This window comes from Humulus lupulus, chromosome 9 (genome assembly GCF_963169125.1).
Source record: "Humulus lupulus chromosome 9, drHumLupu1.1, whole genome shotgun sequence".
NCBI classification, from domain to species: Eukaryota; Viridiplantae; Streptophyta; class Magnoliopsida; order Rosales; family Cannabaceae; genus Humulus; species Humulus lupulus.
Window position 1 is genome coordinate 1,466,369 of NC_084801.1, and position 72,089 is coordinate 1,538,457.

The 72,089-nt window shown below is 34.3% G+C and overlaps 3 protein-coding genes, 1 long non-coding RNA gene and 1 pseudogene across 11 annotated transcripts; 1 reads left to right on the forward strand and 4 right to left on the reverse strand.

Moving 5' to 3' along the window:
* Window positions 1-9,285: 9,285 nt before the first annotated feature.
* Window positions 9,286-17,744, forward strand: LOC133802011 (translocon-associated protein subunit alpha-like; annotated as a pseudogene).
* Window positions 17,745-18,030: 286 nt separating this feature from the next.
* LOC133801899 (probable leucine-rich repeat receptor-like serine/threonine-protein kinase At3g14840) lies at window positions 18,031-46,411 on the reverse strand. 5 transcript variants are annotated; one of them, XM_062240113.1, is made up of 37 exons: window positions 46,331-46,411; window positions 44,311-44,651; window positions 43,957-44,125; window positions 43,805-43,876; window positions 43,656-43,724; window positions 43,500-43,571; window positions 43,346-43,417; window positions 43,200-43,271; window positions 43,005-43,073; window positions 42,854-42,925; window positions 42,689-42,760; window positions 42,534-42,605; window positions 42,337-42,405; window positions 42,172-42,237; window positions 42,050-42,085; window positions 23,086-23,121; window positions 22,937-23,005; window positions 22,770-22,841; window positions 22,616-22,687; window positions 22,470-22,541; window positions 22,272-22,340; window positions 22,121-22,192; window positions 21,953-22,024; window positions 21,794-21,865; window positions 21,597-21,665; window positions 21,432-21,497; window positions 21,192-21,260; window positions 21,056-21,094; window positions 20,922-20,956; window positions 20,445-20,821; window positions 20,158-20,356; window positions 19,961-20,077; window positions 19,410-19,573; window positions 19,085-19,292; window positions 18,741-18,978; window positions 18,498-18,648; window positions 18,031-18,406 (listed from the first exon to the last, which is right to left on the reverse strand). In XM_062240113.1, exons 2-37 carry the CDS (start codon window positions 44,483-44,485, stop codon window positions 18,104-18,106), a joined length of 3,798 nt encoding a protein of 1,265 aa, XP_062096097.1. In that variant the 5' UTR covers window positions 44,486-44,651; window positions 46,331-46,411; the 3' UTR covers window positions 18,031-18,103. The 5 variants fall into 5 exon arrangements, with proteins under 5 accessions (XP_062096097.1, XP_062096101.1, XP_062096100.1 ...); XM_062240117.1 differs by lacking the exon at window positions 46,331-46,411 and having other exon boundaries at window positions 44,007-44,125; window positions 44,311-44,606; XM_062240116.1 differs by lacking the exons at window positions 19,961-20,077; window positions 46,331-46,411 and having other exon boundaries at window positions 44,311-44,610.
* LOC133801908 (uncharacterized) lies at window positions 27,197-28,317 on the reverse strand. The gene is made up of 3 exons (XR_009877055.1): window positions 28,152-28,317; window positions 27,930-28,013; window positions 27,197-27,607 (listed from the first exon to the last, which is right to left on the reverse strand). It is a non-coding gene; the product is annotated as an uncharacterized LOC133801908 (long non-coding RNA).
* Window positions 31,823-35,485, reverse strand: LOC133801906 (probable leucine-rich repeat receptor-like serine/threonine-protein kinase At3g14840). The gene is made up of 17 exons (XM_062240129.1): window positions 35,413-35,485; window positions 35,275-35,329; window positions 35,097-35,168; window positions 34,947-35,015; window positions 34,797-34,868; window positions 34,630-34,704; window positions 34,471-34,542; window positions 34,337-34,387; window positions 34,175-34,243; window positions 33,739-33,804; window positions 33,594-33,632; window positions 33,465-33,499; window positions 32,999-33,378; window positions 32,728-32,926; window positions 32,438-32,581; window positions 32,258-32,329; window positions 31,823-32,115 (listed from the first exon to the last, which is right to left on the reverse strand). The coding sequence occupies exons 4-14, from the start codon at window positions 34,982-34,984 to the stop codon at window positions 32,912-32,914; spliced, it is 912 nt and encodes a 303-aa protein (XP_062096113.1). The 5' UTR covers window positions 34,985-35,015; window positions 35,097-35,168; window positions 35,275-35,329; window positions 35,413-35,485; the 3' UTR covers window positions 31,823-32,115; window positions 32,258-32,329; window positions 32,438-32,581; window positions 32,728-32,911.
* Window positions 46,412-49,020: 2,609 nt separating the features above from the next.
* Window positions 49,021-54,658, reverse strand: LOC133801900 (probable leucine-rich repeat receptor-like serine/threonine-protein kinase At3g14840). Of its 4 annotated transcripts, none has more exons than XM_062240120.1 (24): window positions 54,493-54,638; window positions 54,212-54,359; window positions 54,060-54,131; window positions 53,909-53,977; window positions 53,758-53,829; window positions 53,623-53,667; window positions 53,449-53,520; window positions 53,283-53,351; window positions 53,133-53,204; window positions 52,967-53,041; window positions 52,804-52,875; window positions 52,645-52,710; window positions 52,432-52,500; window positions 52,120-52,185; window positions 51,972-52,010; window positions 51,837-51,871; window positions 51,367-51,746; window positions 51,096-51,294; window positions 50,819-50,938; window positions 50,490-50,653; window positions 50,165-50,372; window positions 49,822-50,059; window positions 49,579-49,729; window positions 49,021-49,485 (listed from the first exon to the last, which is right to left on the reverse strand). In XM_062240120.1, the coding sequence occupies exons 1-24, from the start codon at window positions 54,611-54,613 to the stop codon at window positions 49,177-49,179; spliced, it is 2,931 nt and encodes a 976-aa protein (XP_062096104.1). In that variant the 5' UTR covers window positions 54,614-54,638; the 3' UTR covers window positions 49,021-49,176. The 4 variants fall into 4 exon arrangements, 3 of the variants coding, with proteins under 3 accessions (XP_062096104.1, XP_062096103.1, XP_062096105.1); XM_062240119.1 differs by having other exon boundaries at window positions 53,606-53,677; XR_009877054.1 differs by having other exon boundaries at window positions 49,278-49,485; window positions 49,579-49,751; window positions 53,606-53,677.
* Window positions 54,659-72,089: the final 17,431 nt, after the last annotated feature.

The window sequence follows — 72,089 nt, forward strand, 5'->3', positions numbered from 1 at the left end:
ATTGTTTATCACTATTGACCTTCTTTGAGTATTTCTCCATCTTATTATTATTTATCAATCCGACTGTAATGCCCCGACTAATTCTAGACATCAGACCATTAAAAACTACTAAACATAACTACTATTTTGGGATACGTTCAAGAAATAATAGAACTTTATTAAAAATCCAAAATACGGTACGGAATACAAAATATGGGATCCCATCGTTATTTACATAAAAACATAAACATAACTTTAATTGTTTAAAAACTAAGTGCAAAAATACATAAGAATATAAATTAAAAGACTTGAAACAACTTCATCCTCGATCTTCCAGCAATCCATTCAATCAGTCCATCCCTAATACACATGCCAAGCTGCCACGAATCCGACCCGCCTCCATGCTCATTTTCCTGCACCATCTAAAATAAAAAAGAATGAGCCTAATGCCCAGCAAGGAAAATTCACTAAAAACATATATCATAAATCATAAGACTATATCATAAAACACATACTATAAAACATATGACTTAAAAACGTATATCATATAGGACTACTATATTAATGGTCATTAACTCATTACCGTAGCATGTAATAAAACCATCTAGGTCCTCAGTCTACTAATCGATGTAGGTTAGATCACAAGATAGTATATGATAACCCATCTAGGTCCTCAGTCTACTAATCGAGGTAGGGTAAACCATAACTCTAAACAACGATAATGATAAAAATCTTGGGGTTTGTTATTGTGACAGTCAGAATCCCGTGATCCATAAGGGGAAAGACCGGGTAAAGTTGTGCAATCCCACACCGCTTGGGGAAGGTCAAGTGTGATGATTCTAAGACTGTGTAGGTATGGGACTACACAGTTGAAGATGACTTAAATAGATTGATTGGTACTACCTATATCAACAAGATGCATCTTCTTTTCGGTGACCCATCACTTGAGAACTCCAAAGTTAAGCGTGCTTGACCTGGAGTAGTCTCAAGATGGGTGACCTCCTGGGAAGTTTTCCTAGGAAGCGTGCGAGTGAGGAAAAAGCACGCTGGAAAGTCTCGTGTTGGTTTATAGGGACAGTCGTCATTCCAGGAAGCAGCCATAGTGACGTGGGGTGTTACAGTTATCTAAGCAATTATAAGTCCCAAGTGACTAAAAACATATTCATACATATATACATAGCACATATCATAGCATATAAACATATTATAACACACATAATCTAACCAATTTTCCTTACCAAAACCGGGATATTGGAGACAAGAATGAGATTGGAAAACTCCTAAAATCACAATAAGAAACATGAGTTTCTAAAGAAGTGATGAAAAAGAGATCTAAACCATCAAGATAGAAACTTACCGGAGAACCTTAAATTTCAAGAAACTTAAACACCTAACCAAGAAGCCATAAAATCAAGTTAGGATCTAAAAGAAAATGAAAGAAAACAAAAGAACTATAGTGGATTAAACCTGAGGATAAGAATACTTTGAATGAACTAGAACTTTGATCTACACCTCGATACAGAAATAACATTCTATCTTACTTTCCAAGTGTTTAGAAAAGCTTTTAAATCCCGAACCCTAGTGTTTTCTCTCTAGAATAATCTTAGCAGCTTAGAGCCTTTGAAGAATGCTTGAATGGTGAATGAAATGGCTGAGTACTAGGTCCTATTTATAGAGTTAAATGAGTGAAATTAACCCCTTTTAAAATGAATACTAATTGAATATATTTAAATTTTTGGTTCAACAGATGCCCAGAACTCGGTCAAAACGTCCAGGAGCAAATCTAGGTTGTTGAGGGTTGTTTCTAATTTAAATCCACAAAGTTTCAAAAATGGCTCTAGGAGCCGATATATAGCCTACCCTAGGCGATATATCACCCCTACCTATGCCCTCAGCTTCTGTGGTTTCGTTCGTGCGAAGTTGACGTGTTTTTCGTATCTTTCGTAGATGATGTATCGGCCCTATAGCTGCGATATATCGGCATACGATGATATTTTAAGCACGTTTTTGCACATTTTCAGCACATTTAAAGTTTGTTTAAACAACTTTGACTGAGTAAAATGTAATCATAACAGCTGCTAGAAGGTTCTAGAGCTTCTATTTATCTTTTATTAATTTATTCACCTAAAATCCTTAAATAAACATGCTTGTGACAAGTGTCACGTTCTTAATTATTCTATCTAAACCTTAAGTTGTAATAAATAATATTTCTAGGACTAGCTATATTAATCCAACCTTATGTTAAAATTAATATTTCTAAACTATAAGTTAAACTTATAAAATCCATAACTATTTCTATGAGTTTCTAACTAAATCTCGGCTTGAACCAATATCTGCTAAAACTAAAATACTACAAGCTACTACTATCTGCTACTACTACTATCTAGCTAAGTAAAATTCAGAGACACCGACTGACTTGAGCATCGGAGTCCCTTTGGCTGACACCCCATCGGTGCTCCCAATTGAATTATTGCCTCTATCTCTTTGTTCTTGACAGGTTCTTGGTGCCCGTTTAATCAATTGTAGGAAATTACATCTACAATAGTGACATAAGACATAAATATACATATTTATTATTTTGTCCTTTAGTTTTTTAATGAGAAATTTCTTATTTGAATTGTTCTAGCCATTAATTGAATAATCTTTATATATTATAAATGTGAGTTTAACGGAAATTGTTGGTTTTTGTTAGATTTAGTAGTTTTTTTTATTTTTTTTTAACATTGTTAGTTTTAAAGTTATGTAAATAAGATAAATAGATTAAAAAATAATAAAGCTAGTTAAATAAGGTAAAGAAATTGAATAATATATATTTATATATACATTTTTGTTTGTGTTATATTTTTTTAATTAAATAATTAAAATTTTATTAAATAAACTTTTTAAATTCATACTTTTAATTTCGAATTTCTTAATATTTTATTATATTGAATATTTTTTCTAAAATAAAATTAGAAAAAAAAGTATTTAATTTTAAAATTAAAATTACCATATACAATATATAAATCAAAACATAACATATACCAAAATTTAAATTATTATGAACACTAAATTTAAAAATAATAAACAACATCAAATAATTTACTTTAAAACTAGAATGCATCATATTTTTATATGTAAAAAATGTGTATCTAACAGATTCTTTGTTTAGCGATATTTTAAAATAAAAATTATGATATTATTTATTTCTTTTAAGACTACAAACAATGTTTTGGCTTTTTTTTTTTAAATATGTATGTGTCATTCTTTTATAATATATGACATTGTTTATTTATTTAAATTTTAAATGATAAGTAAAAAATATAATAATTTTTAAATAAAACTAAAACATACATTGCTTATATATATATAATGAAACTAATGCATCATGTTAAGATTAAATTTTTTTAAAAAAGCTTTTATTCAAGATGTTGTATGGAAAAATTCTAATTTTCTAATCTTTGATTGGTAATGATGCTTATTTAGTTTTTATAAAAAAAATATATAAATAGTTACTAGAATAATTTACTTACTAAATGAGTATTTTTGTTTTTTATTTTTTCCTTTAACAGTATTTTGGAGTGCGATGAACAAAGACACAGACGACTCTATGGATATTGGGTCAGTCAGTCCACTCAATCAAGGAAGAAACCCAGACACTTTAGTCCTTCCACAACCACACAGGTGCAACCTAATAAAATACTTCTTAATAAGCCTTTTTCGTAGTAGCACTTCACTCTGATGTCGACGTCGACCACTCACTGATGTGAAACTACTAGAAAAATGTGATCAAATACAGACAATAAAAAAACTAAAAATAACATCATCGACGCCTTCAACTTGGATTCCAGTCGAGAAAAACAAAAGATCTATAGTAGGACACATTCACGCTAGAGATAAATAAGATACAATGGAAAAGTTCGGTATGTATTTCATTCATTTCCGTCTTTTTTTTTTCCAGGGCTTGTAACCCTATGAAAGGCATGGAAACCAACACAATTATAGACATATTTTACATTATCATGGCTAACATAGTTTCATCGAGATGTATTATTGTTTGTTGAGGTGTGGCTAAACCATTTATTTGGTCGTCCACTCATGTCATCTCTGTTTGACAAAAAATTTTAATGACACTTTCTTAACAAATTCAGAAACGACGATTTTTGAAAAATAATACGCTAAAATAATTTTTAAAGTTGAGGCATATAAAATTTGTACTAATTAAAAATATTTCCTAAACAATTTCAAAGAATCTATATTGTACTCATGATAATTTCTAGATAAAGTTGTTATATAGAAGAAAATTAGAGCCAAAGTTTAGTCTCTAAACAATGCGGGACTCTCCATTTCACTTTTTCTTTTCTGAAAACTTGTGTTTATGTGGATTAAATAGTATTCAAAGCTTCTTAATAACAAACTAATAATTGGCTTTGATGGTGAACTTGTCTTTAATGTGAGTTCTAATCCTTACCAGAAGCAAAAATTGTGTGTGTGTGTGTTTTTCAAATAATTGAACTGCATTTATATAATGTTTTTTTTTCCATCATGGGCAGCTGCCCACTCTAGGTACAACTACTGTAGGAACCATTGAAACTCGTAAGCAACCCATAAAAACAACTCTTGAAACTCTAAATTAGCTTTTAAACAACTCATATAACAACCATTTTGAGCAACCATATACAATAAAATCTCTCTATAGTAATATTGTTAGGACCAACATATTTTATTACTATAAAGAAGTTATAACTTAATAGAATTATATTTATAAAATGTTGAAAATATACACATTTAAATTTAATTTAAATAATAATTGATACAACATGTCAAATTCGATATAAAACATTAATAAATGAAAATAACATAAAGATATGGCTACAATGTACATATCTATATATAATATTGGAAGTATACAAAATTATTTTAATTAGTAATAAATAAATGGTTCATATATAGAGTATGTCAATACACCCCATTTTAGGGAATAGGCTTTTTTAATTGCACTAGAGCTTTGGGCTAGGCCAAGCAAAGGATGGGCTGGGTTGCAAAAATGCATGCCTTATCTTGGGCTTTTTCTTCTTCAAAAATATCATTTTTAAAATTTTTATAATTTAGTTTTATTTATTCTCTTTTTTGTACATTTAAATATTTCTAAAAGTTCAATTAATTCTTGAAAAATAGACAATAATTAAATCATAATTGAATGCTTCCATTAATAAAATATATTCTAATAATTTAATGAAAAAATTAATTAACACTTATTTTATGAAGAAATGGTCAAAGTAGTGGGATATTTATCGACCACACTTGATCTTGTCCTTAGGTGGTAGGATTTTACCTCCTTTCTTTTCCTATTTATGTTTAATTTTGGACGTATCCAATGGTCTGATCGCCAATCCTTACGTTCCAAGATCGACGACAGCCCTAATCAAAAGTGTTCTTTATGAAAGAAAGTGGATAGAGTAGTGCGATCTTTGTTGATCACACCCGATCTCACCCTTAGGTGGTAGGATTTTACCTCATTTCCTATATATGTGTCATTTCGAACATATCCAAAGGTTTGATCACCGACCTATGCATTTCAAGATTAACAACAGTTCTAATCAAGAGTGTTCTTTATGGAAGAAAGTGGTCAATATAGTGTGATCTTTGTCGATCACACCTAATCTCACCCTTAGGTGGTAGGATTTTACCATATCTCTTAATTATATGTCATTTCAAATGTATAAATATATAGGGTAAGACTACTCTGCAATCACTTTTTTAGCTGCACTGGTTCATCCAATGAGTTATTTTCAACCATATTAACACTAGTATGTAGTACTTTAATTGCAATGCAGCTATATAGCATGGATGCTTGCGAAGATTATGAGATCATGTTTCAAAGAAGCTGCTACCGCTAATTTTGATGAATACCACAGACTTGCATGTATTTCATTACACATTGTCATTTTGGTTTCTATTCTATGTGGAGTCTCATCTATTTTTAAATTAATTTTTATTACCGTTAGTTTTAAAGTTATGTAAACTGAAAAATAATAAAATTAGCTAAATAATAAATAAATCATAATAATTTTTCATTACATATGTTAAAATTTCATATTAAAGTATTTTAAAATATATAAGTTATGCAATAAAATATGGACGAGAGGTACTTTCGTCGGCAAAAAAATAATTTGAGTATTTAAGTACTACAAACATAATAATTTGAGTATGCAAATATCCTACTTTATAACAAAGATATATTTAAAAATAATTACTTAATTAAGAGGGGTGTGGATAGAAAACACAAAATGTGAATAAAAACTAATTAAAAAAAATAAGAGGATGATATAATAAAATAAAATAAACTTATTGGAGTTACTTTTTTTTCTCTGACACCAATTCATTTATTTTTCCTAACTAATTTTTATATATACTATATTAATTGAATGCAAAAATGAGGGTTCATATTTAAAAGACGTTTGGCAAAATTATTTTGTACAATATTTTTTAATATATATAATACATGTCATACAAGAACCCAAAGAAAAAGTTAGTGAAGTATTGCTGCACAATTGTTTACTAACATACTTTCTCTATACCATCCCATGTAGTAAATCTCTTATGGTGTTTACTATTAATCTTTAAAATTAATTAAGTTTATAATATTGGAGGAAGCACAAAGGGACTAAGTGAAGCACTAGATATATTTATATATATATATATATTTATACATTTGCTTAGTGGAGATAGTACAGGGGAAGAAGACCTGGATGAATGAGGTAATAAAATAATAATATTGTATATTTTTCTCTGTTCTAAGTCACCATTGCTCGGCTCAAACTAGCTGAAGCAGCATTTTTTACTGCGAAGCGGAGGACAAGTAAGAGATTTTATTGCATTTTCTTTAATTTTCTTGCATTCTCTAAGTCGATCAGTCTGAGGCCATATTCAAGGCGTATATTACTGAGTTGATAAGATATGTAATCTCATTTCTTTATAAATTAGTGTTAATTACAGTTTGTATTCAGTTGATTCTTTCAATATAAAAGCAAGCCTCTCTATACAGAGTGAGTAGCCCTGAATTCATTCATTTCACTCTCTCACACTTTTCACATTACTTTTCTCTGTTCCAAGTTACCATTGCCCGCAAAGTGAAGCGGAGGACAGGCAAGAGATTTTCTTGCATCTCCTTAATTTTCTTGCATTTTTATTAATTTTGATTTTGTTTTGGGTACGTACTGTAATGATTTTTATGTAATAAAATTTGAATTTTCTTTTTGGCAGCAAATCTGAATTTGTCCTCTATTATATATTACATTTTTATGTAAAATGTAAACTTTGAATATATTTGGCAGCAATATATTCAACACATTGAGCAAAAGTAGCTTAATCCTTGGAGTACTTTCTCACAACATTTAATATTCATATCTATTTTGAAGTACTTTTTCAATAATAATAATAATAAGAGTTTAATATCTAACAACTTAATAAACGCAAAACATATAAGATTTATTCTAATTTGTTGAGCTCACTTTAATGCAAAAAGTGATGTGGGACAGAAATGATTCATAAATATAAATATTCCTGTGTTATTATCATTATCTTCATTTTTTTTTTTGGAAATTAGCCAAATACTTTATACTCATCTTTGGTAATGTTGTATAAGCAATAATATCAGAGTTGCGTGCCGAAAATTTGATCTCCATTGTTGGGATGCAAGGCAAGAACATTGTCGATCGTATTTGACCTTGCAAGTAAGGTCCATGGAAACTTCACTCTACGATGCACTCGATCCCATCTCTCAGTCTCATCATCCCATGCCCAAACATTCCGTTGAGAGAATATTGTAATATGAAATACATCATGAAAGTAATTATAGGCTTGGTGTCCATTAACACAATGGGTATTCCTATTGCTCACTTTTTATATGTTTTTATATAGAGAATTGCTAAGGGGCAACATTTGTGTCCAACACCACGAGGACACGGGAAAGCAGCATACGGTTATTTTATGCAATTTAATATCGGGTCCACTTATATTTGAATTTAATAGATATGATGGAGTATCGTTAACCAATAACTCATAACTCATGTGTTGCCAAATAATAACACTATTTTATATATCATAAAGTGGCATGGTGATAATTGAAAAAAAAAATCAATAATTAATTTCAACATTTTAAAGTTTAGCCTAACTGCCCACGTACACCATTTCCATTTAATTGTACTAAATATTAAAATATTAAAAAAAAAATCATCTCTGTCTTTAGGGGACAATGAATCATTTAGTGAATATTTTGCTTGTAAATAATAATAAGATGCTTTTTTTTCTTCAAATAATAATAATAATATAATAAGATGCTTAACTTTAAATATTACTTACAATATGATCCAAATAATATAACGTTTAAATTTATATATTTATATAAAGGTAGGTCTCTTGGTGATGTAGGTCTTTCTCCAATCTATTTTTTTAAGTTTATTAATTTAATTATAATTATATAAAAATAAAATGTTGGGTAAGCTTATTTGATTAAAATATTGGGTGGCTTAGCATTGGAGCATTTTTATTAAAAAAGTTGCCAAAAATAATGTGAATGAGAGACAAAATAAAAAAATTATATTTTTGGATGATTTGGAGATGTTAAGCAACTAATGTAGCCACCAAAGTTGCTCTAAGCAACTATGGTCTTGTTTATGTGCAATAACTCATAGGAAATGAAATTCAACTATTGTAGCTGACAGGAAAATACTAGGTCTACTGTTATAAGGAAAACAATAGAAAGAACAAATTACGATACATCGATCAAACCAATAAAATATGAAACTGAATTGAAAGAAATGTAAAACCAACAATGAACTAGTTGGATCCCATTTAACACAGTCTACGAAAGCACCAAAACGTAGCTTAAATCCATATATAACAAATATATGAAAGCTTAAATCCCTCTAGTGATAACTAATTAGATGACAGGGAACTACAATTTGCTAACAACTATAAATGCATATAAATCTGGAAAGGAGGGTGTCAAATGAAAAGAAAAATTGAACAGAGTATACACTATACACCATATATGATTCTAGCCAACTAATGACACCTTGTATATATATACTGCTGCCATGGAAAACCAAATATGTTATAGCTTTGTAATTGTCTAGGCTGAAAAGAGTAACAAAAAAGATAAGTTGTTTAAGGACTTCTTTAGTAAAAACATGTCATATGCCAGTGATATTAGGATTACCCCACAGTAAAGATGTTCTTTTGTTTTTTTTATTTCTTTTATTTAATAGAATTTATGTAGTGCAACAAACAAAGTCTAGTGACAATGAAGAGGAGTTGTGCATAATGGATATCGGGTCAACTCATGCATTCACTGAAGAAATAGACGAGCATATTGAGTCAACTAGTCTACTCAATCAAGGAAGTGTCCCTGCACAACCGCAGCCACAACCGTGCAACCCAGTAAAAGATTTATTAAGCCTTTTTTTTCGTAGTAGCACTTCGTCCCCACGTCAACGTCCACCACTTACTGATGCAGAGTTATTAGAAAAATGTGGTCAAATCCGGACAATAAAAAAACTCAAAAGAACATCATCGGCGCCTTCAACTTGGATTCCAGTCGAGAAGAGCAAAAGATCTGTAGTAGCAGTACGCATTCTTCGAGAGATGAAGGTAATTGTATATCCAATTTTTTGTAATTGGATTGGTTCGGGGTAATTGAATTGGTTTAGGTCACGACCACTAGCCTCTGTCGGCCAGGGATAAACAGTGGCAGCGGCCACATGCCATTTTCAGCATAAATTTTTCAATTTTTCCAAAACGTCCAAAACTCTTTCCCACATGATTTTGTAACCTCCATACACCTAATGGGAGTTAAAAACATATCTCCAACATCCATATTTCATAATGGCTTTGTGAAATCTAAACTTAAATGTGTAACACACAATCTATACATTATTGGTAATATTTAAGAGTTACAAATTTGTAACTAGTTTTGTAACTCCAAAATATGTCACATTTGGGCACATACATGTATCCAATTTTGTGACTCTCAATAATATGTTATAAAGTATGACAAATCACATTTTGCAACATTATTTAATCTAACATTATATTATTTAAAATAATACAACATGCATTTGCATTCATAGAAAAAAGGTATTCATTTAATCTACATTGGATTTCTACCACTATTTGCAACATTTTGGATCATTACATCAACTTGATGGTGTAATCTACATTGTACACATCACAAGTTCCAAATGATGTTGTATTAGAAGAAAATTGGAGGCAAAGTTTAATTTCTAAACAAAGTCCGCCTTATTATTTCTCTTTTTCCTTTCTGGAAACTTGTGTTTATGTAGATTAAACAATATTCAAGGCTCTTCAATGATGTTGCATATTTTTCTTATTTTATTAATTTTGGGTACGTACAGTTGTGATTTCTCTTTCTTTCTTTTTCAACAAATCGGAATTTGTGCTTTATTACTTGTGTAATATGAAAGCAGTAAAAACGTAATACATTCAAGACATTGTCTCATGCTAAGCTGTTTGCAAGAAAACTGGCTAAGTTTTTCACGTTTTCTTGCTCTATTTATTGAGAAAATATTATAGGTTCATAAATTATTTTTAACTATGGATGTCCCATTCTCTTTTTATTAAGTTTTGATGTGGTATTTTTTAATTAGGTAGAACAAAAGTAAATAATTTACTATGATAAAATCTTCTTACAGATTAAGCCACTTTCTTAATTTATTTATATATATATATATATATAACTTTCCATATTTAACAATATATATATATATAAGAATTTAATTAATAAATTAAATAGTAATTATATAATATACAAATTATTATCTCAATTAAATGAGATACTATAACCAAATATCGACAATTCCATGAAATTTGAATAACTCCCTCTAATTCTATTCTCACAAACTCAAACTTCGTACCAAACATCCTTAGAGTACTCCCAATGTGGGTGTTGTATAATACCTAAAACTTTAAAATTTTGAAGTAAGAAGGTTTTTGACCATTTTGATAAATCTACAAAATAGAGTCATTTTACCACTTTTTATGTGCTAATTGTTGCTTAATTCTTGAGTTTTTAATTGATTTATTAAGTTTTAAAGTAATTTTGAATTTATTAGGTTTATTTTGATTTTATATATTTTTGTGTGTTTTTATAGTTATTTTGTTGTAAAATATTGTAGCTAGTTATTTAAATTATTGTTGTTTAGTTTGTGGTAAAAAAATGTTGTTTTATTGAAACTAAATGTAAAATATAAATTAAGTTATAATTAATATTTTCAAAAAATTAACTTGATTTATTTTATAGTGAAAATATGTTATTATGATTTATTTTATGTTTATTTTGTTAGGAAATTTGGTGTATTCTTGTGCTTGAAAGACAATGATAGAAAGCTAAAAAAAGAGAAAGAAAAAGTGGTATTTTTGGAGAAGCAAGATCCAATTCACCCAAGGCCCAAGCCTGCCCAGTTCGGCCCAGCCCCTTCAGGAGCTGCATTTCTTCCAGGCCCACGCCTGATGCCAGCTCCCCAGGCCCAACAGCCTGGCCCGTTTCCCTCACCATTCAGCCCCTGCTTTCCCACGTTCCCTTCAGCCCCCTCTCTCACCAGCCAAGACCACACTCCCAATCAACCTTAGCTGCTCCCATTTGCTTTAGCCAGCTGTCAACCGCCTGGCACCTCACAAGACCACCCAACACAGCTCCCAACCGAGGCCCAACACAGCCAAACCACACCCAACCACCCAATGCCACCAGCCACCAATGGCTGCCTTTTTTTTTTTTTTGAGCCCAACAAAAGCAATTTGTATTCTTGTCCTTATGTTCAAAAATACTACTTTTTACCTCCCTTTCTACACATTTAACTCCAAAACATCATTATTACACCCTATAATTTACTCATATTTGTTGTATTATAATTAATTAAATTAATTTAATTAATTTAAATTGATTATTTTAATACCTCATTTTAGCTATAAATATGGAGTTTTGAAGACCATTTAGGGTGTCATATTTTAAGGGGCGAGGTTACCATACCAAAGTTTCTACACTTTCAAGCCTCTCTATTCTCTTCATCATCTTCTTCTTATTTTGTTATTTTTCTATGTATTTTTAGAGGAACAATTTGGGAGTTTCTCCTCCAAATTTTCCTATTTATGTTTGTAATTTTTAGTTTGTATTTTCTATTCTAGTTATGTGTTTATAATCTTTTTAAGATTATTATGGTGATAATGAAACAATATGTAACTAGATAATGTTTATTTTGTATATTGATTTCCCATTTTGTGCAACAAAGTTTATAGATTTTTCTTGTTCAAATATCTTATTTCATCTTAAATATCGTGTATTTTGGATTGTTAGTACATATTTACACTTTGTTCTTCATTAGTGCAAAAACATAATATTTTTTGTGTAAGATGTGTCATTAAATTGTACACATCCATGCTTAGAACAAAAATATTATGTTTTGCCTTATAAATAATGTTCATTGATTTATTTGTTGTTTCATTAGATTGATTTACACTAAATGCTTTGAAATTATAATTTTGAAAAGTGAAGAAAAACCTTATTTTTTTAGAAATACTTTGTGCTTAAAATTATAAATCTATTTGGAAAATGATAGTTTGATTTATTTTAACTATCACTAAAACTTGGGAATCAATGTACTTATAAATATTATTGAACTTATATTTTATGGATTCTAATCCTTAATAATCTTATTTTACCATCTTGTTTACAATTATTAATTTAGTAATATATATTGTCTTTAATTTCTATATTATTGTCTTTTATTTTATTTTCATTATTCAAAAATCTCTTCAATCTTTAGAACTAGGTTAGAATTTATTAATTTTGATTTAAAATAGTTTCCTTTTCGATTTTAGACAACTCTTTTGGGTTCGATCTCGTGCTTACACGAACACTATATTCCATATACGATTCGTACGCTTGCGAGTATAAATATTTAAAACATACCCGTTTTGGGTCCATCACATTTCATTGGATGAGCTAAAACAATACTCTATTTCGCCTCTACACATTTCCATCTCTACATGTAGAGACCGTTTACTTCTATTTTAAACAATTTACATACTTTTTGATTCCTTGAATTTTGTTTCTTCCTCTAAATCAATTATTTTTATTTATTTTTTTATATTATTATAATTAATTAAAATATAATATTTAAATAATATATAAAAAAAATATAAAGCAATTGATATATGATATAATGTAAAAATTTGAGGTAAAATAAATAAAGTTTAATTTTAATAAGGTAATTTGAAATATAAAATAGAATACCTATTGAGAGTGTTAACTTACCAATTAGATAAATTAAGGTATTATGACTAGGTGTATTATTATTATTATTAATAAACAGTGAAACCTCGTTGCATGCATTAATGGAAAATGAAGTTAATTTATATGCAATAATAAATTTTATATTTTGATATAATTAGGATATTTATTTATCTTTCATTTATGTTGACATAAAGCTGGCCCACATTTTTTTTTTTGCTTCTTTAAAACGAAAAAAGAATTGTATTGCACTGATGTACAAAATTGTTTTTGGTGTTCCACTTAGATGGGGAGTGGTCAATACATGTTTTTACATGTTTTGAGACATGACTTTGTCATCTACATGAAAAATATATACTTTTAAAAAAAAAAAAAATAAAGTAAGACAAATGGATATGAATATCTTCTCTGCTGTTGAACACGAAAAGAGGCAGAAAATCAAGGCTAAATCCATGCATGAAAATCATATTCATCAGTCAACTGATTATTAATTAAACATATATATATCTTTGTAGACAACAGAAATTTTTTATTTTAATAAGTTTTTATTTTTTTAATAATAATTTTAATGAAATATTCTTATATTTATCAAAATATTTTTATATTTAACGGTAGTTTGTAAACACTTACACTAAAATAAAATAAAATAAATAATTAAAAATATTAATATTTTTGAGATATTTTATAATGATAATTATTTAAAAATAATAAATAATTAAACGAATTAAAATATGATATTTTTTAGATATTTAAAATGATAATTATTTATAAATAATAAATCATTAAACAAATTAAAATATGATATCTGTGAGATATTTTACAATAATAATTATTTAAAAATAATAAAATCATATGTTTTATAACTTAAATAAAATTTAATTAAAAGTAAACTCACTTATTAGAATAATATCATATTTAAATATATAATATAATCTATGTGAATTAGCAACAATTTTTTTTTTAAACTAGCAAGAAACTTAAATTTAAAATCTATGTATAATATTTAATATTACATTAAATATATAATATATAATCTCTTGTTGTCATTCTCAAACTAAAAAATTAGAACAAACACAAACTTAAATAAAAATAAATAAATTATTTAATTAAAATAGGATATTTATTTAAAATTTATATGACATTAATATAAATTTAATAAAAATAATTAATAAATTTTATAAATAAAACAAAGTGTAATATCTAGTACATATATATATGCACTTGCTTTTTTTAATTTGTCATTCAGTGCTTGGAAACTGGGGTGTTTGATTTCTTTGAATGAAAAATTCGATATGATTGAGTGGTTGGAAATTAGTCAATGCATTCAGGGTTGGTTTAATTTAGTTCTCGACTAAGGAGCTAGTTCAATCGTGGGGTATAGCATTTGATGGTCAACGTACATAGATTTTATATATATATCGATCGATGAATGCATGGGGATTTTTGAATTCAGTTTTCTGCTACTTTGAATTGTGATCTACTTGTTTGGTGCTGGGTTGACCTGTTTAGATTAGCAATATACATGTTTGTAACTTGTTGAGCTTTGTTTTCTTCAGTTGCCAGGGCTCAATCAAGTTCGGATGCGGAAGTTTCTGAGACTGTAGATGAGAGCAGTGATCTTGGGATTGTTGGTGAGGATGTCCAGGACTTCGGTGATGAAACTTTCAACCCAGCTCCTGGAATTGATACAGTCTCTGTCTTTCCAAAGAATAGCGCACGAGGTGAGAATGTCTTTCAATGATTAAGAACGAAGAATTATTTTTTAGGTTTTGTGTGGCGTAAAATTTTGAGGTTGATACATGTCTTTTTTTGCAGTGGTTACAGCAGGAGAAGACACTGACTTACTGGTTGGAGTGAAAAATGATGGTAATAAAATTGTTATGGAAGTTCGGAATTATAATTAGCCGTTTTTAGTTTTGTTGGTTCTCGGGTGTACATGATATTATGTTCTTACGCTTTGATTTTAATAATTCTGTATTGCTATATCGTTGTGATGACTATTGAGTGGTAATTTTGTGTCCTTTGAATTTTCAAGTTATCCCCTTTTCTTATGGGATGTGCTAATTAATGTATGTTTTCTTGATGACAATGTTAAAGATGCTTTTCTTGATGATTAAACAGGGGACTCAAGCGTTAATGTCATTGCAATTAAAGCTAGTGTTCATCTCCCATTTGATCATAAAATGAAGCGCTGGTTCAAAATTTGACTACAATGGTGAGTTTGGGTTTCTCCAATTTGAGTATTTTAAAAAAAAATAAAAGTAATTGTATCATAGTTTACTTATTGTGAAGTATAAATGATCAGAAAATGTCGCTTCTCACAATGTTCAATGTCTCTCTTTTTTGTTCAAGTGGAACAGAACTTTAATTGTTTCGATTGCTTTATTTAGTTCATTCCTTGTTTATCTTGTTTCTTACACGTGGTTTACCTTTTCTAGACCTTTAACAATGCGTCAATACCAGCTTCAGCCCAGGCTACTTTCCCATACATATTTGCTGTCAGCAAGTACTTGCAGGTACATGGATCGTATTGGCAGTGTCATGAATTTTGAGTTTCTTAAATCACTTCTATTAGGATGACATTGAGTTTTTTTTTGGATTGCAGCCTGGTACTTTTGATCTAGTTGGCACCATTATTTATGAGATAGACCAGCATCCTTATCAGAATACCTTCTACAATGGTACAATTGAAGTTCTTGTAACTCTTGGAATCGCTCTTCTTGTTCTCCTTGTCTTGTGGGTTCATGGTCAAATATACAGAACCTTTCTAAGGTACTAGCAATTCAATGTTAAACTATTTCTAGATGTGGTATGATATTTGTCGTCAAAATATTATTAAATATCTAGTCTTGTATTAAATATTATTGAATTTGAATTTATATTAATATAATTATTATATATGTAGTCTTATATTAAATATTATTATAATTAATAAATAATTTTTTAGTAGTTGTAAATGTATATTTTGTTTAATATTTAAAATATTTCGTTAAAGTTAGCAAAATGTTAAAACCGAAATTTTTTGTTATCTACACACTTTTTATATAGAAGAGATATATAAAGAAACTCATGCATCAATGTTAAGATTAATATTTGTTTTAAAAGCTTGTTGTATGGAAATATTCTAATTTTCCAATCTTTGATTGGTAATGATGATGATTTAGTTTTTATATAATATATATATATATATACTTACTAGAATAATTTACTTACTAAATGAGTTATTTGTTTTTTATTTCTTTCCTTTAATAATACTTATGGGGAGCGATTAACAAAGACAAACAACTTCATGGATATTTGGTGAGTCAGTCCACTCAATCAAGGAAGAAACCCTGACGGTTTAGTTCATAGCATTTAAGTTGTTTTTTTTTAAACAAAGCACCACAACTTGTATTATTACTAAAAATTGTGTGTGTGTTTTTTTTAAATAATTGAACTGCATTTATATAATAATTTTTTTCCAGCATAGAATATGCCGAAGAATATGGTGCAACAGGTAGTGTAGGACATGTCATTGACAAGTACAAACAGAAAGGATTGCTAAGTAATCCGGATCTCTAGGGTTCAATGCACAAGATGATTGGGAATAAGGATAGAGTGATTGAAATCATGGTATTATATGAATCTTACTAAATTTTTGTTTGAATAAGTATACATGCAAATTTGCAGTCATAGAAAAAAGATATTCATTTAATCCGCAAAGGAGTATGATATGCTTTCTTTCTTTTCATTATGAAGTTATGATTAGTTCCTGCACATATAGTGACTTCTACCACTGTTTGCAACTTTTTGGATCATTACATTAAGGGTCAAAATGACCAATTTTTTAAAGTTATTTTGCACACTAGTTTAGTTTTAATAATTTTTTGCAAATGACATCTCATAATTTAGACAGCTAGTCAAAAATTTAGACAGGTGGTCGAAAAATTCAAATAGGCAGTCGAAAATTTTAGATAGTTGGTCGAAAAATTTAGACAACTAGTCAAATTTTAGACAGAAGTCATTTTGCAAAAAATTATCAAAAATAGGCCGGCGTGCAAAATCACTTAAAAATAGACTATTTTCACCAATTTCTCTTACATTAACTTGAGGGTTGAATCTATATTGTACTCAAGTTCCAAATGAAGTTGTTATATAGAAGAAAATTATTGGAGCCAAAGTTTAGTCTCTAAACAATGGGGACTTATTATTTCAATTTTTCTTTTATGGAAACTTGTGTGCATGTGGATTAAATAGTATTCAAAGCTCTTTAATAACAATAAAATCATTGGCTTTGATGATTAGGGAGTAATGATATTGCCTAATTTTCTCATTTTATTAATTTTAGGTACGTACAGTAGTAATTTTTATCTAATAAAATTTGAATTTCTCTCTTTTTTATTTTCTTCAGTAAATCTGAATTTGTGTTCTATTACTTGTGTAAAATGTAAGCAGTGGAAACACAATACATTCAAGACATTGAGGACAAGTACCATAAGATGAATATGTCAAGGAATATGGTCCAACAGCTATTGTAGGAGCAGGGCCAGGGTGCTTGACATATTACAATATATACCATCTACTATAAATAGAAGCGGTAAACTTGTTTCTCCTTTTGATCTATTTAGCCGTTTAATGTGATCTCTTTCTTTTAAAAAAAATTATATTCTATGCATTTTGATAGTTACATCAAAAATTAATTTTTGAAAAAAAAATGATAAAAATTCGTTGCAAAGCTATATTTCACTAAAACAACTGTCAAATTTGACATGGAACCATTTAAATGCATCAAATTGCACGAGTTTTTATCAAAATTTCAACGAAAATGTTGAATTGTGTAAATCATATATTTTATTTTTATCGAGGTTCAACCACTGATACAGTAGCAGCGCATCTGCTACCACTTTGTGTGGAAGGATCATAACTACTACTACTGCCGGCTTGAAAAGTAAAAATAGGTTGTTTGGGTTGAGGTTGATCAAATATTTGGTTACTTAACATGGAAGCTACTTGAGCCATGGAAGGTCTATCTGTGGCAAAGTCTTGAACGCACAGAAGCCCAATGTGTATGCATTTCAATGCCTCTGATTCATTATATGACTTGCCTAATGCTTCATCCACCAACTCTATTCCTCTGCCTTCACTCCATAGTTGCCATGACTGTTTCATTACATTAATATCAGCCTCAATTTTCCACCACAACACAAACATAATAACACAATTTGAGAGATTTCTTTTGTGAACTACTCACATATGCAATAAGGCCTTGGTATTGATCCTCTTCCTTGAAGCTAGTATTCTTTTTCCCGCTTATTATCTCTAGTAATAACACGCCATAGCTAAACACATCAGATTTTTCCGAGAAGATTCCTCTCAATGCGTACTCTGGAGACATATAGCCGCTGCAATTGATTAAACACACCACTAAATTAGATGCCAGATGCTATAACAACAATGTACTATCAAATCATCAAATTAAAAGAATGATGCTCACATTGTTCCTACCACCCTGTGAGTATTTGCTAGATCTAACGTGCCTTCAAAAATCCTTGCTAATCCAAAATCAGAAATTTTTGGAGTCATCTTCTCATCCAATAGAATATTACTGGCCTTCAAATCTCGATGTATCACCCTTGAACTGGAATCGCGATGGAGATACACAAGACCTCTTGCAATGCCATCAATAATGTTGAATCGTATGGCCCAATCAAGCTCTACCCTTCTTCTATCATCTATACAAGAAACCAAATCACACCACTAAAAGTTAATTAGTGACAATGTCCAACAAATATACTTCTAACTGAAGGATAAAAATGTGGATAAAGATGAGAGACTAACCGAAAATAAAAGTATCCAAGCTCTTATTGAGCATGAACTCGTATATTAACAACTTCTCTTCATTTTCAATGCAGCAACCAATGAGCTTAACAAGATTTCTATGTTGAAGTTTGGAGATCAATATCATTTCATTCCTAAATTCTTCATCGCCTTGTGATGAGCTGCTAGACAGTCTTTTCACTGCAACTTCTTTCCCATGTAGTTGTCCCTGTAAATTTCCAAACATAGCTAACTAATTAGCTCATTCACTCACCCATTCACCTGCATTTCTCCATTATTATTGTAGTGTATTAGATTCTATGTAAACTATTGAAAACCAAATGACCTTATAAACAGGACCAAATCCTCCTTGACCAAGTTTGTTTGTAATACTAAACTTGTTTGTGGCCATTAGTATGTTATCCAACCCAAAAAAATGAAGCTCAGGTTGATTGTCTCCTCTCTTCAAGTTAGTACTTGTCCAAATCAAATCATTATTTGTTGCAGTTCCTGATGTCAAGTCAATAATACACATAATATTCAGCAATAAATACGACCAAAAAATACTATTTTGTTTGTAGCATCAAAGTTGTTAGTGGCAGCTTTGATTTGCCTAAAGGTAAAGAAACTAGTTCGTATATCTAATCCTCTGAGAACTGTACAAACAATAACAATTTATGAAGATTTCATTGAAAATTTTGAAAAAGATATAGCAACTACTGAGCCAGTACAGTTAGAATGAGAAAGAAGAAAACAAGAATCTAGAATAGATACATACTTGTGTTCTTAGTGATTTTATCACACCATTCCTTTGATCCTATGCATACAATTTTAACTGAACTATATGTAAAAATCAATTTTTAACTCTTCAAAAAAAGATGAAATTGTATTCTTTACCTAAATAGCCTTTCCACCCAAGAATGCATAAATAGGCCATGCAAAGAAGGCAAAGAAATGAAGCAAGTCCGATAATGATGAACTTTTTTGTTTTGTTAGTTCTCGGAGGTTCGAAATCTACAACAGGAAATCAATGGGATATAAGTTGACTTTTTACTATGTACATATTACTTTCATCATAATAAATTATTTATTACCAGAATTTATTGAGATAGCTGATATTAAAGAGCCATATGATCCACGCTTTCGAATATTCCTTGTCCCTTTCCCTGTCCATTGGAGGCGGATCTCGAGTGTCTTATGACTCACAACAACTCCCTTAACTACTTTGATAAATTCCTTATCAACTCCTTTAGCTTCCTTTTCAATGTTGAAATCTTTCAACTCTAGTTTTCCCTATACATAATAACTTAACTCAATCATACATACAATACGTTCACAAGCTACATTAGTATGATTATGTCAAAACCAAAATCAAGACTACCTGAACATAAACATCAAATATTCGCCTTCCAAGACTGTAATAAGATTTGTTGTCTCTTATTACTATCTCTGCAAAATGAAGTTTCACAGTGTAATTTCCATTTCCTAAGCAACGAGCATAGTAAGTTAGCGAAAGAGGTGAGATGCGCGCAGTTGTGTAGAGCTCGGAATTGTTCATTCGTAATACTGATGCATTGTTTGCTATGTAGTCCCCGGCTTTAGTGATAGAATCCCATGAATCTCCAGTGTTGCTAAATCCCCAATTGGTTGAGCTTTTAAAAAAAATTGAAGGATGTACGGATCCTTGATCCTCTTCATATTTGATGTTTCCAATGGTGGTTTGTTTTCCACCACAATTTATGTGCAACGAATAATGCTCTAAGTACACCAAACCAAACAATGTTGATTAAAAACTATGCAAAAGTAATATTGGTTTATAGTCTCCATACAAATGAATAGTTTTTTTTTTTTTATTTACCTTTTGAGCATGGAGACAAGCACTGGCTGAGCATTCTACATATTAATCATATTCAAGGAAAGCATTATTAGTGAAGTAAAATCTTTATTATGAAACTATTGTTCTTCTTGTTTTAATTGTTTTATAAAGCTTACGAGTTGTTTTCATGTCCACATGTGCTTCGAAACTGATTTCTGATAAAAATAAAAGACACAAGTATATTCAGTTTGACATGTTTTTGATGCCATGAATATGGAAATAAAAGAAAGAAAGAAAGAAATGAACTCTTACAAATAAGAATCTTTACAAGTTGATAGTTCAGATATCTCTGAAAAGTAATTGTAAGATAAATCTATTTGGCTGCACACACAGTAAGAAATTAACATCATCATTAGCTTAATATTATTAAACCATTATATTAATCCTAATTTTGCAAAACAACCTCCTTTTCTTCTCTATAAGCTTATGATTAAAAAGTTAAAAATAAATATGAAGGAACATTGTTGTAAAACAATAATATTGGTAACTTACAAGGTAGCACCTCTGGATATGATCCACTTTGGAATAGGCCCACTGAGTAAGTTACTTGTTAAATATCTATTCAATGTAAACACAATATATAGACAAGAGAAGTTAGGAAGCTTTTATTATAAAAAAAAGAGTAAAAAAAAAGGGACTAATTTTTGCATTACTTACAGTGTTTTCAATCGAATTAAATGTTCCAAATTTTGAACTCCCCCTGTAAGTTTATTGAAGCTAAGATCTCTGCAAATTAAGAAGCTTAGCCTTAGATATCAGTAATGTCATGGTATGCAACAGATTAAATTTGCTAACAATAATAACCACAGAGGTTTCATGCCATCTGCAATTGGAGAAGTGAATAGAAGAATTACAAGACGTTTAGAGTTTCAAAATTACGAAAGTATTCAGGGATATTTCCTCTTAAATTACAGCTCCTCATCATCCTGAAATTTCCAACATGGTCCAATAAGTTCAATTTTTCAAATATTGGGTGGGTGGTCCTCAATCAGAAGAGTTTATGTACAGCTTACACTTTTTTTATGTTTGTCATGTTTCTCAAGTCCGAAATATTTGAGCTCTCTCCATTTAAGTCAGTAATCCTTCTGCAAAGAAAGTCTCTCATCACAAATTAAGTTAGTGAACATACCAAGATTTTAAGCAGACACAGAAATGTAGATAATAAATGAAAGAGAACATACATTTCTATCAACTTATCCAAGCTAGAAATACTAGAAGGAATTGGCCCTTTGAAACCACTTGCTTCCATTTCTCTGTTGAGAGTAATATATATGTAATATCAATGCAAATAGCTCATGAGTTGTGAAAACTATAGATACCAATAGATCTTACAAGCGCTGAAGTTGTTTCCAACCGCTAAACTCAGGCATACTTCCTGTAAAGTTGTTACTACTGATCCTACTGCAATGAGAAAATATGAGTCATCAAGATTAACGTGACATAATCTGGACGATTGCTCAAGTTCAACCAATATATCTTGGTTGGTTCATTTCAGCTATGAAGTAATTTGTAGTACACATTGCCACTTACAGCACGGATAACTTGGAGAGGTTAGTAAGAGCCAGAGGGAACTGTCCAGTGAGATTGTTTGCATTAAGATTCCTGCAGAGCCACATCATTTCAATTATGTAATCAAATGGTTACTTTGAAAAGATTAGAGTAGAGATACTACTCACAAATGAGTCAAGTTCACCAATTTCCCAAGCTCAGAGGGAACAGTTCCAGAAAACAAGTTGCTCTCCAAGGACCTGAACTTAAGAGAGTGTTATATTATAAACAAATGAAAGGAGTTTAAAATAGAGAAATTAAGGGTTAAGAGAAAGAGCATACAAATAGGTGAGAGTGGTGATGTTTCCTATATAGGCAGGGATTGGCCCTGATAAATTGTTTGCACTAATGTGCCTGCATGCAGCAGAACATTCATTCATTCATGCCATCCATTACTACAAGCCTTGACAACTTAATATTGAATGTTATGTCTAAATATGGAAACTTACACAGATTCTAACTTTGTCAAAGTCCACTCTCTTGGTATCGGACCTTTGAGGATGTTCCGTTCCAATTTACTTCAATGGAGAAGAAAAACTGGCATTGTTAATTGAAAGGTATAACTAGAATGGAAAATTCTAAATTTTTTATTACTTACATTTCCTTAAGGTAAGGTAGCTTCCATAGTGATGGTGGAAGATTACCATCAAGATCCTGTTCTGAAAAATTACTGCATATATATATAACAGATGTCAAGAGAAAATTCCCAAGTCATACATATATATATATGTATATATGTATGCATGTAACAATGGGCAAGGAAAGGAGAGGAGTTTACAAGCTTTGGATATGGCATTCATTATGAGCAGGGATGAAGCAATTGCATACGATTTCATTGATGTAATTTTTTGTGCGTGGTTTATCAATAGTCGATTGGTTACTACAAGGGTCATCGAAGTTCCAGTCTCTCTTGTTCATTTGTGCAGCTATTTCTTTAATGGCTTCCACTGCATGCATAATAATAATAATAATTATAAACCAAAGAAGAAGATTAACCCTTTAGTGATCAAAAGAAGAACAAGAACAAGACCAACACAATGGAAAGCAAGAAAAGTGAGAGAGCTTTTTCACCTTCAGCCGTTGGAAGAGTAACGCCAGCTTGGGCTTTCCATTGGATTAATGGTGACAACAAGAAGAAGAAGAAGAAGAAGAAGAGAATAAACAGTGACAGAACAGTAACACATTGTGATTGTGATGAAGCCATATTGTTGAGCTGAGCATTTATGATATCGCCACACAAGAAAGTGTGATTGTAAATACATTAATTTATGTCTATAAATCCTCGAGGAAAAGTTGCTTCTAGGAAAGCTCTTTATTCATTCGTTTGTTACTCTCTCAATGTTTCCATTTCCAAGTCAATATTCACACACTTGGTTGCTAGTGGCCTTAATTGGAACTAGTCCCACACCACTTGCGATTGACAACGTTCTGGAGAAGTATTTATTTTAAGAGTAATGATCAATAGTATAGATAAACGTGATTAATTGAGAAACAGTAACTAGTAACTAGTGACTGTATAATATTTAGTTGCAAATTTTCGAAGTGCATATTATTATTCTTATTTTAAATATCTTTAATAATTTTTATTTTTTTACTTTTTTACATAATTCTATAAATGAAAATTTTAAATTATTAAAAAGTAAATAGTACTTGGTCCCAAAACTTTGTCTCCATTTTTTTTTTCTTTTGTAGCTATTAGATTACCCATCTTTATATTTTGGTCCCCACTTTTTTTCTTTTTCTTTTTAGTCCTAATAATTGATTAATTATTCCAAGAAACGTAGAATGACGACAAGGCGTCCTCTTGCCATGAAGAATCTTCTTCACACGTAGCACTCATGTTTAATATATTTTTGGGATTTTAAAAATAAATAATTTTAAATATTTATTCAATATTTTTTTATAATATTTTTTAAAACATTTAATTTATATTTTATTTATTTTTATCTTGATGCAAATACCTTCCTAAAACTAATAATGTTAAAAAACTTGCAACAAAAAAATTAAATACAATTTAATATATTTATATATTGACAAATTGGTTCCAATCTTATTATTATTATTTTATATTTATAAAATATAAAATAAACAAAAACTTAGAAGAACTAAAAAAACCTATAAGCATTAACAAATAATAAATTATTATATATAAATTTTATTTTAACTAAAAACTAAAATAACTCTTTGTTATATTAAATAGGATAAAATAATTCCCCCTTTAAATTTATTGATAAATGCAAAACAATAAAAAAAAAACTATTTTTTTTAATATATTAATTAATTTTATAAACTGTTAACAAAATATTATAAATATATGATTATATACCATTTTACCCAGTTTTGTACATCTTAAATATTGATTTACACACCCCTGTATTTCTTAAAGATATTTATAATATGTTAGGAAATATTAAGAAAAATCAAGTAAATATATGTGGGCTATTATTGTCTTATTAAAGTTGAATTTGATCATATAGTTAGTTATGTGTGATATTTATCAGGTCCTCGTTGCCTTCTCAATACATACATGTAATATATAATATATTAAAATTATATGTTTGAATTAAATTGGCAAAAAATTAAAAATAAAATCTATTGTCTAAATTAGTATTTAAATCAAGAAAATAATAAAATTTCAAAATTAAATAAAAAAATGTAATATTCGGATTTTTTTATGAATTTTTCATCAATTATTATTTTTTAAATGTGACATGGGGAAAACAACATGTGAGCAAGAAAATTCAAAGTATTTTTATTGTTATCTACTTGGAAGGAACTTCATTGAAGATAAGATGGAGGAGTCAAGTAGAGCAAGAACGACAATCAATGAACTTTGATCCGTTTCATGTGGCCGTGGCTAGGGGCTGCGCAAAGTCACAGGTGGGGTATATATGATGGAGACTTAGAATATTGTCAATGTAGTGTCCTTATGATAATTAATTTGTTAGATTAAAAATATTAATCTATATGCATAACAATCATGATACAGAATAAACAAATTGTTATATGGAAATAAATACGAACGAATATATGTACCTCCAGCCATTGATTTGGTGAACTTCGATCTAAAAACTTTTGATCTACAAAAAAAAAACGAGTACACAGATTTTTAAGCTCTCACTAAGTCTTTTAAATGAAATTATTAAATATGTTAAATTAATAATAATTATTCATTCAAATATCTTAAATTCAATAAATATTCATTAAATATGATTAGTTCCCAGCAAAAATAAATAAAAAATAATTCATTAGTTATATATACCCAATATAATGCACACAAGGTTGTGGCTTATACCAAAGCCGTAAGGCAATTCAGAGAAGTGTGTTTCATAAAAAGAAGGGTATAATGGTCCATCCCTCCAATTCTGAAAAACTGTTTCACTGACCTTATTTTTTGGATGTACCAGCATGTGGCATCTCCGTGGTGTGCATGTTCTCGTTCCTCAAGTGCTAAGATATGGGCATAGCAAGCAAAAATACAAATTAATATACGAAAATCTATTCTAAATTTGAAGTCATTTGTGATAAAGCTTACCGCGTCCGTTGTCCTGTCACAGAATCCCATATTAATCATCGAAAACAGAGTCAATTTAAATGTGCGAAATGAGCAAATGGTGTAACTATAATAGAAATAAGCATTTCTCAATTAGATTTTGTTAGTTACCAAAAACTAATATGCAGAAAATGGGTTCAATTGAAGTTAGTAACAAGATAAAGCATACCTCTCATCCGGATAGTTGTAAATAAATTCAAATAACTCATGGGCATTAGGCTCAAAATCGGAAACCAGTTCTTTATTTTGGAAAGATCCCACTGTCCGACCTTGAGAAGTGATATTACGAACTATGCTAGACTCATCGTGTAAAATTTCCCTTGATCTACAATGGGATGAACCACTTTCTTCCATGGTTTCGTTCTCCGTTCCAGCCCCTTCTTTCTGTGTGTCATTTGAGAAGCTAAGATTGTGTACGTCTTTTTGCTTTCGAACTTTACCTCTCTTATTAGGAGTTGTTTCACCGCTAACCCCATTTGTTTCTCCATCATCTTTTTGCTTATTACAGGATTGCTTCAATGTCTCCATCTCAAACTGGAGAGCCTCAAATTTCCTCTTCAGTTCATTAACTCTTTCATCTATTTCTTCACCTATTTGCTTACTATAATATTGCTTCATCTCCATGTCTGACTGGAGAACATCAACTTTCCTGCTCTGTTCATCTTTCCGCGTATGCACTTCAGCCAAAAGCCAAAAGTAATTTCTTACTTTTGGTGAATCATAATGTCCTTTCTTACTTTCCTCCTTTCTCACGGTCGACAGTCCAAAAGAGCAACGGTGGAATTGACCTATGCACATTGCCACGACACCATCTCACATGATTGTAATATGTATACACAACACTAACATCAAATACTTGCTTTTCGAAGTTTTCTTTCTTTCTTTCTTTCTCTTTCCTTGAAGTTATCAAGGAAAGAGACCTTAACATAACTAACTAACTAACACCATTACCAACTAATAACAGACAGTATACTCTAAGAGTTGGATGGAGTTACTACTACTCCAATGTTCTCAACCCCCTACACCCTTTCAATTTTCTACAATTTATAAAAACCAAAAGATGATGCTGATTTGCTCTTCTACAACTTCGTTAGCAACTAGAATAATATTGTAGTACTTGGATCTCTATACTAATATTAAACTCTTTGATGCCAAAGCACCTCCACACACATGAACCAAATAACCAATACACAAATACAACAAACAAACAAATGACAAAACTCTGAAAAATTAATGCAGAAACGCAAACAAAGAAATACAGAGTAATAAAATTAATGAAAAAGAACTTTTTTTTAGAAAAATGTAAGCACAAGTTGAAAAAATATATATAATATATATATATATTATTTTTTTAAAAATGAGATGTACTAATCAAATTTTGGGATGCAAATATAATTACCCAAAATTAATTATGTGTTTGTTATAAATTTACACAAATATCTTTACTAATTATATTAGCACAAAATTAGAGAGAAATTCTATGGTGCACCCCCTATTCTATTTTTGGGTGTACATTGCACTCCGTTAACACCCAAATTCCTGGTCCTTGCACTTGTGCTTGCTCATCCTAAGAATATTTATTAATTATTATGCAAATATAGAAATAAAAAACAGAATGAACTACACTTCAAATCTCAACCCTCGTACATGTATTGATTAAAAAGTACATGCATTTAGGTCGTTTCTCAAGCTAAATTCATTCAATTGCTACTCAAATTCCACAAAGCTAACATGATAATCACATCTCAAACAAAACTTAACCAGAAAAATTGTAAATAATACACCAGCTAAATTTAAGTCCCGTACATACATACATGTATAAAAAAAGAAGTAATCATTTTCCGCAAGAATAGAAATGAAAAAAAAAAATGTGTGTTCACAGGAAATACCTCGAGTGAGAATGTAGATAGCGCCGCAATGGCTTCTTCCACAGGAACAGCCATAGTAGTAGTAGCAGAGGTCTTAGCTACGATCTGACAAAAATTGAATCATCGCAATTCGGCAAACATTTTGAGCAGAAGTAGAAAATGGAATTGTTCAAAGTAGTCAACACATTCTCTCCACACACATATATATATATATATACATATTATCCAAAATTCATGGCTTACCGGATAATTTGGGAGAGAGGAGATCGGAAGAGAGAGAGTGAGTGAGTCGCATTAGGAGACGTTGCTCTGAACTCTGGCTCGTCTCCTCTACTTAGTTTGCGCTGTCCGAATAGGAGTGGTTAGAGAAACCACTACTACACCGAGTGGGTCGGACATGGAGGACATTTTTGGAATGGGAAATTTCACTTTTTATGTCTAATAATACCTAATATTACCAAAAAAAAAAAAAAAACCCAACACTAATAATATTTTTAAATTAATGCTAAACTTTCCTCCCATACCCAAAATACCCCTCCCATTATATCAAAAAATCACAAAACCTTCTCTTCCACTCTCCTCCCTCTCTCTCTTTCTCTCATTCTCACGAAATCATACACAAAACCTACAATTTTGTATAATTTTCTTGTCAAAATCATTGTTAGCCATCTCCATTGTCTCTGTGAAGTCGTTAATATCAAATACAACATCTATTTTGAGAGTTTTTGGAGGAGAAAAACCATGGGTAATAAAATTTTATATTTTATGTATTGGATATTATTTGTTTACATTTTTTTTTGGCTATTTTGAACAGATCTGAGCCTATATTGGTGTATTTTTCGAGATTTTTTGAGAGATTCCGCGATCTATGTTTTTCTGGGTTTTCTACAACTTTTTTGCTCGATATCAGCTCGATAACGGTTCGATATGAGCTCGATGGTATGTAGAAGAAGGTCTTGTAAGAGCTCGATGTAGCTCGATGTGAGCTTGATTATAGCTCGATAGGGTTGGGTATTAGTGCTCGATGGAAACTCGATAATGGTTCGATGGGACCCTACAATATTTGAGCTCGATAGGTTTAGGTTTCTCGATATGTGCTCGATAATAGCTCGATAGGGTTCGATGGAGGGTTTGGTTAGGTTTTATGTTCGGTTTTGAGAAATTGTAGCTCGATAGTAGCTCGATAGGGTTCGATAAGAGCTCGATTCTAACTCGATAAAGCTCGATAATGTTCATTTTTAATGTATTTATGAAAAAATGACAGTGTTCCTGACAATTTTAATGTTTTTTTTTCCAACACAGGCTCTGTTGTCTACGTTTTTGTATCCTACAATGGTATTTGGGAATTACAAGGGAATAAGTGGATTTTCAAGGACCCTCAATGCATGGTGATACCGATGGAGGATACTATAACGTACTTGCAACTTCTTGACATATTGCACAAGGAACTTAAAGTTGATAAACAGATTTATGAGTTGAAATTGGAGGTTCCTTACACTAGTGGCGACCAACCGTTTACACCAGTTCATGTTGAAAGTGATCTTGGTGTCCGTGCATTCTTAGGAGTAACATCTAAAGAAATGTTGGCCTTGTGTGTCACTCCTGTTAAAAAGATTGTCATTGCAGACCCATATTCCACTCCCGGACCTGAGGGAGCAGCCAGTACTTTAGGACTTCCTATTGCTGACCTGAGGGACAATCAGTATGAGTACAACCCCTATGTGAATGACGATCCAGTAGCTGAACACAATGAGGACTTAGGAGACAATTCAGTGGATGATGATCTATTAGCTGAACATTTGCAAGTAGAAGAAGCACAAGAACAACCAATACGTCATATTGCACGGACGAACCCACCAAGTCAAGGACGTCGAACACCTGGCACCAGCTCTAGTCGTCCTGGTGGAACATAATATAACTATATAGGGAACATTTCAATAAATTCAACAGAAGATCACAGAAAATGGAGTGCTCCCATGTTTACAAAAGAAGATATCATAGCTTGTAGTCGTTCTGAATCACCCTCATCCGGTGTAGCATTGGGGGAATTACATCTTGGGAAGACATTTGAGAACAAGATGGAATTGAAAACCAAAGCGGCTCTCTTTGCAATGAAGAATAATTTTGAGTTTATGGTAAAGAAGTCTGGTACTGATGTGTTGTATATCACCTGCAAGGATCCTGATTGTGGTTGGAGAATAAGAGGGAAAAAAGTAGCACGATCGGAGATGTTTGAGATCACTGTTTATAATAGTGTACATACTTGCTCACTAGAATTGTGACAAAAAGACTACCGTCAAGCAGCACCTTCTGTCATTGGGCACTTTATCAAGAACAAATATGTTACTGATGGCACTAGCTATCCACCAAACAGCATAAAGGAGGATATGAAGAATAATTTTGGGATCGATATGAGTTATATGAAGGCTTGGAGAGACTCGGTTATGTCAGGGGGACACCTGAAGAATCGTACTCCAAGTTACCTTCTTACCTGTACATGCTGCAGCAAAAGAATCCAGGTACAATTACTGATTTTGTCACAGATGACGATCGCTTTCTTTACTGTTTCTTCTCACTCGGAGTTAGTAGAAGGGGATTTACATCATGTCGTCCTGTTATATGTGTGGACGGCATTTTCTTGAAGTCAAGGTACGGTGGCCACATGTTGTGTGCTGTCGCATTGGATGCGAATAACCACATTTATCCAATTGCATTCGCGATTGTTGACAGTGAGAATCATGCTTCTTGGAAGTATTTCATGATGAAATTGAAGGAAGCCATTGGAGTTGTTGATAATCTGTCTTTTGTTTCAGACAGGCATGCTAGCATTATTCATGCTCTTGAGTTGGTCTTCCCTGATGCCTACCACGGCGCATGCTACCATCACATAAGTATGAATGTAATCGCTAAGTTCAAGACCGATCACTGTCACCAGGAGATGTGGAATGCGGCATATGCATTTCGGAAGTCTAAATTTCACACGTTCTTCAATAATATAAAGCAAATGGATCCTGCCATAGCTCAATATCTCGAGGGTATTGGCTTCGATAAGTGGACTCGTGCGTACTTTCCTGGGAATCGATACAATGTAATGACAAGCAACTACGCTGAAAGTTTTAACAACAAAACCAGAGACGCAAGAACCTTCCCAGTCACTACTTTTGTGGAATTCATTCGTTTCACAATTCAGTCATGGTTTGCCGCGCGTCGTGAGGAGGTAGAGAAGTGCACATCCAAATTAGCAACAATATATGAGAAAGATGTCTCAGGCATTGCGGATCATGCAAGGTACTTGAAAGTCCATCCTCTTGGACAGTTTGAATTTCATGTGGTAGACCCAGAAGGTGATGGTGAGGTGAATTTGATGACTAAATCATGCTCTTGTGGTCAGTTTCAAATAATGGGTTACCCTTGTGTTCATGGTGTGGCTGCGGCCATGTTGCGCAGTGTCAACATTTACTCATTGTGTTCACCATATTACACTACTGAGATGTGGAGGGAGTCTTACAAAGAAACAATTTACCCAACTGGCAACGAGGATGATTGGGAAGTTCCCGAGAACATAGAGAAAATGCAAGTTGGGGTTCCTATTGAAAAACAACCAGTTGGTCGACCGAAGAAGAATAAGGTGGGAAGAAAGAAGACAAACCACACTCCATCGAATGGAGAAATCATTCGCAAAGAGCGCAAGTGTAGCATGTGTGGTGGTCTTGGCCACAACAGGGCTACATGCAAAGCTAGGCTTTAAACTCTTTTTTCCCATTTGAACTTGTTGTATTAATAAACTCTTTTTATTTGATTTTTCTTAAAAGTTATGTTAATGGTTCGATATGAAAATTATATTGCTTGATATTAGCTTGATAACAGCCCATGAAAGTTATAAAAAAAATGATAACAGTTCGAAACTGTACATGTAAAGACCCCGTATACAAGATTATCATGAAGGTAACAAATTTCTCATATATTGAATAACAGTTCGATATAGCTTGATATTAGCTCGATAATAGCCCATGAAAGTTATAAAAAAATGATAACAGTTCGAAACTGTACATGTAAAGACCCCGTATACAAGATTACCATGAAAGTTATAAAAACATGTGAACAACAAACGGTATGCTATCCAAGTCAAAAAAATGAAGCTCAGGTTGATCGTCTCCTCTCTTCAAGTTAGTACTTGGCCTAATCAAATCATTATTTGTTGCAGTTCCTGATGTCAAGTCAATAATATTCAGCAATAAATACGACCAAAAAATACAAAGTTTTAGGTCCCAACATCATGTACCATGAGATATGCAATGCTCAAAGCAGTAACAATCACAAATTGAAGCTTAGATAGATATTATTCTTACTTTTTCTCTTAGCTTTTCGTCTATGCAAACCAAAGGCTACAACAGCTAATAATGCTGCACCAGCAGAAACAACTACAACAAAATACAAAGTTTTAGGTCCCAACATCATGTACCATGAGATATGCAATGCTCAAAGCAGTAACAATCACAAATTGAAGCTTAGATAGATATTATTCTTACTTTTTCTCTTAGCTTTTCGTCTATGCAAACCAAAGGCTACAACAGCTAATAATGCTGCACCAGCAGAAACAGCTACAACAAGGCCAATAATTATTTTGGTCTTACTCAAATGTCCTTCCAGTGAATGAGAAGATACCGAATAAACTATCATAACATATATGAGTCCATCAATCATTTTACATCATGACTTGATCATATATAACATTATTAATAATAATAATAAAGACGAACAAAAATAATCAATAATTAATATCATCCTAATTAAAAACACACAATTGTGTGTTACTTACCAGATTCTATTGAGATAGCTGATATTAAAGACCCATATTTTCCTGGCTCTGGAGCATTCCTTGTCCCTTTCCCCGTCCATTGGAGGCGGATCTCCAATGTGTTATGACTCACAACAACTGCGTTAATTACTTTGATAAATTCCTTACCAACTCCTTTAGCCTCCTCTTTAATGTTGAAATCTGACTACTCCCGTTTTCCCTATAATAACTTACTTAACTCAGTAAAACATAAGTTCACAAGATGCATTAAGTAGCATAATGATTAAGCTACCTGAACATAAACATCAAATACTCGTCTTCCAACACTCTCATAAGATCTGTTATTTCTAAATACTATCTCTGCAAAATGTAGTTTCACAGTGTAACTTCCATTTCTTAAGCAACGAGCAAAATAAGTTAGCGAAAGAGGTGAGATGCGTGCAGTTGTGTAGAGCTCAGAGTTCTCCATTGTTAATGTAGATACATTATTTACTATATATTTTGGCTCTTCTAGTTCAGAATTTCTAAAATGACCGGTGTTGCTAAATCCCCAAGTGTAGGTTGAGTTATGGAATAAATTTGCAGGACCTACAACTTTCTCATCCCCTTCATACTTTATGCCTCCAATGGTAGTTTCTTTTCCACCACAATTTATATGCAATGAATAATAATCTACACATCACAGATCAAACAATGTTGGTTAAAAATATACAAAAGAAATGGTTTATAGTCAACACAATGAATAGTTTTTTTTTTACCTTTTGAACATGGAGCCAAGCACTTGCTGAGGATTCTACATTAATCACATTCAAAGCAAGAATTAGTATAAAGTATAATCATAATCAAAACTATTGTTATTCTTGTTTCAATTGTTTGTTAAAGCTTACGAGCTGTTTTCATGACCAGATGTGCTCTGAAAGTGATTGCTGATAAAAAAAAAAAAAGTTAAGACACAAATATATTCAATTGTGAAATGCTTATGGTTCAATGAATATGGAAATAAATGAAAGAAATAAAGGAAGCAACTCTTACAAATTATCTTGACAAGCTGATGGTTCAGATTTCTTCGAAAAGTTATTGTAAGATATATCTATGATCCTGAACACAATAAGTAAGAAACTTCATCATTAGCTAAATATTTTTAAGTGACTTTGTTTTTGTATTGGCACAATTATCTTCTTTGTTACATCTTCTGTTAAAGAGTTGAAGAGTGAGCTTAGAGTTCGGGTTTGTAGGTCATCATTCTTCTTGGTAATTTTGGTCTGGTTTACACAATTTCGTAAAACATAGCATTGGTAACTTACATAACATAATCGGATATGTTCTTCCCCGCTAGAATAGGCCCACTAAGCAAGTTACTTGTTAAATATATATTCAATGTGCAACACCATAGCATAAGAGAAGTTTAATTATAAAGAAAAGAGTAATAAAAAACAAGGGGGGGACCAATGAAGTTTGAGTTACTTACATATGACCGAATCTAAAGAAAGCAGGTGTTTGAACAAGTGGCTCTTCTAGTTTATTAAGGCTAAGATCCCTGCAAAATTTGGAAGTGGCCCTTCTAGTTTAAATTCCAAGGAAATGCTTTACAGGAATAGAAAATTTGACAAGAGAATAATCGAATAATTACAGCTCTCCCAAATTTGGAAGTGGCCCTTCTAGTTTATTAAACCTAAGATCCCTGCAAAATAAAGATCTTAGATGTCTGTTGCGTCATGGCATATAGGAATAGAAAATTTGACAAGAGAATAATCGAACAATTACAAGTCAAATAGCCTTCTCAAATTAAGAATATATTGAGGGATATTTCCTCTTAAATTACAGCTCCTCATTGTCCTGCAATTTCAAACATGGTCCAATAATTTAAAAAATAATCAAATATTAGGTTGAGTTCCATCACAAAAGTTTATGTATGGAGCTTACAACTTAGAAAGGTTTGTCATTTTACTCAAGTCGGGAAAATCTGACGAGTTCTCCCCATTTAAGTCAGTTATACTTCTGCAAAGATTGCCTCATCACAAACGAAGTTAGCAAGCATATATATTAATATCTAAAGGAGACAGAAAAGTAGATAATGGAAAAGAACTTACAACTCTGTTAAGTATGCCAAGGTAGAAATACTAGGAGGAATTGGCCCACTGAAACCACTTCCTTCCATCTCTCTGTGGAGAGTAGCATGTAAAATCAATGTAAATTGCTCATAAATTTTGAAAACCAACAAAGAGATCAGTAACTCTTACACATAATGAAGTTGTTTCCAATTGCCAAACTCAGGCATCCTTCCTGTGAAGTAGTTACTACTAATGCTACTGCAATGGAAAACATGAGTCACCAAAATATGTTGGTTCATTTGAGCTATGAAGTAAGTTATAGTACACACTGTCACTTACAGTGTGGATAACTTGGAGAGATTGGTGAGAGACAGAGGGAACTGTCCAGTGAGATTGTTTGCATTTAAATTCCTCCACCCACACCATTTCAATTAGTTAATTAATGTCATTTCTACTACTTTTTTACTAGTAGATGTGATGAAAAGGTTAGGGATTCTCACAAATAATACAACTTTACCAATTTCCCAAGCTCAGAGGGAATAGTTCCAGAAAACAAGTTGCTCTCCATGTTCCTGAATTTGCGAGTTTATTATTATAATTAGCAAATCACAGGAGTTTGACAGAGAGAAATTAAATGGGATAAGAAAGAGCATACAAATATGTGAGAGTGGTTATGTTTCCTAATTCGGCAGGGATTGGCCCTGATAAATTGTTCACGTCAATATACATGCACGCCCACATTTGTTCAAACAATCAATTACTACTATAGGCCTTAATCTTGAATAATGGTATAGGGATAAATGGAAACTTACAGCCATTCCAACTTTGTTGAAGCCCATTCTGGCGGTATCGAACCACTGAGTAAGTTCCGTTGTAGATTTCTGCAAGGGAGAAGAAAGTCTGGTATTATATATACACTGACTGAATAAAAATATTTGTTTTTACATACACTCCCTTAAGGTAAGGTAGTAATAATACAGTAACACATTCCCAACACAAACAAGCAGTGCCTTAAATGTATTACATTAATATTCATCAAGGGGAATGGTGCCAATACGCCAGGAGGAGCATCACATTAATTGTGAGAAGTAAGTCGAGGTTTTCTTGGCGTAGGCTAGTGTCACTGATTGTAATTTGTCTCTGATTATTGTGATTGAAAATGAGATAGTACATATTTTATGAAGTAATTGAGGGAAATATTTATATTAATCAATCATAATAAATTTTCATTTTTATTACTTCTTAATTAAACTTATAAGATTAATTATTTTTGAAATTACCCTACTTTTATTCCCTCTCAATTTCTTTTCTATCCACATTTATTAACTTTTTTTTCTCACTCTTTTCTACTACCAAAGTACCTTATTGTTCTTATTAATTTGCTCTCTTTAATTAGTCATGAATCAGTAAAGAAATCTTAACATTAGATATTAACTGCTAGCTAGATGAAATGTGGACAGACAATTTCAATCAATCAACATCTATAATTAATGTCCCCATTTTGTACTCTCTTGACTTATTCAAATTTGAAAATTGATTATATTTCAGTTTTATATGTAGGATAATTCCTCTATAGGGTCTTCACTTTAAGCCTTACTGGTAGGGCTCTCAGTGTTTATTGATCCGTGAACAGTTTTCGGCACAGTGTTTATCGATCCGTGAACAGTTTTCGACACAATTTTTTTTTATGACAATGTATATTGTAGCTATTTAGAGCATCCTGCAAATTTTCAGAAAATTCCAAATAGTTTACAGTTCCGAAAACTAGGTTCAAACTTGTTGTTTTCCACGCACATACAAAAAATTAGTCACGCGTGCAACAACATGTTTGAACCTAGTTTTCAGTACTGTAAACTATTCAAAATTTTCTAAAAATCGTGTTGATGCTCTAAATAGCTACAATATACATGATCATAAAAAAAATCGCGTCGAAAACTGTTTAAAGATCAAGAACACTGAGAGCCCCACCGGTAGAGCTTAAAGTAAAACCCCTATAGGAGAATTCCCCTATATATATATATGTATTTTTCGAGGACAATTTATCATGAATTTAGTGTCCTTAATAAAGATATTTATTAATGATATTTAACTACATCATGAACACTTAGGTTTAGAAATGATATTTATTATGGGGTATTTCAGACCTAATCAACAGTCTAGTTACCCGTGGGATGTTCCAAGATTAACAATTTCACTAACAAGTATGTTCTTGTTGAATGTTTGTGGTCAAAGTTCTGCTATTGGTGTTAATCATATTCAATCTCAACCTGGGACAATAGTTTCTTGCAATCCTTGGCTAATTGTAGAGTATTTCAAACCTAATTAATGGTCTGGTTATAGTCGACGTGACTCAAGATTAACAATTATACTAATCAAACAAATTACATTAATAGACTTTTAGTGACGTGATGAGGGATGTTGGTAAATGAAGAGGGATGTTGGTAAACGGACCTGGACCAGGTGACCAGGTTGGGTGTGATGAGGTGTCCCCGATATTGACATCACCCCAAGAAATGTGGAGTTGTGTCCCCGTAGCTAACTTGCAGAATAAGTTACATCGGGAATGTACGTCGTCAGTTCAGAGTCGTACTGCCACTACTCTGACAGATCTTGTCCCCCGAATCTCCCTCGAAGCCCACGCGACCCAGACTGAAGCAGCATTCTGTCGTTAATCTTATAGTGTGGTTACGCTTAGGTTGGCCCAATGGGCCTTGGTTAATGCGTTTTATATATTAAAATGCACTTTGTATTAAGCCTCCATCAAAGAGCAAATAATGTTTATACCCGTAGTGGGCCCGGATTAATCCAGCCCAAGCCCAATGCATTCACCTGCCTATAAATATGAACAGTGGTGCGCTGGGAGGAGGGATTGAATTATTCTCTGAGAAGCATACACTCTACTCAAATTCAGAGAGTTCATTACTTAAGCTCCTAAAAAACTATAATACAATTGACTTGTGGACTAAGACTCTTTAATGCCCCAACCACGTAAAATTCCTTGTGTGATAACCTTCATTCATTACTTTCTAAGCTCTTTTATCTTTCATAATTCTAGTTTCCATAAAACTCGGTAAACAAGGACAGAGTGATTGAAATCATGGTATATGAATCTTACTTAATTTTTGTTTGAATAAGTATACATGCATTTGCATTCATAGAAAAAAGATATTCATTTAATCTACATTGGGGGCAAAGGAGTATGATATGCTGTCTTTTTCTTTTCATTATAAATAGGTGTCTTTCTTTCCACTATTTGCAACCTTTTGGATCAAAATGATATATTTTTTAAAGTTATTTTGTACACTAGCTTAATTTTAATAATTTTTTATAAAATGACATCTCATAATTTAGAGAGCTAGTCGAAAATTTAGACAAATCTTTCCACTATTTGCAACCTTTTGGATCAAAATGATATATTTTTTAGTCGAAAATTTAAACAAATTAAGTACAAGTACCATTGTCAAGGAATATGGCCCAATAGCTATTGTAGGAGCATTTTTAAGCCAATTTCACCCATTTCTTTGATACTAAATATAATCTATTGTTTTTTGGTTCGGAAGAAAGCTGGGTAAGTTTTTCAAGTTTTCTTATTTTATTTATTGAGAAAATATTATAGGTCTGTATATTCTTTTTAATTATGGATGTCCCATTCTCTTTTTATTAAGTTTTGATGTGGTATTTTTTTTTTGGCATTTTTTACTTACATACAACAAAATAAAAAAATTACTATAATAATATCTCATATCCCATTTACAAAATTATATACAATAATATATAACATTTACTATAAATAGCAGCAGTAAACTTGTTTCTCCTTTTGGGAATGTAGTTTAGGATTGTATAAATTTGATCTATTTAGCCGTTTAATGTGATATCTTTCTTTCAAAAAAAAAAAATTATATTATATGCATTTTGATAGTTACATCAAAAATTAACTTTTGAAAAAAAAAATGATAAAAATTCGTTGCAAAGCTATATTTCACTAAAACAATTGTCAAATTTGATATGGAACCATTTAAATGCATCAAATTGCATGAGTTTTATCAAAATTTCAACCAAAATGTTGAATTGTATAAATCATATATGCATTAAATTTTATTTTTATCGAGGTTCAACCACTGATATAGTAGCAGCGCATCTGCTACCACTTTGTGTGGAAGGATCATAACTACTACTGCTGGCTTGAAAAGTAAAAATAGGTTGTTTGGGTTGAGGTTGATCAAATATTTGGTTACTTAACATGGAAGCTACTTGAGCCATGGAAGGTCTATCTGTGGCAAAGTCTTGAACGCACAGAAGCCCAATGTGTATGCATTTCAATGCCTCTGATTCATTAAATGACTCGCCTAATGCTTCATCCACCAACTCTATTCCTTTGCCTTCACTCCATAGCTGCCATGACTGTTTCATTACATTAATATCAGCCTCAATTTTCCACCACAACACAAACATAATAACACAATTTGAGAAATTTCTTTTGTGAACTACTCACATATGCAATAAGGCCTTGGTATTGATCCTCTTCCTTGAAGCTAGTATTCTTTTTCCCGCTTATTATCTCTAGTAATAACACGCCATAGCTAAACACATCAGATTTTTCCGAGAAGATTCCTCTGAATGCGTACTCTGGAGACATATAGCCGCTGCAATTGATTAAACACACCACTAAATTAGATGTCGGATGCTATAACAACAATGTACTATCAAATCATCAAATTAAAACAAGGATGCTTACATTGTTCCTACCACCCTATGAGTATTTGCTAGATCTAACGTGCCTTCAAAAATCCTTGCCAATCCAAAATCAGAAATTTTTGGAGTCATCTTCTCATCCAATAGAATATTACTGGCCTTCAAATCTCGATGTATCACCCTTAAACTGGAATCGCGATGGAGATACACAAGACCTCTCGCAATGCCATCAATAATGTTGAATCGTATGGCCCAGTCAAACTCTACCCTTTTTCTATCATCTATATAAGAAACCAAATCACACCACTAAAAGTTAATTAGTGACATTGTTCAACAAATATACTTCTAACAAATTAAGGATATAAATGTGCATAAAGATGAGAAACTAACCGAAAATAAAAGTATCCAAGCTCTTGTTGAGCATGAACTCGTATATTAATAACTTCTCTTCATTTTCAATGCAGCAACCAATGAGCTTAACAAGATTTCTATGTTGAAGTTTGGAGATCAATATCATTTCATTTCTAAATTCTTCATCGCCTTGTGATGAGCTGCTAGACAGTCTTTTCACTGCAACTTCCTTTCCATGTAGTTGTCCCTGTAAATTTCCAAACATAGCTAACTAATTAGCTCATTCACTCACCCATATTCACCTGCATTTCTCCATTATTATTGTAGAGTATTAGATTCTATGTAAACTATTGAAAACCAAATGACCTTATAAACAGGACCAAATCCTCCTTGACCAAGTTTGTTTGTAATACTAAACTTGTTTGTGGCCATTAGTATGCTATCCAACCCAAAAAAATGAAGCTCAGGTTGATCGTCTCCTCTCTTCAAGTTAGTACTTGTCCAAATCAAATCATTATTTGTTGCAGTTCCTGATGTCAAGTCAATAATACACATAATATTCAGCAATAAATACGACCAAAAAATACTATTTTGTTTGTAGCATCAAAGTTGTTAGTGGCAGCTTTGATTTGCCTAAAGGTAAAGAAACTAGTTCGTATATCTAATCTTCTGAGAACTGTACAAACAATAACAATTTATGAAGATTTCATTGAAAATTTAAAAAAGATATAGCAACTACTGAGCCAGTACAGTTAGAATGAGAAAGAAGAAAACAAGAATCTAGAATAGATACATACTTGTGTTCTTCCTTTGATCCTATGCATACAATTTTAACTGAACTATATGTAAAAATCAATTTTTAACTCTTCGAAAAAAGATGAAGTTGTATTCTTTACCTTCATCCTTTGATTCCTTGCTTCCAAAATAGCCTTTCCACCAAAGAATGCATAAATAGGCCATGCAAAGAAGGCAAAGAAATGAAGCAAGTCCAATAATGATTAACTTTTTTGTTTTGTTAGCTCTCGGAGGTTCGAAATCTACAACAGGAAATCAATGGGATATAAGTTTACTTTTTACAATGTACATATTAATTTCATCATAATAAATTATTTATTACCAGAATTTATTGAGATAGCTGATATTAAAGAGCCATATGATCCACGCTTTGGAATATTCCTTGTCCCTTTCCCTGTCCATTGGAGGCGGATCTCGAGTGTCTTATGACTCACAACAACTCCCTTAACTACTTTGATAAATTCCTTATCAACTCCTTTAGCTTCATTTTCAATGTTGAAATCTTTCAACTCTAGTTTTCCCTATATATAATAACTTAACTCAATCATACATACAATACATTCACAAGCTACATTAGTATGATTATGTCAAAACGAAAATCAAGACTACCTGAACATAAACATCAAATATTCGCCTTCCAAGACTGTAAAAAGATATGTTGTCTCTGAATACTATCTCTGCAAAATGAAGTTTCACAGTGTAATTTCCATTTCCTAAGCAACGAGCGTAGTAAGTTAGCGAAAGAGGTGAGATGCGCGCAGTTGTGTAGAGCTCGGAATTGTTCATTCGTAATACTGATCCATTGTTTGCTATGTAGTCCTCGGCTTTATTATTAGAATCCCATGAATCTCCAGTGTTGCTAAATCCCCAATTGGTTGAGCTTTGGAAAAAATTTGAAGGATGTACGAATCCTTGATCCTCTTCATATTTGATGTTTCCAATGGTGGTTTGTTTTCCACCACAATTTATGTGCAACGAATAATGCTCTAAGTCACCAAACCAAACAATGTTGATTAAAAACTATGCAAAAGTAATATTGGTTTATAGTTTTTTTTTTTATTTACCTTTTGAGCATGGAGACAAGCACTGGCTGAGCATTCTACATATTAATCATATTCAAGGAAAGCATTAGTGAAGTAAAATCTTTATTATTGAACTATTGTTCTTCTTGTTTTAATTGTTTTATAAAGCTTACGAGTTGTTTTCATGTCCAGATGTGCTTCGAAACTGATTTCTGATAAAAGTAAAAGACACAAGTATATTCAGTTTGACATGTTTATGATGCCATGAATATGGAAATAAAAGAAAGAAAGAAAGGAACTCTTACAAAGAAGTATCTTTACAAGTTGATAGTTCAGATATCTCTGAAAAGTAATTGTAAGATAAATCTATTTGGCTGCACACAGTAAGAAATTAACATCATCATTAGCTTAATATTATTAAACCATGCCAAAGGAAAAAAATTAATCCTAATTTTGCAAAACAACCTCCTTTTCTTCTCTATAAGCTTATGATTAAAAAGTTAAAAATAAATATGAAGGAACATTATTGTAAAACAATAATATTGGTAACTTACAAGGTAGCACCTCTGGATATGATCCACTTTGGAATAGGCCCACTGAGTAAGTTACTTGTTAAATATCTATTCAATGTAAACACAATATATAGACAAGAGAAGTTAGGAAGCAATTATTATAAAGAAAAGAGTAAAAAAAAAGGGACTAATTTTTGCATTACTTACAGTGTTTTCAATCGAATTAAATGTTCCAAATTTTGAACTCCCCCTGTAAGTTTATTGAAGCTAAGATCTCTGCAAATTAAGAAGCTTAGCCTTAGATATCAGTAATGTCATGGTATGCAACAGATTAAATTTGCTAACAATAATAACCACAGAGGTTTCATGCCATCTGCAATTGGAGAAGTGAATAGAAGAATTACAAGACGTTTAGAGTTTCAAAATTACGAAAGTATTCAGGGATATTTCCTCTTAAATTACAGCTCCTCATCATCCTGAAATTTCCAACATGGTCCAATAAGTTCAATTTTTCAAATCTTGGGTGGTCCTCAATCAGAAAAGTTTATGTATAGCTTACACTTTTCTCATGTTTGTCATGTTTCTCAAGTCCGGAATATTTGAGCTCTCTCCATTTAAGTCAGTAATCCTTCTGCAAAGAAAGTCTCTCATCACAAATTAAGTTAGTGAACATACCAAGATTTTAAGCAGACACAGAAATGTATAGATTTTAAGTATAGCTTACATTTCTATCAACTTATCCAAGCTAGAAATACTAGAAGGAATTGGCCCTTTGAAACCACTTGCTTCCATTTCTCTGTTGAGAGTAATATATATGTAATATCAATGCAAATAGCTCATGAGTTGTGAAAACTATAGATACCAATAGATCTTACAAATTCTGAAGTTGTTTCCAACCGCTAAACTCAGGCATACTTCCTGTAAAGTTGTTACTACTGATCCTACTGCAATGAGAAAAAGTCATCAAGATTAACGTGACATAATCTGGACGATTGTTCAAGTTCAACCAATATATCTTGGTTGGTTCATTTCAGCTATGAAGTAATTTTGTGGTACACATTGTCACTTACAGCACGGATAACTTGGAGAGATTAGTGAGAGACAAAGGGAACTGTCCAGTGAGATTGTTTGCATTAAGATTCCTGAAGAGCCACATCATTTCAATTATGTAATCAAATGGTTACTTTGAAAAGATTAGAGTAGAGATACTACTCACAAATGAGTCAAGTTCACCAATTTCCCAAGCTCAGAGGGAACAGTTCCAGAAAACAAGTTGCTCTCCAAGGACCTGAACTTAAGAGAGTGTTATATTATAAACAAATGAAAGGAGTTTAAAATAGAGAAATTAAGGGTTAAGAGAAAGAGCATACAAATAGGTGAGAGTGGTGATGTTTCCTATATAGGCAGGGATTGGCCCTGATAAATTGTTTGCACTAATGTGCCTGCATGCAGCAGAACATTCATTCATTCATTCAATAATAATAACTTAATATTATTGAATGTTATGTCTAAATATGGAAACTTACACAGATTCTAACTTTGTCAAAGTCCACTCTCTTGGTATCGGACCTTTGAGGATGTTCTGTTCCAATTTACTACAATGGAGAAGAAAAACTGGCATTGTTAATTGAAAGGTATAGCTAGAATGGAAAATTCTAAATTTTTTATTACTTACATTTCCTTAAGGTAAGGTAGCTTCCATAGTGATGGTGGAAGATTACCATCAAGATCCTGTCCTGAAAAATTACTGCATATATATATAACAGATGTCAAGAGAAAATTCCCAAGTCATATATATATATGAGCAAGGAAAGGAGAGGAGTTTACAAGCTTTGGATATGGCATTCATTATGAGCAGGGATGAAGCAATTGCATACGATTTCATTGATGTACTGATCTGTGCGTGGTTTATCAATAGTCGATTGGTTACTACAAGGGTCATCGAAGTTCCAGTCTGTCTTGTTCATTTGTGCAGCTATTTCTTTAATGGCTTCCACTGCATAATAATAATAATTATAAACCAAAGAAGATTAACCCTTTGGTGATCAAAAGAAGAACAAGAACAAGACCAACACAAGGCACTTAAGTAGCTAGCTAGGTAGCTAGCAATTATTATAGCTTTTCGATCACTAAAGGGTTAATATTAAAACAAAAGCAAGAAAAGTGAGAGAGCTTTTTCACCTTCAGCCGTTGGAAGAGTAACGCCAGCTTGGGCTTTCCATTGGATTACTGGTGACAAGAAGAAGAAGAGAATAAACAGTGACAGAACAGTAACACATTGTGATTGTGATGAAGCCATATTGTTGAGCATATATGATATCGCCACACAAGAAAGAAAGTGTGATTGTAAATACATTAATTTATGTCTATAAATCCTCGACGAAAAGTTGCTTCTAGGAAACCTCTTTATTCATTCGTTGGTTACTCTCTCAATGTTTCCATTTCCAAGTCAATATTCACACACTTGGTTGCTAGTGGCCTTAATTGGAACTAGTCCCACACCACTTGCGATTGACAACGTTCTGGAGAAGTATTTATTTTCAGAGTAATGATCAATAGTATAGATAAACGTGATTAATTGAGAAACAGTAACTAGTAACTAGTAACTAGTGACTGTATAATATTTAGTTGCAAATTTTGGAAGTACATATTATTATTCTTATTTTAAATATCTATAATAATTTTTATTTTTTTACTTTTTTACATAATTCTATAAATGAAAATTTTAAATTATTAAAAAGTAAATAGTACTTGGTCCCAAAACTTTGTCTCCAAATTTTTTTTTTGTAGCTATTAGATTACCCATCTTTATATTTTTGTCCCCACTTTTTTTCTTTTTCTTTTTAGTTCTAATAATTAATTAATTATTCCAAGAAACGTAGAATGACGACAAGGCGTCCGGGGCATGGGAACCACAACGATCCTCATCTACTTGGAAGGAACTTCATTGAAGATAAGAACGACAATCATGCAAAGATTAATTTGTCATTTGTCATAATGAAAGTTCATTTTGATCCATTTCATGTGGCCGTGGCTGGGGGCTGCGCAAAGTCACAGGTGGGGTATATATGATGGAGACTTAGAACATTATCATTGTAGTGTCCTTTTGATAATTATTTTGTTGGATTAAAATATTATTCTATATGCCTAACAATCTCACTAACTTTTTTAAATGAAGTTATTAAATATCTTGAATTAATAATAATTATTCATTCAAATATCTTAAATTCAATAATTATTCATTAAATATCATTAGTTCCCAGCAAAAATTAAAAAAAAAATTCATTAGTTATATATACCCAATATAATGCACACAAGGTTGGGGCTTATAATCAGAGAAGTGTGTTTCATAAAAAAAAAAAAAAGAAGGGTATAATGGTCCATTCCTCCAATTCTGAAAAACACTGACCTTATTTTTTTTTGGATGTACCAGCATGTGGCATCTCCGTGGTGTGCATGTTCTCGCTCCTCAAGTGTTAAGATATGGGCATAGCAATCAAAAATACAAATTAATATGCGAAAATCTATTCTAAATTTGAAGTCATTTGTGATAAAGCTTACCTATTTCCTCTTCAGTTCATTAACTCTTTCATCTATTTCTTCACCTATACCTATTTGCTTACTATAATATTGCTTCATCTCCATGTCTGACTGGAGAACATCAACTTTCCTGCTCATTTTGCTCTGTTCATCTTTCCGCCTATGCACTTCAGCCAAAAGCCAAAAGCCAAAAGCCAAAAGCCAAAAGTAATTTCTTACTTTTGGCGAATCATAATGTCCTTTCTTACTTTCCTCCTTTCACACGGTCGACGGTCCAAAAGAGCAACGGTGGAATTGACCTATGCACATTGCCATGACACCATCTGACATGATTGTAATATGTATACAACACTAACATCCGACTAAAATATTATTTTATATGCATAACAATTATGATTTGGAATAAACATATTGTTATATGAAAATGAATAGGATCGAATATATATACCTAACTCTTTTTTTAAATAAAGTTATTAAATATGTTAAATTAATAATAATTATTCATTCAAATATGTTAAATTCAATAATTATTCATTAAATATCATTAGTTCCCAGCAAAAATAAATAAAAAATAATTCATTAGTTATATATAATAATGCACACAAGGTTGGGGCTTATACCAAAGCCGTACCCTCCAATTCTGAAAAACTGTTTCACTGACCTTATTTTTTTGGATGTACCAGCATGTGGCATCTCCGTGGTGTGCATGTTCTCGTTCCTCAAGTGCTAAGATATTTCCGTTGTCCTGTCACAGAGTCAATTTAAATGTGCGAAATGAGCAAATGGTGTAACTATAATAGAAATAAACATTTCTCAATTAGTTTTTGTTAGTTACCAAAAACTAATATGCAGAAAATGGGTTCAATTGAAGTTAGTAACAAGATAAAGCATACCTCTCATCCGGATAGTTCTCCGTTCCAGCCCCTTCTTTCTGTGTGTCATTTGAGAAGCTAAGATTGTGTACGTCTTTTTGCTTTGGAACTTTACCTCTCTTATTAGGAGTTGTTTCACCGCTAACCCCATTTATTTCTCCAAAATCTTTTTGCTTATTACAGGATTGCTTCAATGTCTCCATCTCAAACTGGAGAGCCTCAAATTTCCTCTTCAATCCATTAACTCTTTCATCTATTTCTTCACCTATACCTATACCTATTTGCTAACTATAATACTTGCTTCATCTCCATGTCTGACTGGAGAACATCAACTTTCCTGCTCATTTTGCTCTGTTCATCTTTCCGCGTACGCACTTCAGCCAAAAGCCAAAAGTAATTTCTTACTTTTGGTGAATCATAATGTCCTTTCTTACTTTCCTCCTTTCACACGGTCGACTGTCCAAAAGAGCAACGGTGGAATTGACCTATGCACATTGCCACGACACCATCTGACATGATTGTAATATGTATACACAACACTAACATCAAATACTTGCTTTTCGAAGTTTTCTTTCTTTCTTTCTTTCTCTTTCCTTGAAGTTATCAAGGAAAGAGACCTTAACATAACTAACTGAACAGCATTACCAACTAATAACAGACAGTATACTCTAACAGTTGGATGGAGTTACTACTACTCCAATGTTCTCAACCCCCTACACCCTTTCAATTTTCTACAATTTATAAAAACCAAAAGATGATGCTGATTTTCTCTTCTACAACTTCGTTAGCAACTAGAATAATATTGTAGTACTTGGATCTCTATACTAATATTAAACTCTTTGATGCCAAAGCACCTCCACACACATGAACCAAATAACCAATACACAAATACAACAAACAAACAAATGACAAAACTCTGAAAAATTAATGCAGAAACGTAAACAAAGAAATACAGAGTAATAAGAAGAGAAGAACACCAGGTTTACTTGGTTCAGATCACAATGTGTTATCCTACATCCAAGGTTAAACAAAGAAAGAGTTCACCAGATCATTTGATTTGGACAACAACATCAGTCATTTTATCACGAGTGATGATTTGTTAGGAGAGTAATTAAATTATTTGATTTGTTTCCTTAATCAACCTTCCATAATCACTATAAATAGGCTTTTGTATTGTTCTACCAGAGCCATAAACCTTGGCCAAACCAAAACACAGAAGCAGAGCAATGTCAAATCCAAAGATATATATGTATACCTGCTTTGTTATTTAGCAGAATCAAAGTCATAATAATAAACTTCTAGCTAAAATTTACAAAAACTTCCATGTTTCACTTAAAAGGAGAACAACAAAATCTAAAGATATTATGATCCTTTGTTATTCCATTTGATTTGAAAGCCTATTGCCGAACCCAAAAAAATGTATCATGGCCTTATTGCTGACGAGGCCTTTTTCTGTATATGAAAAAGTAGTTCCAAGCAGGGGACATGTAGTTCTTCTATTATTAGTTACTACTGCATTGAAAATTAATGTTACAGTTAGTTTTACTATTACTATTACTATTTACTAAAAAGAATTCAAGGAACATGATGTGTACGTAGTAAAATGGATAATGCATGCATGCATGCATGCGATCAAAAATAAACAGAGGCTGAAATTAAGTTCCAGGCTTCAACCATACCAGACTAAATAACTGGTGTATACAACAACAATTAAGAGAAAGCAAATGGATAGATATAACAATATATGAAGTTAATACCAATGACTTTGGTTTGTAGTTGTGAAGTTAATACCAATGACTGAAAGCATTTCCATCAGCAAAGTTTCAACAACTAAGATCACCCCTTGGAGTTCAAGTCAAGAACAACACATTAAGGGGGAGAATATTAGTTAATGTGCTGCTGCCATTTATTTATTTGTTCTATTTATATTTTGAGTTTTGTAAAATCTTTTGGATGGCTAATATTTAAACAAATGTAGGGCTGAGATTAAAAGTTGAGATGAAGTGTATTGGGGAAGCTTTGTTGATATCTTTGTATAAAAATATCAGTTGTGATCAAGATAATAGAAGCTGAACGTTGCCCCTTTCTTTCCTCTGTTTTTCCTCTGCATTTCTCTTCCATTTTGCTGCTGAAAGTAATGTGTTTAATTAATAGCATAAAAAATCAGATTTCTTCTCTTATTTATTTGCTGAAACTACAGCCAACAAGCTCAACATAAGGTGAAGCATGTATGCGAAAAAAGAAAACCAGTTGGACCAATTAAATGACACATTTACTTATTAGCACTCCAATCAGCCAAGAAAATCAAGAACTGGTATGACAATTTTAGTACTTCTTGCCACTTATATATATGTTAGTACAGCTACAACTTCAACTGATTTTCCACAGTACAGCTAGAGACCGAACAAATCTTACTCTAAAAATCTAGTAACATAATGTGCTTGAGTTGAGTATTGTTATAACTGTACAAATCTGACTCTACAAAAAGAACATTTGGTTTTGTTGCAATAATTAGAGTAATTTCCTTTCAAGTTTTAACAAAATGGAGTTCATTAAATTTAAAAGAAAATATTGAATAGCGTAGGTGTAGCCCAATATACATTTAACATAATTTATAGTTGAAGTTTTTCTTTTTTTATCGTGGTTCAACCATTGATACAGTGACCTCATTGACAGAGCATCTATTACCACTTTGTGTGGAAGGATCATAAGTACCACTGCTGGCTTGAAAAGTAAAAACAGGTTGTTTGGGTTGAGGTTGATGAAATATTTGGTTATTTAACATGGAAGCTACTTGAGTCATGGAAGGTCTATCTGTGGCAAAGTCTTGAACGCACAGAAGCCCAATGTGTATGCATTTCAATGCCTCTGATTCATTATATGACACGCCTAATGCTTCATCCACCAACTCTATTCCTCTGCCTTCACTCCATAGCTGCCATGACTGTTTCATTACATTAATATCAGCCTCAATTTTCCACCACAACACACAAACATAATAACACAATTTGAGAGATTTCTTTTGTGAACTACTCACATATGCAATAAGGCCTTGGTATTGATCCTCATCCTTGAAGCTAGTATTCTTTTTCCCGCTTATTATCTCTAGTAGTAACACGCCATAGCTAAACACATCGGATTTTTCCGAAAAGATTCCTCTGAATGCGTACTCTGGAGACATATAGCCGCTGCAATTGATTAAACACACCACTAAATTAGATGTCAGATGCTATAACAACAATGTACTATCAAATCATCAAATTAAAAGAATGATGCTTACATTGTTCCTACCACCCTATGAGTATTTGCTAGATCTAACGTGCCTTCAAAAATCCTTGCTAATCCAAAATCAGAAATTTTTGGAGTCATCTTCTCATCCAATAGAATATTACTGGCCTTCAAATCTCGATGTATCACCCTTGAACTGGAATCGCGATGGAGATACACAAGACCTCTCGCAATGCCATCAATAATGTTGAACCGTATGGCCCAATCAAGCTCTTCCCTTCTTCTATCATCTATATAAGAAACCAAATCACACCACTAAAAGTTAATTAGTGACATGTCTAACAAATATACTTCTAACTAAAGGATAAAAATGTGGATAAAGATGAGAGACTAACTGAAAATAAAAGTATCTAAGCTCTTGTTGAGCATGAACTCGTATATTAATAACTTCTCTTCATTTTCAATGCAGCAACCAATGAGCTTGACAAGATTTCTATGTTGCAGTTTGGAGATCAATATTATTTCATTCCTAAATTCTTCGTAGCCTTGTGATGAGCTGCTAGACAGTCTTTTCACTGCAACTTCTTTCCCATGTAGTTGTCCCTGTAAATTTCCAAACATAGCTAACTAATTAGCTCATTCACTCACCCATTCACCTGCATTTCTCCATTATTATTGTAGTGTATTAGATTCTATGTAAACTATTGAAAACCAAATGACCTTATAAACAGGACCAAATCCTCCTTGACCAAGTTTGTTTGTAATACTAAACTTGTTTGTGGCCATTAGTATGCTATCCAAGTCAAAAAAATGAAGCTCAGGTTGATCGTCTCCTCTCTTCAAGTTAGTACTTGTCCAAATCAAATCATTATTTGTTGCAGTTCCTGATGTCAAGTCAATAATACACATAATATTCAGCAATAAATAATACCAAAAAATACAAAGTTTTAGGTCCCAACATAATGAAGAACATCAACATCATGTACCATGAGATGTGCAATGCTCAAAGCAGTAACAATCAGAAATTGAAGCTTAGATATAATTCTTACTTTTTCTCTTAGCTTTTCGTCTATGCAAACCGAAGGCTACAATAGCTAATAATGTTGCACCAGCAGAAACAGCTACAACAAGGCTGATAATGATTTTGGTCTCACTCAAATGTCCTTCCTCTGAATGAGAAGATACAGAATAAACTATCATACTATCAATAATAAATGATCATGACTTGATCATTTATTTCATTATAATAAGTAATAAAGACGAACAAAAATAATCAATAATTAATTTCATCCTAATAAAATACACACACAATTGTGTGTTACTTACCATATTCTATTGAGATAGCTGATATTAAAGACCCATATTTTCCTTGCTTTGGAACATTCCTTGTCCCTTTCCCAGTCCATTGGAGGCGGATCTCCAATGTGTTATGACTCACAACAACTGCGTTAATTACTTTGATAAATTCCTTACCAACTCCTTTAGCTTCCTCTTTAATGTTGAAATCTGACAACTCCCGTTTTCCCTATAATAACTTACTTAACTCAGTAAAACATAAGTTCACAAGCTGCATTAAGTAGCATAATGATTAATCTACCTGAACATAAACATCAAATACTCGTCTTCCAACACTCTCATAAGATCTGTCGTTTCCAAATACTATCTCTGCAAAATGTAGTTTCACGGTGTAATTTCCATTTCTTAAGCAACGAGCAAAATAAGTTAGCGAAAGAGGCGAGATGCGTGCAGTTGTGTAGAGCTCAGAGTTGTTCATTCTTAATTCAGATACATTATTTACTATATATTCTGGCCCTTCTTTTTCCAAATTTCTGAAATGACCGGTGTTGCTAAATCCCCAAGTGTTGGCTGAGTTATGGAATAAATTTGCAGGACCTACAATTTCCTTATCCTCTTCATACTTTATGCCTCCAATGGTAGTTTCTTTTCCACCACAATTTATATGCAATGAATAAGAATCTACACATCAAAGATCAAACAATGTTGTATTGGTTAAAAATATACAAAAGAAATGGTTTATAGTCAACACAATGAATGGTTTTTTTTTACCTTTTGAACATGGAGCCAAACACTTGCTGAGCGTTCTACATTAATCATATTCAAAGCAAGAATTAGTATAAAGTATAATCATAATCATAATCAAATCTATTGTTATTCTTGTTTCAATTGTTTGTTAAAGCTTACGAGCTGTTTTCATGACCAGACGTGCTCTGAAAGTGATTGCTGATAAAAAAATAAAAAAAAGTTAAGATACAAATATATTCAATTTTGAAATGCTTATGGTTCAATGAATATGGAAAAAAATGAAAGAAAGAAAGGAAGGAACTCTTACAAATGATCTTGACAAGTTGATGGTTCAGATATCTCCGAAAAGTTATTGTAAGATATATCTATGTTCCTGAACACAGTAAGAAACTTCATCATTAGCTAAATATTTTTAAGTGACTTTGTTTTTGTATTGGCACAATTATCTTCTTTGTTACATCTTCTGTTTATTAGGACAATATATATATATATATATCAAAAAAAATTATTTTCAACAGTTAAAGAGTGAGTTTAGAGTTGGGGTTTGTAGGTCATCATTCTTCTTGGTAATTTTGGTCTGGTTTACACATTTTTGTAAAACATAGCATTGGTAACTTACTTGGGTGCATCTCCCATTATGTTCATCCACGCTGGAATAGGCCCACTGAGTAAGTTACTTGTTAAATATCTATTCAATGTGCAACACCATAGCATAAGAGAAGTTTAATTATAAAGAAAAGAGTAATAAAAAAAAAAGGGCACCAATGAAGTTTTAAGATGTTGTAAGGTCCTTCCTTGATCGTTTCTGCCTACACATTTTTGAGTTACTTACATATAACGCAAAGGAGATTTTTGAAAATTTGGAAGTGGCCCTTCTAGTTTATTAAAGCTAAGATCCCTGCAAAATAAAGATCTTAGATGTCTGTTGCGTCATGGCAACAACAAATGCTATATATGAATAGAAAATTTGACAAGAGAATCGAACAATTACAGGGCAGTTAGCTCTCCCAAATTGAGAATATATTCAGGGATATTTCCTCTTAAATTACAGCTCCTCATTGTCCTGCAATTTCAAACATGGTCCAATAATTTAAAAAATAATCAAATATTAGGTTGAGTTCCATCACAAAAGTTTATGTATATATGGATCTTACAACTCAGAAAGTTGTGTCATTTTACTCAAGTCGGGAAAATCTGACGAGTTCTCCCCATTTAAGTCAGTTATATATCTGCAAAGATTGCCTCAACATCACAAACAAAGTTAGCAAACATATAGATCTAACGGAGACAGAGAAAAGTAGAGAATGAAAAAGAACTTACAACTCTGTTAAGTTTGCCAAGGTAGAAATACTAGGAGGAATTGGGCCACTGAAACCACTTGCTTCCATCTCTCTGTGGAGAGTAGCATGTAAAATCAATATAAATTGCTCATAAATTTTGAAAACCAACAAAGAGATCAGTAACTCTTACAATCTGTTAAGTTGTTTCCAATTGCCAAACTCAGGCATCCTTCCTGTGAAGTAGTTACTACTGATCCTACTGCAATGGAAAACAGCGTGTATAACTCAGGCATCCTTCCAAAATATGTTGGTTCATTTGAGCTATGAAGTAAGTTATAGTACACATTGTCACTTACAGCTCCCATAAGTTTTCGAGATTGGTGAGAGACAGAGGGAACTGTCCAGTGAGATTGTTTGCATTTAAATTCCTGCACCCACACCATTTCAATTTGTTAATGTCATTTCTACTACTTTTTTACTAGTAGATGTGAAGAAAAGGTTAGGGATTCTCACAAATATTGCAAGTTTACCAATTTCCCAAGCTCAGAGGGAATAGTTCCAGAAAACAAGTTGCTCTGCATGTCCCTGAATTTGTGAGTTTATTATAATTAGCAAATCACAGGAGTTTGACAGAGAGAAATTAAATGGGATAAGAAAGAGCATACAATGCTATGAGAGTGGTTATGTTTCCTAATTCGGCAGGGATTGGCCCTGATAAATTGTTCACGTCAATAAAACTGCACGCCCACATTTGTTCAAACAATCAATTACAGCTTAATATATCTTGAATAATGGTAGGGATAAATGGAAACTTACAGCCGTTCCAACTTTGTTGAACCCCATTCTGGCGGTATCGAACCACTGAGGAAGTTCCGTTCTAGAATTCTGCAAGGGAGAAGAAAGAGTGGTATTATATATACACTGACTGAAAAGTATTTGAATGAACAAAGTATTTGTTTTTACATACACTAACTTAAGGTAAGGTAGCTTCCATAGTGATGATGGAAGCTTGCCATCCAGATTCTGTCCTGAAAAATTACTGCACATATAACACATGTCAACAGAAAACTCCAAGCCATGGTGATTACAAGCTATGTAGCCATGGAGCTAGGAGCTTACAGTCTTTGGATATGGCATTCATTATTAGCAGAGCTGGAGCAATCGCAGATGACTTCATTTGTGTAATATTCTGTGCGATTACAAGGGTCATCGAAGTGCCCATCATCATACTTGTTCAGTTGCTTAGCTATTTCTTTAAAAGCTTCCACTGCATAATAATAATAATAATAATAATAAATTAACTAAAGAAGATGAACAAAACCAAAGTCTGCACCAGGTATGTAATTTCTTGTTCTCCAGATATTATTTAAAAATATATATAAGATGGAGAGATTTTTCACCTTCATCGTGGGGAAGAATAGGAGATTTTGCATTGCATTTGAATGGTGTCATTGCCAAGAAGAGCAGAAATAGTAATAATACAGTAACACATTCTGATTGCAATGAAGCCATATTCATCATTCCCAACACAAACAAACAGTGCCTTAAATTTATTACATTAATATTCATCAAGGGGAATGGTGCCAATACGCCAGGAAGAGCATCACATTAATTGTGATAATTAAGTCAATAAAGGTCCCACGCGCTTACAGTACATGCCATGCTTACAGTACCATTTCACTAATTTATTGCTAATTAAGCCAATAAAGGTCGCACGCGCTTTCATAGTCAACTCCCATGATTGACTCCAAAAAAGTAAAAGAAAAAAAATCTCCCCTGTGCAACACATGCAAAGAAAAATTCCAATAATCTCATAACAATAGTCAATTTGCCTTCCTTTTGTTAGTAATATGCTTTTGCTCCTTCATTTTTTATATTTTCTTCAAATGCTCCCTAAATGGCAAAGTTAGTATTCTTTTACCCCTAACGAATTTTCTTAATATAAATTTATCCCCCAAACTTTTTGCCTATAACCAAATATCACATAAGTCATAAAATTATTCCAGTTTTATCTTAACATTTTATTTTTATTATAAATTTCACTATACAATTAAGTTTTTTTTATTCAATTATTATGTAAATTAAAACAAAACAAAAATATTCATCTTTTACCTACTATTTATAGAAGTTGATTGTGATTTTTTTTGTTGGATTATCCTTAATAAAGATATTTATTAATGATATTTAACTACATCATGAACACTTACGTTTAGAAATGATATTTATTATGGGGTATTTCAGACCTAATCAACCGTCTAGTTACCCATGGGATGTTCCAAGATTAACAATTTCACTAACAAGTCTGTTCTTGTTGAATGTTCGTGGTCAAAGTTCTGCTATTGGTGTTAATTATATTCAATCTCAACCTGGGACAATAGTTTCTTGCAATCCTTGGCTAATTATGGAGTATTTCAAACCTAATTAATGGTCTGGTTATAGTCGACGTGACTCGAGATTAACAATTACACTAATCAAACAAATTACATTAATAGACTTTTAGTGGCGCATTTCGTGAAATGCGCTGAGAAAAACACTTTTAGCGACGAATGTGCCGGCAAAAGTTGAGTAGGTGTGTATAGGACAAGAGAACATTCTTGTGACAGTCAGAATCCCGTGATCCGTAAGGGGAAAGACCGGGTAAGCTGTGCAATCCCACACTGCCTGGGGAAGGTCAAGTGTAATGATTCTAAGATTGTGTAGGTATGGGACTACACAGTTGAAGATGACTTAAATGGATTGATAGGTACTACCTATATCAGGAAGGTGCATTTTCTTTTCGGTAGCTCATCACTTGAGAACTCCATGGTTAAGCGTGCTTGGCCTGGAGTAATCTAGGGATGTCTAACCTCCTGGGAAGTTTTCCCAGGAAGTGTGCGAGTGAGGACAAAGCACGCTGAAAAGACTTGTCTTGGTTTGTAGGGTCAGTCGTCATTCCAGAAAGCAGCCATAGTAACATAGGGCGTCACAATCCTTCCTTGTATTATAGTTAAAAACGTGATTTAAAAGAAAAATCTCTCAAAAGAAAAAACGAAAGTTGAAAAATCTTAGACAAGTAAACTTCCAAGAAATGACAAGAAAATATTATTAAAAAAGAAGGAAAAAACAATCAAATTGAGTTGTTTAGAACTTTAGAGTACATATAATGGTCAATCTAATTATATATATAATGACGAAATCTTGAGAAACATTATATTCTGTTTTCTGACCTAATAAATAAAAACCAGTATCCAAATAATATGTAAAAAATAAATAAAGAAAAGTGGATAATTTGGTTCAAGATTGAAAATATGATAAAGAAAGTTCAAAAGTTGAAGCAAAATTTAATTATTGTTGTCAAAAGATACCTCTGTACTGAATAATGTTGGTTTGTGTAGTTGGAATAATACGTTTTCTGACCACCATGAATTGTCGAACCATACCAGATACATCACATCAAGATTTTGGTTTGGCCAAGCAAGAGAGTAAAAAGTGGTGCAAGAAAGAGGTTTGAGACATTCTTGACCTCAAATTCCACTGCTAATTTTTGCGCTTCAGCCATTAATTTCAACTTTGACCTTTTCTTTATGTTTGTTTTATCTTGTCTATGGTATGTTCTTACTTCTTCCACTTTGATTTCCCAGTTTCATTTTTTGTAGTTCCAATTCCAATTTTAATATTTGGATCTCGAGTTCCAGTTCCAGTTTCATTCATATTATTTGGATTTGTGAAATTTTTGCTCTGAATAGTTCTGACCATATTTTGACATTTACCATTAGTGATTTATATATCAAACTTAGCCTCGAAATTTCCTATTGTGTCAAGTGATTTATATATTAAATCACTTGCATTTAGGATGATTTTCTTGTTATAAAATATTTATTTATTCAATAAAGGATTCATTCTAAACATGAATGAGTTAGGGACAATACTTATCGCCATATTAATTAAGGAAATGAATAATACAATCTTACAAGGATATTGAATCATTAGGGAAATTCCAGGATAAATTACTATAAAAGGTAGAAGGAAAAGACTGGTATTAGGCATAAGCATGCTAAAAATCACAACTAGAATGGGAAATTAGAAGCTTTTGTATACATACACTTCCTTAAAGGTGAGGAGCTTCCATATGATTCAGTTCAAAAGTAGCCATGAACAAGGGAAGGGAGAAGTTTATTACATGCTTTGGATATGGCACGCATTAGCATATATTTTCTTTATTATTATTAATCCCACAGTTTGTTAAGAGTCTAATTTAAAGATTCAATTCAACTTTATAATAATTTTGTTTTTATTATTAATTATTTTATAATACAATACAATACAATGTCAAATGTAATATGTCTTTCTCTTTAGATAGATACATAATTTGTTTCCAGCCAATTATTTTCAGTAACAACACATGAAATAAGATAAAGAGATCATGCAGATCCAGAATCAATCCACATTGATGATGAGTTAGATGATTGAGCAAGAAAACTATGAGATTCACTACTGGATGTTTGTTGTGAAATCTGATCAAGCTTGTCTCGCAACCCGGTCAACCTGAACGGATCATCATGAGAACTTGAATCCATAACCAGTTCAGGGATGGTAGTTCGACCTTCAAGCATGCTCACTATGTATACATTAGCATTATACAATAATATATTTGGTATTGGACTTACCGATATTGGTACCAGCATGTGGCATCTCCGTGGTGTGCATGTTCTCGTTCCTCAATTGTTAAGATATTTCTGTTGTCCTGTCACAGAGTCAATTTAAATGTGCCAAATGAGTAAATGGTGTAACTATAATAGAAATAAACTATAAGACTTTACTGAATGAATGAAAAACACATATGAAAGAAGAGAAAAATGAATAGCTCAACCATGAATGTTGAGACTATTTAGCTATATATATTGATGAAGATGAGTTAGCTAAGTTGTTACAAACCAGTTACAACCAAGATTATGACACAAAACAGAGTAACTGAATGAGTTATTACAAGAACTGAATTGGTTATTTAACTAAACTTCAAAGAGAGTAAATGAGCTGTTAAGTAACAGCTGTAACAGAAGCTTGATCTCTAATATCCCCCCTCAAGTTGCACGGAGGGTTCTGAAGTGGTAACTTGCTACTAAGGTCAACAAACTGAGATATAGGAAGTGGTTTAGTAAGAATATCAGCTATCTGATGAGAAGACTCCACGTAGCGAACATCAAGTTGTTTGGACAGGACACGGTCACGAACAAAATGAATGTCTATTTTGATGTGTTTTGTTCAGGCATGAAAGACTGGATTAGAGGCAAGAGAACCAGCTCCCATATTATCACACCACATAATTGGACACTGTAGAAGGTGTATATCAAGTTCTGCGAGGAGAGATTGAATCAAGATGATCTCTGCTGTAGCTACATAATTGGAACCAAGAAAGTAATTTACAAAACCAAGAGTCTTTAAGGCAAATTCCAAATGCAAATCTGTGATGACTTTGTGAATGCTAGCAGGATCTTCTCCAGTGACTAAAATATCATCCACGTAGACTAATATCATGATTAACTTGCCTTGCTTTTTAGTGAAAAATAAACTTGTATCTGATATGGAATTGGTGAAGCCATACCTCAACAATGAACTTTTGAGTTTATCGAACCAAGCTCGAGGTGCTTGCTTAAGGCCATAGATTGCCTTATTTGGTTTGCAAACATGGTTAGGAAACCGAGTATCCTCAAATCCCTGCGGCTGGTGCATATATACAGTCTCTTGTAAATCTCCATTTAAGAAAGCGTTATTGATATCGATCTGTTGAACATCCCATCCAGACATAACAACAAGAGTAAAAATTATTCTGATAGTGCAAGGCTTAATCACAGGACTGTAAGTTTAAAAATAATCCAATCCAGCAGTTTGTTGGAAACCTCGAGCAACAAGACATGCCTTATATCGATCTACACTTCCATCGGCATTGTATTTAACTCTGAAAATCCATCTATTGCTGACAAGAGGCAGGTCTTGTGTGAATGGAACCAACGTCCAAGTTTTATTCTGTTGTAATGCTTGAAACTCTTGCTGCATTGCTTGCTTCCAACAGGGGTTAGTAATAGCACTTTTAAATGAAATAGGTTCTAATTCAGTTAATGCAGTAGTTAAAAATGCTTTAGGTTGGAATATGCCAACTTTTGATCGTGTGACCATGGGATGATTGTTTTGAGGTGTAGGTGGAATAGGTATGCTTATTGGAATATCAGATATGGGAATGAATGCAGGAGACTCACTTGGAGCAGGTATATGAGAGGAAGAGGGAGCACTGAGTTGTGAGGAAGAAGTATGGGAAGAAGAAGACATGGAACCTAGACTTGGGGATGACGATACTGTGGGGACAGATGTGAATGAAGTAAGAGGTAATGAAGGAGGTATTTGATAATCGACAGTGTTGATTATACGAGTGGAAGTAGAGGAAGAGGTTGAGTTGTCCAAGAATAGAGTTGAGTAAGGGAACTCTGTTTCATTGAAAGTGACACTCCGAGCTATATATATATATATGGCCAGAAGGATGCATACACCTATAGCCTTTGTGATGAATGCTATATCCAAGGAATATGCATTTGGAAGATCTGAAAGAGACTTTGTGATGTTGATAAGGCCTTAAGAGAGGAAAACATGAACAACCAAAAGTCTTGAGTAGATTATAATCTTGTGTTTATGGTAAGGAGAGAGTAGTTTAAGTGTAGGAGTATGGAGTCTGTTAATGAGAAAGGTGGCTGAGACAAATGCCTCCCACCAGAATTTAAGGGGCATATCAGCTTGTGCAAGAAGTGTAAGACCTATATCAACTACATGACTATGTTTCCGTTCCACTCTACCGTGTTGTTGGTGAGTGTGTGGACACGAATGACGTCTCATTATGCCAAGTTCAGCAAAAAGATTATAGAGAGGTTTATATTCAGCTCCTAAGTCTGTTTGAATACTTTTGATTTGTTTTTGAAACATACGTTCAACATAGGCATTAAATCTTTTGAAAATGGATGGAACCTCAGATTTGGTTTGCATGGGAAATATCCAAGTATACTTTGTATAGTCATCAACAAAGCTAACATAAAACCGATAACCATCTATTGAGTGATAGAATGAAGGACCCCAAACATCTGAATATAACAATTCAAAAGGTGCTGAAGTTTTATTCAAAGAAGGTTTAAAACTAAACTGATGAAGTTTGCCAATTTGATAAGCTTCACAGAATTCAACATTGCTACATTTTGCATTTGGCTTTACAATGGAAAGAACTTTTTGTAAGATTGGTTGGGAGGGATGACCAAGGCGGCAGTGCCAGATTTTAGCAACTTGGGACTTGTCAAAAACATGATTGCTTGAAGTGGTACAATTAAAAGCATGAGCAGAAGGAATGATTTTTGATGGTTGCTGTTGAACTTTGATTGAAGAATCTGGTGATGTTGGTGGTCTAATGTGGAGTTTGTATAGGCCATCACTAAGAGTGCCCCGAAGAAGTACTCGGCTCGTTTTCTTATCCTTGATAAGACAACAAACGGAATCAAATTCAAGAACAATGTTGTTATCTTTGGTAAATTGAGAAATGCTGAGTAAATTTTTAGTGGCATTAGGAACATGTAAGATGTCACGTAATTCTAAAGCTTTTGATAATTGTGATGCAGTAAAAGAATTAGAACCTATATGTAAGATGGGCATAGAAGTACCATTACCAACTATAACTTTGGATTTTCCTTTGTAATCAACTTTGGAGGACAAATTCTGAATATTTGTGGTGATGTGATTTGTAGCACCCGTATCCAAGTACCATGATCCAGAAGTGTCATCAGGAATATGAGATTCGGTCACATAGGCGTGAGCACTTTTAGTTGCAGAGCTGGACGAAGAATTAGTTGATGATGGAGGACCACTGAAATGAATCTCAAATCTGTGATAGCACTTCTGGGCAGTGTGACCAACGCGTCCACAAAGTTGACATACTGGCCTGTTTCCACGACCAGGACGATTGTAAAACGAACCACGATTACTCCGACTAGAGGTTCGGCCACCTCTATAAGCTGACTTGTTGTTACCACGAAAGGAAAAACTGGCAAGATTAGCTTGCACCATATCAAAATTGGCACTAGTTTGTTGTTGAAGTCTCATTTCTTGATTGTGCAGGCTGAAATGGAGTTCTTGAACGTTCAAAGGCTCAGTGCGATTAGTCAGATTGACAATAGTGTCTTCATACTCTGATCCAAGTCCACCAAGGATATAAAGACAAAGGCTATCATCGGAAATTGGTTCACCAGCTGCAGAGAGAGCATCAACATATCCTTTCATCTTCAAGATGTAGTCATCAATGGAGGATGAGCCTTTCTTGGTGGATTGAAGTAAACCTTTTACTTGAGATACCTGAGCTTTGGACTTTGTAACAAATATTCAAGCAAGAACCGACCAAATTTATGCGGAGGTTCGACAATTGATGATATGACCAAGCATGGCTTCCGTAACAGAATTCATGAGCCAATGCATGAGGAATTGATCAAATCGAAGCCACTGAAGATGAGCGGGATTGACTTCATTACCTGCAAGATTAGTTGGAGGGAGTGGAAGAGTTCCAAGAATGTAACCATCAAGGTTATAAGCACGTACTGCAGCAAGAACTAAGGCTTGCCAGTAAGAGTAATTGGATCGATCTAGTCGGAGTTGGAGCGGAAGGAGATGATTGTTGGGAAGGCCAACAGGATCGACTGTCGGAATCGGAGCTGCAGGCGGAGCAACTAGAGCTGCGGGAGGTTGGATACCAGTGGAGGGAGAAGACGAACGGGAGTGGTCATTGGCTGCCATGGCAGTGAAGCGCTGATACCATTTAAGACTTTACTGAATGAATGAAAAATACATATGAAAGAAGAGAAAAATGAATAGCTAAACCATGAATGTTGAGACTATTTAGCTATATATATTGATGAAGATGAGTTAGCTAAGCTGTTACAAAACAGTTACAACCAAGATTATGACACAAAACAGAGTAACTGAATGAGTTATTACAAGAACTGAGTTGGTTATTTAACTAAACTTCAAAGAGAGTAAATGAGCTGTTAAGTAACAGCTGTAACAGAATGTACCACCCTACTTCCTTAGAGCCGTTACAAAGTGGGTTTAAAAACGTGCTTTCATCTCGCTAATCGAGGTTTTAGATCAAACAGTGTAATTTAAGCGGTAAACAGAGGAAAAACCTTAGAAATAATAATTTCCATAGAAAATCATAAAAGGTTTACACTTGGGATCCCAAAATACAGTTAAGAAATGTTTACAACATATTAATTAAACCAGGTCGACTAGACGACAAAATCAGAGTTTATTTACAAGCATCTCCCAAAATCCTCTGGCCGTGGCAGCCAGGTTGGCCAAACATGTACACGCCGCCCCACGCCTGCTATACTCATGGTTGGTTGATCTTCTCTTCACCCTTACCTGCACCACAGAGCATCTGTGAGCCGAAACCCAGCAAGAGAACCCACAAACAGATAACATATGCAACACATATATATCACGCATATAAATAGGCCACCAATTGGCTAAACACATATGGCTTAGCCGTCCCAGGCATTTACCAAGCCCTGGATTCGCGGACCACGCCGTGAGGATATCCCAGGTATCCTTCTAGGGACTCGCCCTGGCAACTCGCACTCCACATGCTTAACGCTGCACCCGGCCCCTTGCCGTTCTCGACCTTGCACTCAATGTGCCCAATGCCGTTTCCGGCCCTTCGCCGTTCCCGGCTCAAGCCAACTATTCACATCATAATACACATAGTATAACAAGCAAGTATAGAATTCTAGCATAATCAGACAAAGGGCTACGCCCCACAGTTCTAACATATTGGGCTCGGCCCTGCATATCAATCCATTCAAACACACTGGGCTCAGCCCTGCATATTAGTCCATTCAAACACATTGGGCTCAGCCCTGCACACAAGCTCTATGGGAACAAGGGTTCTCTTACCTGAGTTCCGAGCTTTCTGAGCACCGATGCCCCGAGCACAGTCCTCTAACTGGAGCCTCGCCGAAATCCCTAGTCACGACACATTAACAATATCCAATCATCAAGTTCTAATTCAATGAATGACTTCGAGCCACAACCCTAACCTCCGGAACCTTGAATTCTATCAATCCGGGTGATAAAATCCATCCCGAGCCTTAACCATTGAATTCCCAAGCCTAAACACCCTTAAAAATGCAAACTAGCACTAAGGGCCGCGGCCCCACCCTCAAGAGTCGCGGCTAGCCTCAAAACAGAGGGTAGCACCACACTGACCCCCACACGGGCCGCAGTGCGCCCACCAAGCATCGCGGCGCACTTGAATCCTCTCGGCCTCCCATGGCCGCGCGCCCCTCCTAGGGCCGCGGCCCTCGTCACCGAACCCAGAATTTCTATCACTTTCCTGCATTTTTCCTCAAGCTAACACACTTAAAACTTATCTAACAAGCTCAGATAGTTAACACAATCATTTCAGCTCAATCACAACACCAAAACCCCATTGAATCCTACTCCAAAGCTCAACTAAAGCACTTAAAACAGACCAAACTCAACCCACATGCAACTCTTACAAACCAACAGCAAATTTAAGCATAATCCTATAATTAAAACTTACCCCTTGCTGAACTCAATCCCTGAAGTTGATCCTCAATCCCCCAAGCTTCAAGCTCCCAAGTTTCCTCAGCCCAAATCCTTGCCTAAGCTAGCTTACACCAAATTCCCTTGAGTTGTTTCTTAGAGAGTGAAAGAGAGAGAGATGATAATGGTAAGAGATGCTATCCTTAGTTGAAAATAGAAACATAAGTCGGTTTCCCAAAGCTTCTAATTAATTCCCCTTTTTGTTTGATTTAGCTTAAGTCTATGTGGTTACCTCAAGGCTCGGGGTACCGAAACGTCCTCGAGGGAAAAATGGTAAATTTCCCCAATATTCCCGCCTAGACATTCTATCCTCAAATATATCTCCAAATATTTATTTTCATGTCCCAATAATCCCATAACACACCTAATACCCAAATTACCCCTCGACTAGCCCCGAGTCGGAATCTCAACCCCGTTGTGACTCTCTGGCTAACCGCTCCCCAGGTCTGTCTCGGATCGTGCTGCACGGACATATCACATATATATAACATATATCACATTCACGCCCCTAATATCCAGACGGGCCCACATGCACATTTAACTCACTAAACATGCATCACTATCATATATCCACATTAATTCACCCATTAACACATTAAAGCATAATAAATCATTTATTGCCCTCCAGGCACACTAATCAAGGCCCTAAGCCCAATTAGCAAATTCGGGTCATTACACAGAAGCTTGATCTCTAATATAAACATTTCTCAATTAGTTTTTGTTAGTTACTGTAAAGCCCCAAATTCTCCGATGCATTTAACGGTGTGAACAGTAGGCCGGGAGGGCCATACTTGCTTAATTGTGTTATTAATTGATAAAATGCATGTATACATTGATTATATTATGATATGATGTGAAATGCATGCATGTGAGTCCATATTTGTTATTACAGGGGTGTGATGGTAATTTGGCCCGTTGAGGGTAAATTGATTATTTGTTCGCATGTCGGTGATATAATTTGAGACCACATTATGATGTGGGTTTGTTCGAGCCATTTGGTATGAGACGATCAAAGAAATGTTAAACGTCGGTTTGGTCATAACAGGCTTAAGCTCGGGGCTCGGGGTGAGTCTCGGGGTGTTTTAATGGTTAGAGTGTTACCGGGTATTAAAGGGTAACGGGATGTGAAATATTGGAGTTTGAGAATATTGAGATTATCGGGAAAAGGAAAGCGTTAATTATGATTAACGGTGTAGGTGGAAAATGTCAAAATTGCCCTTAAGTTGGTTTTAGAGCCTTAAATGACCTAGGGGCATTTAGGTCATTTGGCTAGGATATATGTGGTTTTAGAAGGCTGTGGAAACCGTTCAAAACAGAGAAAAAACAGAGAGTCTTCTTCTTCCTTCCCGTACATCATTTCCTCTCTATCATTCTTTGAGGTTTTTGGTTCCAAGTTGAGGTGGCAAGTTAGGGAATCAAAGCTTGGAGGTTGTGGACTTAGTTCATCATCTTAAGAGGGTTCAAAACCAGTTAGAGGTAAGGAATTGTCTTTGAATTTCAGGTTATACTCTGTTTTGTTTATAGTTTTCAATTCATGTTTTTGGATGTGGGAAGCATGAATCAAAGGAGGTTTTTGTGTTAGCTTGATTGGGGTTTGATGAGAGTGAGTTAAAGGTGTTGATAGGGGGTTGAATTGGGTGTTTGGAAGAGGTTTAAAGTTGGTTTGAGAGGCTGGTTCTAAGGGTAAAACGCAAGGGCAATTCTGGGTTCGCGTGCTGGTTTTAGGCTGAACTGGGCTGGGTGTTGCGGCACAGCTTTTGCGTGCCGCGGCCCACGCACGCCTGGCAGATGGAGCTTAGAGGCGTGCCGCGGCACGGCTTTTTGGGGCCGCGGCCCATAGGCCAAATTTTGTTAAAAATGGTTTTTAGCTTAGGGATTCAAACCGTAGGCCTCGGGGTTGGACCTAGTACCTGATTGGGTGGTATTTGAGGTCTCGGGGGCTGGGTTTTGGTTTAGGAATCCTCAGTTATCACTTTTTATTGATGAATCCTACATTTTGGTTATGACCAGGTAACCGCTAAAGGACCAAAAAGTCGATCGTTCTCAGGGTTGTTCTTTTATTCGTTCTTGCTCGAACCAGAGGTAAGAAAACTGCACCCCAAATGGAACATGCATGGATATTCCTGGGGCATTTTGAGTGTGAGAATGTGGACATGGATTGTATATGGAATGCTTAGCATATGTTGCTCATTTGTGCATGGCACTGACTTATTAGTCAGGTTTGGCAAGGGTGCTAGTATCACTGTGAAGCTGTGACTTATTAGTCAAGTTCGGCAGTGGTATTGGGCTTTGATCACGATGAACTGACTTAATAGTCAGGACGGCCTTGGCATGTGTCACGCAGGCTAGTAAGATTGGATCTAATCAATTATTAGCATTGAATGACTCAAAGAGCATTAATGCCAGACCGACCCCGAGGGTCGATGAATGAAATAAGCGCTTGGAGGCTAGTGGCTTACTCAGCAGCCACTCTCCCACTTGAATTAGTGACATGCATGGAAGTCACTCAGTGCGGTTTACCAGAACCCGTTGAAGGCTAGTGGCTTACCCATCAGCCACTCTTCCATCTGAATTAGTGACTCGCTTGTCAGTCACTCAATGTGGTTTATCAGGACCTCATGTGGTGTTCGCTCATTTGTTTGAAAGCTTTATGCTCAGTGTGATTATAATGATAATAATTTGATAATGTTTATATAAAGTGTTATGTTCTCTTGCTGGGCCTTGGCTCATGGGTGCTATGTGGTGCAGGTAAAGGGAAAGAAAAGCTCACCTAGCCTTGAGTGGAGAGCTGATGTGGTGGTGTGTACATATGCAGCCGCTTGACCGCCACGGTCAAGGTGTTCTCAGAGGAACTAGGGGGTTTACCCTATTTTTGCTGCTTAGGTCAGCAGGATTGTAACTTTACAACAGTAGTGACCTTTTTGTACTGAGAACAGCCTGTAAACGTTTTGTTTAGCTCTGCAGAGCAGTTGTAATAAAATCTCCATTTCCTTTTTACTGGTTTTATACCTTAACCTGTTAATTACACTTAGAGCACGTTTTTGACCAAAGGACTCGGGTAACGAGTCAAATTTCCGGTCCACCGTTCACCGTAACTGTTCTGGGGTAGCCAGGGCGTTACAACTTGGTATCAGAGCAATGCCAAGGTTAAGGTTCCTGTAGACTGGCTGGGCATGTACACACATCACTGAAGTTAAGCTCGACTCTTGGTTTGGTAACTCTTTATGTTGTTATGTGCATAACTGCTTAAATGTGGTGCAAATGCTTTGCCTGTATGCATGAGTCACTGTGTTGGCCTTGTGCCCCTGAAATATTATGAATTGTTATATGATACATGCTGAGTGCTGAGTGCCATAAACATGTATCTGTTTGAGCATATTGAATGACTGTGGAAAATGATAATTGTCTGCTTGTTCTTGGACCGTGAAGCGGCAAGAGATTTAGTTATTACTACCTGACTGGCCGTATTGGTGATCATTGTTTCAGTAAGGTATCAGTGACAGAATGAACCCAGAACAGACAGACACTACAGCTGGCCAGAGTGGTCAGGGTCAGAATAATGACAACAGCCAGGGACAAGAGAATGACCATTCTCAGATTCCACAGCCAGCACCTGCAAACTGGCAGCAGTTGTTTAGTGATTTGCAGGCTATAGTGTTGAAACAGGGAGAGGAGCTTCGTCTCCTAAGGCAGCAACAAGTGCCTGCAGTGGTTAATGTGTCAGAGGCACCTTCTGTGCCAGTGCCAGTTATTGGGCAGCAGACTGGGGTTGAAAACAGATTGGAACCTCTTTATGAGCGGTTCAGGAAACAGCAACCTCCAGTTTTCGAAGGCAGCGCTGATCCTATCAAAGCTGAACAATGGATGAGCATGCTTACCACTATGCTTGACTTTATGAAGGTAGTGGGTAGTGAGAGGGTGGCCTGTGCTGCCTATATGTTTCGGGAAGATGCCCGGATATGGTGGGAAGTGGTTGGTCAGACCAAAGATGTTAATCTCCTGAGCTGGGAGGAATTTCAGACCTTGTTTAATGAGAAGTACTATAACGATGCCATAAGAGCGGCGAAGGCCGATGAGTTTATGAGGCTACTTCAGGGAAGCTTATCAGTTACCGAATATGCCTTAAGGTTTGACCGTTTGGCAAAGTTTGCCAAAGAGCTGGTGCCCACTGATGGGACCAGGAGAGAGAGATTTCTCCAGGGGCTACAGCCCAGGTTAGCCCGTGACGTTCGCATCACCACTGTGGCAGGAGTCACTACTTATGCATAGGTGGTGGAGAAGGCACTCACAGCTGAGAGTGCAGAGATTAAGATCTGGCGTGACAATGCAGCCAGAAGGGATTTCAGGAGGCCAGGTCCTCCATTTGTTGGTTCTGGTAGGGGTGTTGGCCCCAGTGATCAGAAGAGGAAGGTTCCTGATACCTTCCCAGTCCCAGGTCCTGACAGGAGACCTCGTGGTATTACAATAGGTCGTCCTGGGGGCGATTAAGCCTGGAAGACTCGTCCTGAATGCCCTAGGTGCAAAATGCGCCATTTGGGGAAGTTTAAGGCAAAGACCTGCTTTTTGTGTGGAGCAGTGGGTCACTTTAAGAAGGATTGCCCTCAGATAGGGAAAGAAGAAGCCAGAAAGGTGGACAGCTCGACCCCAGCTCGAGTGTTCACGTTGACTCAAGCAGAAGCTGAGGCTTCCCCCTCAGTTGTTACAGGTCAGCTTCTTAGTGCAGGAATCCCTTATCATGTGTTAATTGATTCTGGTGCAACACATTCCTTTGTTGCTAGTAGCATTATTGATAGGTTGTGTAGACCTTGTGATTTCTATGATGTGGGGTTTGGTACTTTGTTACCCACTGGGGAAATAGTGGTATCCAGAAGATGGGTCAGATCTTTGCCAGTGACAGTAGAGGGCAGAGAGTTGTCAGTGGATTTGATAGAGTTAGTTATGACTGACTTTGATATGATACTGGGTATGGATTGGTTGGCAAAGTACGGGGCAACTATTGACTGCAGACGGAAGATGGTCACCTTTGAGCCTGAGGGTGAGGATCCGTTTGTGTTTGTTGGTACTGTGCATGGACCCCGTGTTCCTATGATTTCCGTGTTGAGGGCCAGGGATCTTTTGCAGAGAGGATGCATTGGATTCTTAGCCAGTGTGGTTGACACCACCCAGGTCGTGCCAGTGAGACCAGAGGATACCAGACTTGTATGTGAGTTTCTGGATGTGTTTCTAGAGGATTTGCCAGGGTTGCCACCACACAGGGAGATTGAATTTGTTATAGAATTGGCACCAGGGACGGAGCCAGTGTCTAGAGCACCGTATAGAATGGCCCCAGCTGAGTTGAAAGAATTGAAAGTGCAGTTGCAAGAGCTGCTGGATTTGGGTTTCATCAGACCTAGTTTTTCACCCTGGGGTGCGCCAGTTCTATTTGTAAAGAAGAAAGATGGTTCTCTGAGAATGTGTATAGATTATAGGGAATTGAATAAGCTGACAATTAAGAATAAGTATCCTTTGCCAAGGATAGATGACCTGTTCGATCAGTTGCAAGGTATGAAGGTATTCTCTAAGATTGACCTTCGTTCTGGTTATCATCAGTTGAGGGTTAAGGAGGGAGACATACCGAAGACTGCTTTTCGTACCAGGTATGGGCATTATGAGTTTCTAGTTATGTCATTTGGATTAACTAATGCTCCTGCTGCTTTCATGGATATGATGAACAGAGTGTTCAGGGATTACTTAGACCAGTTTGTGATCGTCTTCATCGATGATATTCTGGTATATTCTCAGACTGAGTTAGAGCATGAGCAGCATCTGAGGTTGGTTCTACAGAGACTGAGAGAGCACAGATTGTTTGCTAAGTTCAAGAAGTGTGAGTTCTGGTTGTCTCAGGTATCCTTTCTTGGACACATTGTCAGTAAGGAGGGGATTAAGGTAGATCCAGCAAAGATCGAAGCGGTCAGAGATTGGCCAAGGCCAAAGAATGCTTCTGAGGTTAGAAGTTTCCTTGGATTGGCAGGTTATTACAGGCGGTTCGTGGAAGGGTTCTCGAAGATTGCTAGTGCTTTGACTGAGCTGACACGCAAGAGCTAGAAGTTTGTGTGGTCAGATAAGTGTGAGAACAGCTTCCAGGAACTGAAGCAGAGGTTGATTACAGCTCCGATTCTGAGTCTTCCGACAGATCAGGAGAAGTTTGTGATTTACTATGACGCTTCTCATCAGGGTTTGGGCTGTGTTTTGATGCAATCAGAGAGGGTTATTGCCTATGCTTCTCGTCAGTTGAAGGAGTATGAAAAGAGGTATCCTACTCATGATCTGGAGTTGACAGCTGTGGTTTTTACCTTAAAGATATGGAGGCACTATCTCTATGGAGAGAAGTGTGAGATCTATACAGACCACAAGAGCTTGAAATACTTCTTCACCCAGAAAGACCTGAATATGAGGCAAAGGCGTTGGCTGGAGTTAGTAAAGGACTATGATTGTGAGATTTTGTATCACCCAGGAAAAGCCAACGTGGTAGCGGATGCCTTGAGCCGGAAGGGTCCGAGGCAGATTTATGGTATGAGACTGATAGCTAGAGAGTTAGCAGATGATATGACCAGGGCTGGTATAGAGTTGCTGGTGGGCCAATTGGCTAATATTACGCTACAGTCTACATTGTTGGAGAGGATCAAAGAAGGTCAGTTAAGTGATCCTCAGCTGATTAAGATCAGGGAAGATGTTCTGGCTGGAGCATCCAGAGATTATGCAGTGTCTGAGGTAGGTTTGTTGAGATACAAAGGGCAGATATGTGTACCGTTAGACATTGCATTGAGGCGAGAGATTCTGGATGAATCTCATACTACACCTTACTCTTTGCATCCAGGCACCACAAAGATGTACCAGGATGTGAGATCGTTATATTGGTGGCCGGGGATGAAGAGAGATGTAGTAGAGTATGTGGCTAAGTGCTTGACATGTCAACAGGTCAAGGCTGAGCATCAGAGGCCGACAGGGTCACTGCAGCCTCTGGATATTCCTGAGTGGAAGTGGGAAGACATCACGATGGATTTTGTGGTGGGCTTGCCCAGGACTACTGGTCAGCATGATTCCGTTTGGATGATAGTGGATCACTACACCAAGTCAGCTCACTTTCTGCCAGTGAGGACTACTTATACAGTTGATCAATATGCAGATCTTTATGTGAGAGAGATCGTGCGGCTCCATGGTGCACCTAGGTCGATCGTGTCAGATCGGGACCCTACTTTTACTTCCAAGTTTTGGGGGAGTTTGCAGAAAGCCATGGGGACAAAGTTGAAGTTCAGTACAGCTTATCATCCTCAGACAGATGGGCAATCTGAGAGGACGATCCAGATCTTGGAGGACATGCTGAGAGCATGTGTACTGGATTTCGGTGGTTCTTGGAGTAAGTATCTGCCTTTGATAGAATTCTCCTACAACAACAGTTACCACTCTACCATTGGAGTAGCACCTTATGAGATGCTATATGGTAGGAAGTGCAGATCTCCCATTCATTGGGATGAGACAGGAGAAAGGAGATACTTAGGTCCTGATGCAGTACAGAGGACCAGTGAGGCTATAGAGAAGATTAGAGCTAGAATGCTTGCTTCTCAGAGTAGACAGAAGAGCTATGCAGATCCCAAGCGCAGGAACGTGGAGTTCCAGGTAGGAGACTATGTTTTCCTCAGAGTCTCGCCATGGAAAGGGGTGAGAAGGTTTGGGAAGAAAGGCAAACTGAGTCCTAGATTTGTAGGTCCATTTAAGATCCTGGAGAGGATAGGTCAGGTGGCTTACAGATTGGCTTTGCCTCCGGCGTTGTCTGCCGTGCATAATGTATTCCATGTATCAGCTCTTCGGAGGTATGTATCTGATGTGGGCCATATTCTGAGTTATGAAGATCTGGAGCTTGAACCAGATCTCTCCTTTGAGGAACAGCCAGTTCAGATACTTGACAGAAAGGACAAGGTCCTCAGGAATAAGACAATACCTTTGGTTAAGGTATTGTGGAGGAACAGCAAGGTCGAGGAGGCGACCTGGGAGCCGGAGTCAGATATGCAGAGTCAGTATCCCGAGCTATTCAGATAAATTTCGGGGACGAAATTTCAGTAAGGAGGGGATAGTTGTAAAGCCCCAAATTCTCCGATGCATTTAACGGTGTGAACAGTAGGCCGGGAGGGCCATACTTGCTTAATTGTGTTATTAATTGATAAAATGCATGTATACGTTGATTATATTATGATATGATGTGAAATGCATGCATGTGAGTCCATATTTGTTATTACAGGGGTGTGATGGTAATTTGGCCCGTTGAGGGTAAATTGATTATTTGTTCGCATGTCGGTGATATAATTTGAGACCACATTATGATGTGGGTTTGTTCGAG

Coding starts and splice junctions, on each gene's coding strand:
- LOC133801899 (XM_062240113.1), bottom strand. CDS start 44,485: ATGTATTTACAATCACACTTTCTTTCTTGTGTGGCGATATCATATATG. Junction 43,074..43,199: donor CTCTCCAAGTTATCCGTGCT/GTAAGTGACAAT, acceptor TTCTCATTGCAG/TAGGATCAGTAGTAACAACT. Junction 19,574..19,960: donor TGGGTGGAAAGGCTATTTAG/GTAAAGAATACA, acceptor ACTTGACATCAG/GAACTGCAACAAATAATGAT.
- LOC133801900 (XM_062240119.1), bottom strand. CDS start 54,613: ATGATGAATATGGCTTCATTGCAATCAGAATGTGTTACTGTATTATTA. Junction 53,978..54,059: donor CTACCTTACCTTAAGTTAGT/GTATGTAAAAAC, acceptor TCTCCCTTGCAG/AATTCTAGAACGGAACTTCC. Junction 49,730..49,821: donor CATAGGGTGGTAGGAACAAT/GTAAGCATCATT, acceptor AATCAATTGCAG/CGGCTATATGTCTCCAGAGT.
- LOC133801906 (XM_062240129.1), bottom strand. CDS start 34,984: ATGCCTGAGTTTGGCAATTGGAAACAACTTCATTATGT. Junction 34,543..34,629: donor ATGACAAACCTTTCTAAGTT/GTAAGCTCCATA, acceptor TTGAAATTGCAG/GACAATGAGGAGCTGTAATT. Junction 34,388..34,470: donor TTGAGAAGGCTATTTGACTT/GTAATTGTTCGA, acceptor TTTATTTTGCAG/GGATCTTAGGTTTAATAAAC.